This window comes from Sus scrofa, chromosome 4 (assembly GCF_000003025.6).
Source record: "Sus scrofa isolate TJ Tabasco breed Duroc chromosome 4, Sscrofa11.1, whole genome shotgun sequence".
Taxonomy (NCBI): domain Eukaryota; kingdom Metazoa; phylum Chordata; class Mammalia; order Artiodactyla; family Suidae; genus Sus; species Sus scrofa.
This window is the reverse complement of record NC_010446.5, coordinates 116,862,030-116,934,118: the sequence shown is the minus strand read 5'-3', so window position 1 is coordinate 116,934,118 and position 72,089 is coordinate 116,862,030. Positions and strand designations below refer to the sequence as shown.

The window sequence follows — 72,089 nt, the reverse complement described above, 5'->3', positions numbered from 1 at the left end:
ACTCATTTCCCTGCACCACCAGGGGAACTCCAGCATTTAGTTTAAAGAGGACCATGTTATAGAGGCACAGCCATTTGACACATCCTGGGAGATTGGTCCCTGACTTAAAAACCTCTCCAAACTGATTGGACGAATAGCTTCGGGTTTTGCTGATTCCATTCTTTTGTTCTTGGCTCCTCGCATTTTCATTTTTTGTTTTTCGACGTTGTTAGAGATACTATAGAACCTTAAACAGTCATGCTACTGCTTCTCCTGCCACCTAATAAGAATATTGGGTTAAGAATTAATAAATCTAAATTATTTCCTTGCTCTGCTGTTGGGACTCTTCACTGGGTGCAATAGTAGGCATCTATAGGCCTGAGTTTCTTCACCCACACAATGAAAATGAGGAACCATATTACCTCCAAGACACCTTCCAGCTCTGCTATTTACAGAAGTACACAACATGTTTGATCGCTTGCTGTGCAGGAAAAAACATGCAAAGACTATCGGAGTTTCTTTGTCGGAATCTCCCTTGCGGCCTTCTCTCTCTGTCTTAAAATCTTAGCTACAATTTTAAAAAATCTTGTTCAAAACTCCACATGCTTGTGGTATAGAAGAGTTAGGAAATATAGATAAACAAAAATACTAAAAATTGTTGTATCACTACTCTTGGATAACTACTAACCCTGGGATATATATTCCTTCTGACATTTCCCCAGACTTTTCTGAAAATACACACACACACAGACCCTTTAGTCATGTAAGTGACATCTTGAAGGTTATTAAGGTTGAGATGCATTAAGAAACCATCACCACTAGGTGTTTGAGATACATCCAGAGATTGGAGGAGGAACAGAATGGTCCTTGGCTTCTTTTTTGGGGTCATGTGTCAGTTCATCCAGTTTTGCCTCAGATGGGCTTCCTCTGGCCGCCTTCTCCTTTTCTTTTGTTTGTATTTTTTTATATTCTACATATGAGTGGTATCATACAGCATTTGTCTTTCATGGTCTGACTCATTTCATTTAGAACAAAGCCTTCCAAGTCTACCCATGTTGCTGTAAATGGCAACATTTCATTCGTGTTTATGGCTGAGGAGTTTTTTTTTTTTTAAGTCCATTGTGTGTATGTACACACACACATAATCTTTTTTTTTTTTCTTTTAGGGCTGCACCCACAGCACATGGAGATTCCCAGGCTAGGGGTTGAATTGGAGCTGCAGCTGCTGGCCTACACTGCAGCCACAGCAATGCAGAATCTGAGTTGCATCTGTGACCTATACCACCGTTCAGGGCAATGCTGGATCCTTAACCCACTGGGCGAGGCCAGGAATCGAACCTGCGCCCTCATGGATGCTAGTCAGAATCATTTCCACTGAGCCAGGATGGGAATTCCACACAGTCTTTTTTATCCATTTAATTCTTGATGTATAAAAGCTGCTTCTGCATCTTTGGTCTTCTTTTTGTCTTAGACTTTTCACCTTCTTTCCCCATCTCCTGGTTTATTCCTTTAATTTATTTCCTTTCCTGGAGAGGTGGTAGCAGCACCATTCATCCTGTGCTTCTTGGATAGGACTTTTGTTTATTCAGAGTTGAGCATTTACAGGACCAACACACACTTTGGTTATAGTGATGCCTTTTATGGCATAAACTCAGTACCTTACTAAGTAACAGGTGCTCTGCCTCTTTAAAAAGACATAAACAAAACAACACGGAATAAGAGAATAACTTCAACAACAATAATGGCAGAATAACAAAACTCCTCCCAGAAAGGACGCGAAGAGAAAGAAAAACACAAGGTGAAGAAGGAAGAAAACTCTGACTTGCTTTGTATTTACATTTGTAAATACTTTTGCAACATACTTTCTGTCTCAACAATCTTTTTATTTATTTTTTTATTACTCAATGAACTTATTACATTTATAGTTGTACCATGATCATCACAATCCAATTTGATAGGATTTATTTACATTCGTAAATACTTTCGCAACATACTTTGTCTCAGCAATCTTTTTAAAACTGTGACCACACTTTATACAGTTTGAAATCCACTTTTTCATGTAATAAAGCCGCCGTCTACATCTCTCCGCATCATCTAATAAATACCTAAATTATATATTTAGTGGTCGAATATTCTTGCAATGAGGAGAGATAAATTACCTAACTTACCTCCATTTCTGTTTTTGCTGATATAAACAACAATCACATTGGGTGAACAAACGAGGGTAATGGTTTCGTTATTCATGTCAGAATCCTTTATGTTCATGATCAGTGTATGCCACTATGCGCCCACAGTCCTGGCAGACATCACAAGAGACTACGACCCTGCAGCTGGGCTCACAGCGCAGTGCCCCAGCGATCCACAAGTCATTGATGGGAGATGACAAGTGAGATGAAATCTAGGTCACTCGACTTCTCTGAGTCCCCACATTGCCCAAAGCAGGAATGAAGGAGCATTAGAATCTATCTCCTGTTGATGAGCATAGTAAATTCTTTTATAATAGCATGTTCATATGAGTTCTTCTAAGTTGGCCATAGGCAGAAAGAGATAGGTTAGTGTTATGGACTGAATGCCCCTCCAATTTATATGTGGAAGTGCCAACCCCCAGTATGACTCTATTGGGGGATGAAGCCTTTATTATGTAAATAAAGGTTAAATGAGGTCATAAGGGGAAGCGGGGGCTGATCCAATAGGACTAGTATCTTCATAAAAAGAGACAGGAGAGAGCTCTCTTTCAATTTCAGTCTCTCTCTCTGTCTCTCTCTCTTCCAAATGAGGACATAGGGTGAAAGTGGCTGTCTACAAGCCAGGGAGGGAATTCCCTGGGAACTGAATATGTCAGTACCTTGATCAGGGACTTCTAGCCTCCAGAACTGTCAGAAAATAATATATCTGTGGCTCAAGCCACCCAGTCTATGGTATTCTGTTCTGGGCGCCCAAGCAAATTAAGACAGTTGATACACTATTACAAAGCACTGCTAAGTTAAGGAGAAAACATCAGGTTTTCCCCTGAAAGATGTAATTCCTTTGGCTGAACAGGCAAACATGTTTCCATTCGTGAATCAGAAATTTTGAAATGTGATTAACTCGATGCATCACCTGAACAAATCACAGAGTCCGTAGGACTGAACCGGTGAGAGAGAAACGTACCTGCTCGGTTCAGCCTCCCACGAATACAGTAATAGCTTTTCCAAATGTTGTGTAGACCTCACTGGAGAACCCTGGTAATACACTAGGGATTCTGATTTTCGGACTGTGAATTTTCACACTCTGTGTTTTCTTTTAGTGATAATCTTGCAAATGAAGTGTTCGTATGCAGGATCACGTGAATGTTCCTTTCCTATCAGATGGCCATCATGTAACTTCAGTGTTGGAATGTATGATAGGGTGATGATGTCAGAGCCAGTTGAGTGTCTCAAGCGACAGCATTTAGTTTTTAGGGTATTCTTGAAGCTTGAGTACAGACTTCTATGTAGGGTTACCAGAAAAAAATGCAGGAGGCCCAGTCAAATCTGAATTTTAGACAGGCAACAAATAATATTTTAGCAGAACGACCTTCTAAATATTTCATGGAGCACAATGCTTTGTTTTATATCTGACATCCAAATGTAACTGGAGATACGGGTTTTTATTGGCTGAATCTGGCAATCCAGATGTTGAGGGTATATTTCCGGTGGCCCAAGACTTCTCAGGTTTGAAGGTGTTCTTGGCATTTACTTGTGAATGTGACTGTGTGTGTATTTTAGGCAGATAGGCCGTGCTTCTTGGTTGCTCTATTTTTTTTACAGTTACTTCTACTTCACCCTTCTTCATCCTCTGTTTCATCAATCTGGGAGGTTTTTTTGGTTTGTTTTTTTTTTTTTTTTAAACGTTAACCAAACTCTCAATAGACCTCTTTGTAATTCAGAAAGTTGATGTTGATTTACATTATAATCGAGGTTTCTCTGTGGCTAGATTCACTTAGGAAACCACATGGCCTAAGAAAATGGAGCTTGAGCAATTCAGGTTTACAGCAAAGGGAATGGACCTTTAGGAATAAGTGTGATTGATATATATTAGCTTGACAAAATCTCTTTTTCTTTTTCCCTAGACTCTTGGTTTGTCTCATAATTTGGATTAAAAAAAATAGACTATTTCTTTTATTGGACATGACTGAGGCACAGAGCTAAATACTTTCTTCCAACTCTCCTTTCTGTAGTCTCTGCACGGGCCCCAAACTCAACTTCTATTTCAGTTTTCTACCTCACTGAAATACCTTCCAAACATCTTTACAATGTCAACATCCAATTTTACAGTGACTACCTTTTCAATGGACTGTCTCCTAATTGCTTCTGGGATGTTTTCTAGGTGCCAACGGCTCTTACTCATTTTATGTGAATTACTTTTGGTCTCAGAGAGTGTGTCCTTTTTATGTCCTTGCTCTTTCCACCTGTTCTCTAATTTTTAATGTCCGGAGTTAAGAAAATAATAGGAGGATATTTTAGTTTCAGACCATAAGTGGTCACTGTCCATTCTCCAAATGAAGTGTCATATATATTCTTCTTAAAGCTGGCATTATCATTATATGCTCATTTCACATAACCATTGCAATTGTCTTATAACCCATAATGTAGGCTCATAAGTGAATTTTGATTCTATATCCACAGGAAAAGAATTCGTTTCTGTAGCATATGCATTAAAAACCACATGACTTTTTAATTTCATTCTTTTCTTTTATAAGTGCTCCCATTTACTATAAAATCTAATTTAGGTGGTGATTTAGAAGAATGGAAACTATTAAAGTAAAACCAACCAAAAATTAAAATTATTTTATAGAGGAGGAGTAAGAATCCCATTATAGTTTCTTAGTATAAGTACACTCTTAGAATAATTCACAATGCAACATATAAAGGTAAAGAATGACAGTGGTTTTCCCAAATACTTTAATATATAAATATTGTATTTCATTCTAGAAAATGAATTTTCTTCCAGAGTTCAGATTTAAAACTGACATATTTCCTTTAACACTCAATCTGAATTCATGCAACTGATTGGAAACCTTAAAAAAATAAGTGAGCGCCATTAAAGTAATTGCCATCTGAAGTCTTGTTTGGCCCAGCTTATCTCTAATATTGTCATAAATACACACATACACACACACATGGATACGCATACATCTTTAGATGCCCAGATTTTCATTTAGGTTTATTTAATATTTATTAAATAAATAAAATAAATAAATAATATTTAATTTTATTTAATAAAGATACTTAGGACATATAACCCATCCAATCATGACACTATTTCTCATTTTTAATAATTATACTTTATTTAAGCAAGTACTTGGGCATTTAGAAGATGCCTAATAATAGGCGCCGGGCAGATATAACTGGATTTTATTTCCATTTTCTAGGTGAAAAAAGTGAGGTCCACAGAAGTTACGTTCTTTGTGTGCCTGAACAGTGACAGGGTAGGAACTAAAAGGCTAGTTCTTTTAACTCCAAATTCTGTTCTCCTTTCAATACGGTAAAAGTTGTCACGAGCTTTATAAGAGTGAATGAGTGAAAAACACTTTAGGGCATTAGTTGTTATAATATATTCTCCAACTTACTGTTGCCACACCTGCCTTCGTATCAGATTCCCTTGAGAATCTATACTTGAAAAAATATTCCCCAAGTGATTCTGATGATCAGCTAGAGTGGAGAACAACTTAGGTCAAGTCCTCAGTACCCTGTGGGTTGTGTGTTTCATCTGAACATGTTTCCTACTGCCTACCTTCAAGTTGTAAAGTCTCATTCTCCTCGTAGGAAGACGTCATGCCATTAGAAAATGTTATCTTTGCTTTTACACCTTCGCAGGTAGGTGATGTATTAGATGCTGTTGGCATTATTCAAATGTGAGGGAGGTAAGGTTATCACTGTCTTACAGACTAGATGGCTGAGGTGCAGGGAGAATAAGTTCCAAAGGAGCTTCCATTGGACAAGTTGATTATTAGTTCATTAAGGATAATGATCTGGAGTAAGTGAAGCATCTTCAAGTTCTGTCATCAAAAGTTATCTTTCAAAAAGAAAGGCACATAGCCTTTTTCATTTAAACAGTTTCCCTTAAAATATTTCCAAAAATCCCTCTTTCTTATAACACACACACACCACACACACACAGTCATTTAGGAAAAAAATCTGAAACCTGGTGGTTTTAAAAATTTTCTTCAATAGAATAATTTATTTATGTAATTGAATAACACTTTAAAGAACTTTCCCAGATCATATTTTCTTTAAACCATAAATATTTTAGTTCATCTTGAGAAGAAGCATTTGCTTTTGATAAAGTCTGATGGTTTGAGTAACATACTTTGCTTTGATCCCATTTTCTGCCTAGGGAAGAATATGTCTTATTCATCATTCCATATGTAAAGTTTTATTGCTACTCCAGAGTTAGAGGAGGAGCAAAATAACCAAGGACAACAGCAATTTGAGAGCGTACCCAAGGGCAGGGAAGAAGACATGAGATGATTCTAGACTTAAAAATTGTATTTTATGTGCAGAGTATCTTTTAGATATTATGAATTTGTTTACACACTTAGCTGAAAGGAGAACCTTAAATCAAGAAAATCAAGGGAGTTCCTGTTGTAGCTCAGCGATAACAAAACCAACTAGCATACCTGAGGATGTGGGTTTGGTCCCTGGCCTCGCCCAGTGGATTAAGGATCCAGTGTTGTCGTGGGCTGTGGTGCAGGTTGCAGATTGGCTGGGACCTGCGTTGCTGTGGCCATCGTAGGCCAGCAGCTCTAGTTAGGATTCAACCCTTAGCCTGGGAACTTCCATATGCTGCAGGTGTAGCCCTAAAGAGACCAAAAAAAAAAAAAAAAGAAAGAAAATCAAGAAAATAGTTTTAACCGTATTGTGCTGAGTTCAAAGCCATTTCTTGGATTCAACTATAATTTGAACAAAACAGTAATAGCTACAGCAGATGCAGCTGTCCTTCAGCCTGTCCTGAGTCTTACTGTGCACAAGTTACTGAATCAGTCTTGTCCATAAGACCAGTCATCCTTGTCTCACGATAGAAACTACAAAAATCAATGTGTCACACCTCGCTTCCCAGGAGAGCAGTGCTGAGGATCTTATCCGTCAACAGCAACTACAGCAGATACCATTCATGTCCCCTGCCCCTTTCTCCTTTGTCCCCTCCATCTCCTCCATCTCTCACAGGCTAAAGAGGAGAAGCCTGGTGGCTGGCCCCTCAATGGGCCCCACTTATCTGACAACAGTCAATTAGCATTTATTGGACCTTCATAATGAGCCTGGCCATGAGCCAGGTGTTGGCTCCCATCTTACGAGCCTTTGCAGTAGTTATTCTCTCTGCCTGGAATGTTCAGTTCATTAGTCTTCACCCGACGGGGTGCATCTTGTCACTCAAAATCTGAAATTTTCAATTTCACCACTCCAAAAAGGTCTTCTTTCAATTGGAAGTAAACATCAAGTCACATTCTGTCATGCCGTCCTCTTTTAATTCTCTGCATAGCACTTGTTATTATCTGGTATTTTTCTTTTTTTAAAAAGCGTATTTGTCATTGTCAATCTCCTATGTCAACCACAATTGGTGGAAACATCTCTGTCTTTGTTGTTACTGTGTCCTCAGCACCTAGAATATAGTCCCGATACATAAATATTTGTTAAATGAGTGAGAGACTTGGGATACATGGTGGGGCAGAAGTAGACACAGTTCCTGATGTCGTGGGGCTGCTTGCAGTTTAGAGAGGGCAATAGACGTTAATCAAAGAATCCTACAACTTACGCAAATGTACAGCTCTCATTATTGTGGAGAGAGAGCCATTCTAGGAAGACTTAGAAATGAGGCAACTACCGCAATATAGAGGTCACCTTAGCATCCCTGAGAAAGGGCAACAAGGTGAGAAAAAATCTGAAAGAAGAGGTGAAAGGAAGATGAGATGAATAGGGAAATTGAGACTAAAGAATCTGTCTGTTCCAGCTTCCATGGCTGGAGGGACCTGCCCTTTCAAAAAGCCAGTGTGGTTGGCTTACAGAGCGGAAGTGGAAGGACGGTTTTGAGATGAAGCCAGGCAGGCAAGTAGGATCCAGGCCTAGGCAGAATCTTGTGAGGGATGCTAAGAATTTGTATTTTTAGCCTAGGATTGATGCGGAACCTCTGATGAGTTTTAGGTAAAAGTGGAATGATGTGATCAGGTTTTTAATTTGAAAAAAAAAAAATCACTCTGTCTTGTAGAGAATAGTCTGCTTCGTGGTGGTGTAGTTGGGAAAAGTAATGCCATGATTGAAGCAAGAGCTGTGGGCAGTTTGGGTCGGGATTCTGCCGAAGAGATAGAGTGCATAAACAGATCCACGAGATAGTTTGGAAGTCATATCAATAAGGCATAGCTTTGGGGTAGATATGGGGGTGAAAGAGAAGGAGGTGTTAAGATGATTCTTAAATTCCTGACTGACTTATCAGAATCGAAGCTCATGTCATTCACTGATAATGATCCCTGCAAAAACACCTCAAAGTGGGGTATGAAGCCAGAAACAATAAATTGGACTTTGTGTTATGTTCTGTTTTGAAGTGCCTTCGAGATATCCAGGTAGACATGTTTAATTGGTTATGTGAGTCTGGAATGCCAAAGGAAGCTCTGCACCTGAGGAATATTCACACATTTTTGAGAAATGTGTGAATAGGTGAAAGTTGAAGTTGTTGATATGGATATAATAGCCTGAATATAGAAATTGGAAAGATAGAAAAGCTAAGATAGATATATGAGGAAGGGCCATCATTTAATATCATTTAATTATTGGATAGAGAGGGATGGCTGTACAAAGCAGAGAGAAGAGGAAGTGCCAGAGAATAGGCATATACAAGGAGAGAGTTGTGTGATGGAAACCAAGGGTGGATTCATCTGTGTCAAAAGTTTCATAGAGTTCCCTAGTGGCTCAGTGGGTTAAGGATCCACTGTTGTCACTGCGTGGCTCAGGTCACTGCTATGGCTCAGGTTGCTGCTGTGGCATGGGTTAAATCCCTGGCTTGGAAACTTCTGCATACCACAGGAATGGCCAAAAAAGCTGTGTAGAAGCTGAAAAAATGTTTTGTCTATTTCCCATACTGTCTTATACACTTATGTTCATTGCTGTACCCAGAGAAACTAACAGCTTTGGCCTGTGGAAGTCTTTGAACAGATAATTTTTTAAATTGTTACTTTGTTTTATTGAAGTATAGTTGATTTACAATATTGTATAAGTTTTGGGTACAAAGCAAAGTGATTCAGTTCCAAATATATAAACTTCAGATTCTTTTCCATTATAGGTTATTACAAGATATTGAAGGTAGTTAGCTTCCTGTGCTATACAGTACATCCTTATTGTTTATCTATTTTATATATAGTAGTGTGTATCTATTCATCCTCTACTGCTAATTAATCCCCACTTTCCTCTTTGGTAACCATAAATTTGCTTTTTATGTCTGTGCATCTGTATCTGTTTTATACATCAATTTGTATTTTTTTTTAAGATTCCACATGTAAGTTATATTATATAGTATTTGTCTTTCTCTGTCTGACTGACTTCATTTAGTAAGATAATTTCTAGGTCCATCCATGTTGGTGCAAATGGCATTATTCCATTCTTTTTAGTGGCTGAGTAGTATTCCATTGTGTGTGTGTGTGTGTGTGTGTGTGTGTGTGTGTGTGTGTGTGTGTGTGGTGTATGATATCTACTTTATCCATTCATTTGTTGATGGACACTTAGCTTGCTTCCATGTCATGGCTCTTGTAAATAGTGTGCTAGGAATATTGGAATTGGGGGGTGCATGTATCTTTTCAAATTAGAATTTTTGTTTTGAACAAATAATTTTTTAATCCGTGAATGAATACTGACAAGACGTGTGACATCTTCAAGGAAAATAGATATAGATATGACAAAAGGTGTGACTGAGGAGAGATGTAGAGATTTCTGCAAACATCCACCATGATGTTTGTGGTCAAGGATTAGGTTTAGACTTAAACTAAAGACTAAGTAGACTGCCTTTCCATCTGCTAAGCATTGTATGGTTATAATGGCAAATTCCAGAAGGGACAACCTGGTAAAGAGGAGCAGGGAGAGCCTGTGTCATCCGGGAGGGCCCACAGAGAAAACAAACTGGAAGTGTCTTTGGCTGATAATTCCTGGAACACCCTTTGATCTTTAGGGGATTCCATAGCTGCTGCTCTGAAGCCATTTTAGGGGTAGGCTTCAGAACTTGCTATGAAACATTGCTGCTTTGGCTAAATATGCATTTATTTTATGCATTTATTTTAATCACTCTGGTAAAGACTTAGATTATACATGGTGCTGTCTGTGACAACCCCCAAGCCTCACCAGCTTAACCGGTGGAGTTTGTCTCATTCATACCATGTTTTTGTGTAGATGCGTGGTAGAACGGGTGGCCTTCCCTAGGTTGATGTACGAACTTGGGTCCTTCTCGCTTGCGAATCCACTGTCCCTTAAAGCCATGGAGGCCTCTGCTGAACCCTCTGCTTGCAGCTGGCTGGTGTGAGAAGAGTGAGCATTTTGACAGAGGGTTTTTTAATGGGCTGGACTGAAAGAAGCATCCACCTAGCTCACATATCCAGGGTCAGAACTCGGTCCTGGGGCCACACTCTACTACCAGAGAGGCTGGGCTGTGTATTCAAGTGAAAAGGAAAGCAGACTTGGTAAACCTGTCCATCTCCCTCCTAAGGGCTTTTTTTTTTTTTTCACATGTTCTGTTATTTTTTTGTTTGTTTGTTTGTTTGTTTTTTGTTTTTTGTCCTTTTGCTATTTCTTGGGCCGCTCCCGCAGCATATGGAGTTTCCCAGGCTAGGGGTCTAATCGGAGCTGTAGCTGCCAGCCTACGCCAGAGCCACAGCAACGCGGGATCCGAGCCGCGTCTGCAACCTACACCACAGCTCACAGCAATGCCGGATCGTTAACCCACTGAGCAAGGGCAGGGATCGAACCCGCAACCTCATGGTTCCTAGTCGGATTTGTTAACTACTGCGCCATGACGGGAACTCCTTCCTTTTTTTTTTTTTTTTTGTTTTTTGTTTTTTGAACATGTTCTGTTATTTTGAGGACCTAGTTAAATCCTAGTATCATTCTTACCTGAGAGTTATCTTTCTTCCACATATTTTCTTTAAACAATTTCTGGTGCCTGCCTCCACTTTTACTTAAATGTCTTCTCTCCTCAAGAGAGAAAAATATTTAGGAATGATTTGCTTCAGTTGTCCAATGATTATTTTCTGACCCAAAAGAACCCACCTTTGGCAATCTGTCTCCAAAATTACTTCTCTCTGATTTACATTTGAGGGTTTTTTTTTTTTTAATACTTTTATGAGGTTCTATTTCAACAAGATTTTGGGGGAAGGGTTTACAGTTTGGCTTTTTTCTAAAGCAGTGGTTCTTAAACTTTCAGAATTACCTGGAAGGCTGGTCCATGCCCAGAAGTTCTGATTTTCTAGGTCTAGGGTCAGGGCTGAGAATTTGCATTTCAGACTAAAAGATTCTCAAGCTGCTCATTCAGAAACCATACTTTGAGAACCACTTTTCTAAAATAAACTGCTTTTTATGTTTTCAAGAGGACATCCTGCTTTCCACAACACAATAGGAAAATACATTTTAAAATCAGAAAAAAAGCTTAGAGGTAGAAAATCTTAATCCTTACTTTGGACCCGCCACTTTTCGGTGTGTAGTAGGCAGGTCTTTCTACCTCTCAGCTTTTCCATTTCTTTATTTATAAAATGATGATAATAACATCTACTTTGCCTGGAACAAGAGATTTTTGCCCCAAGCTAGTCAAAAGCAGAACAGCCAGGAAGGTGGCTTGTTTCTACAGAAAAAAGATTTACACCTCTTTAGAGACCTTCCAGGGGTTGGGGGGTCACTGATTGCCCATAGGGAAAACTATTATGTAGCATCCACAAATGAGGCTACCTTCATTTTCTGGAAGGCAGTACACACCCAGTCTTTGGACTGAATTTCAAGGCAATATGCCAGCATCAGCAATGGTGCTGAAAGGTCAGTGTAGCCTTCCTGTGATGTCCCACACAGCTCTGTGACTGAATCACTGTGTAACTTTGGAAGAGATACCCAGGCCCTGGTCTGTCTCATTCAGAGGGTGGCGGGGAAGCTGGGTGTCCAAAGGTTGAGAACCTTCCTGAGGGGAAGAGACCGGCTCTGTCCTGGTGAGCGAACTGGGGAGCCCTGCGATGTCCAGTGTCCAGACGATGCACAGCAAAGTGTGATTGCATTGGGCTATTACTTTCCCATGCAGTGAGCACTCTATCACAGGACAAATGAAAACATCAGAGCAGGCTTTTTAAGGCCCTGTGTTATGATGTTGAATGATAAACGGCTTGCAGGTGATTAAACTGCCTCGATAAGTTTAGGCCCTCAGGTCTTTTGCTTTTCAGGTGATGTCATCTATCTTTGCATTTTTTTTTTTTTTTCCCACCAGAGAGAAAGCACACATGTTGAAGTACTGCAGAGTGGTCCAGATAGAGAAGTAGGTTGAATAAGATGCTTCATACTTGATTTTCCTGGTCATTTAGAACTGGATCAAATCTAACGTAACCATGTCATAAGAAATGGGGCAGCTATAGGAGTTCCCTGGTGCCTTAGCGGGTTAAGGATCCAGTGTTGCCTGAGGCTTGCATCACTGCTGGGGTGCAAGTTTGATCCCGGGCCTGAAAATTTGCCCATGCCATGGGCATGGCCCCCCAAAAGAAATTGGGCAGCTATAAATAATCTTGGGTTTTAATACCTGATTTTGAGGTTTTGGTTTGGCTTTTTACCACTAGGATAGAGGCAAGTAGGATGGTAATTGCAAGAAGGAAGTGAAACAGGCTAGGTATGGGATTCAAAATGCTGCTATGGCCTTTGCTGCTTTCTCTGTATATGTCCCTTGGGTTTCTATTGTTTCAGCAGAAAAATGGGCCAAAAACCAGGTTGTTTATTTGACAAAACATTTCCTAACATTGCTCCCTGAGCTCTCCATGTTTACAATTTTGAGAAGCTATTGTTAACATATCTTACATTAAAATAATTCAGCCTAAGTAACATTTATCTCAGAATAATTTTTGTTTGGCTTGTACATAACCACTGGATGACTTCAGTGATTTCAGAAAGAGGCAGTTTAAAAACCCACAAACTGTGGAGCTTCTGAGGAACTGAATTTCATAGCTGAACAAGCACCTTTGGACCAAGACCTGTGATTTTCTTCAAATGCATTGATAAGGAAAGAGCAACTGTGAATTGCTGTTATTTTGATAATTTTTACTATCTGGAAATGATGAAAATTTTTCATCAGATGCTGTGATCAATGTTTTCCAATACTTCTCTTCTCCTAGAAACTTCTTTTCTGATTGCCTCTTGTCTATGCCTTTTGGATGACCTAGGTTTGGTTTAGGTGATTGCTTCTGGAAAAACTGTGTTAGCATCCCTGTGGTGGTATGGAGGCCCCTGAGGAGAGAGGTGGGACAGGATTCTAGTTCAAGTCACTGCAGTTAGTGGGAACCTGGGCTTAGAACCGAAGAGACGAAGTATCCCCGAAGTGTGACAGAATGCCCAGGACAGAACTGGCCTTAGACTCAGGACAAGGCTAAAACAACTTATGTCAAGTGAAGGTACCTTCCCCAGGTTCCAGCCATCCATGGTAAGAGATTGATTGGAGAGCCACACGTGGGGTTCCCAAGCCTGGGGCAGGGTCTTGGGCTCTGGCAACAAAGGTGGGCACCATACTGCATTATATTGGAAATTCACTAGAGGCTTCGATTTTTATTGTTTTACTGCCAGGAGGAGAGGAGACAAAATAGGTTCACCTCAGCTGGATGCAAACTGAAAATGCCAAAGATTGGCTTGTTGAAGATAATAGTCCTTTCTCTCTCTTTTTTAGGTGTTGGTGAAGAGACAAGAGAGGGAGAACCCCCTTCTGTTCTTTAGGAATTCTTTTAAAAGTATCTTGTTCTCTGTCTTTGATCAAGACTGAAGATATGGCTCCACACATTATCATCATCATCTTCTGCCATTGAAATACAGACTCCAGAATTGGGTGTGGCATGGTGTAAGTCTGCTGTCTAATCAGCCCCAGAATTCTGTGTTAACCCCCACCCTGCGTGTCCCCTGGCTTGACATCAGTCCACCATTGCCTCTGATTGTCAGCAGGAGTCTAATTATTTGGGCCAAAGCATTTTGCCTAGAGTTTACATTTGTGTTCAAAGAGAACTTCGGTGGAAGGAAAAGAAAGCCTTCTTGGTACTTTTTCTTGGGGATCAGCTTCTCTCCAAATGAACCCTCTCTAACACCTCACACTTCTCCACTAGGTACACGGTCTTAAACTTAAGTAACTAACAAGAATGGGAGTGATAGAACTTTAATTAGCTTTCTAGAGATAGAAAAAGTCACAGCTCTTAAACCCAAGCTGTGTCTCATGTAGAATTTCAATCTAAAGAACAGCTCTAAGGATGCTGCCTTTCACACAGTGAAACTTAAGGGAAGCCCTGGTTTTACAACGGCTGGTTATTGATGAAACAACTAGACAGTTTTGATGCTGATTATTTCTGTTGTTGCACTCATCATCTTAGGTTTGGAAGAGTTACTAAAGAAATTAATGCTTTTGGAGTGGTTTAAGGTCACTAGTCAGTACCCTCACCCCCCCCAGCCCTGGCACCATCTTTACAACATCTCCCCCAAGTGGTTGTCTTGTCCATGATAGAACCTACTTAATGACAGTGGGGAGAAAACAGACTCTGGCATCCAGCAGACTGTTAGATTTTGGAGTTATTCCTTAATATGGTTAAGTCAAAACTGTACTGCATGCCAGCTTAGGAGAGCACCTAAATATATAAAGCGATAACTTGATATAAAATGTGGTGAATGCTTTGATGCAGGCATAGATAAGTTGTTTAGAAATAACTACGTGTATGGGAGAATATGGGAAAGAATTTGTCTTGAAGGATAAGTACATCTGCTTGTGCACTCGTGCTTATGTGTGTCTGAGTGGTGTGTGTGGGTGTGTGTGTGTAGTGTGGAAAAAGATTTCCAAAGAAAGGATAAAGGTGAAAAGATATGGAATCTAGGAAAGGCTGAGTTAAGACATGTTTAAGATTTTGGGGAGTTCCTGCTGTGGCATAGTAGGTTAAGGATCTGGCATCATCACAGCTGTGCTCAGATTCGATCCCTGGACTGGGACCTTCCATATGCTGCTGGTGTGGCCCAAAAAAAGAAAAAAAAAGACATGGTAAGATGTTCCGAATGGCTGGACAGACGGGTTTATGAGAAGAACAGTGAAAGAGATGTCTTGAGCCAGGCTATTTGGAGCTTTGCTTGCTTGATCCAGAAGTTTAGATTTTATCCTATATGAAAAGGAGAGATTTTAAAAGGCTTAAAGCATGGGAATGGCTTGATCAATCTCAGTTTTATGAAGATAACCCCAGTGGCAATTTTGAGGACTCATTTGATGGAGGAGAGGCTGATACAAGTGGATACAAAGCCGTCTGCCTTGCTGGCAGCCTATGCGTCCTATTTTTGGTTCAGAAACAAGGTCACTGTATATACAGCCAGCCTGAACTGATTGTGGTGAATTAGTGTAAAATGTTATGTCTAATGTTGTCTGAATACCCACAAAGTGAAATAGGAAATTGGCATTGGGCAGGGAAATAAAAATTGACTGGAAATACTCTCTTAAAGAATTTGGAGAGGAGACATGGCGAGGTCACTGAGCAAAGTTTTTTTCCCACGAAATATTCAACTTTAATTTGGCTGGACAGAGTCTGAGGCACATTCTCAGTAATTTGATAATTTCATCAGTATGGTATTCTGTGACATCCTTATGGACCCCAAAGTCATTAATAAGACAAAATGAAATCACATAAATATTGCATTTTGAAAAGGAAAGGTCAAAATAACATTGGGAGAGGCAATAGCAATTTGTTATGTATTTAACGATGTGTGTTCTATCAGCTGGAATGTGGGGATTCCGACTCTCAAACCAGCATAGAGGATGCGTTTTTGATCATCTTTCATTTACTTCTGTCATATGAGGTTTACTGGCTTGCTGGCTAACCAGTGACCATTCTCCACAGGCCATAAACAAATACTCCTGAGATAGGTAGATAGGTAACGTCACACACAGAAATCCATCTGTTTCAGAAAAAGATGAAGGGGAATATGTTTGGATTGAAGCCATGAAACAAATCTGCAAATATCCTCACCAATTGAACATGAAAAACAGGCTTGCAATGTTTATTTTTATTCACTTTACATGTTTATTGAGTAACATCTCTGTACAGGGGGACGTCAATCTGTTACCAACAGACAGCAGAGTTCAGGCTGGACCCGGTTGTCTTCCCTGCAGGGCGGGTTGGCTCCCGTGCTCTGTCATCTCCCAGAGTTTTCCGGATAAAGAAATGGATGCTAATGAGAATTCATCTCTGGCATTATGTCAGTGGCACCCATGATTTGGCCCACATGGGCACGTTTTCCTGCAATTGGTCTGTGGCCACATCCTATCATTTTATATTTGCTGCCTGCTCCATCAGGCTAATAAAGCAGCTGTTCCTTATGCATGCCATGCTCTGTAGTGTGACTGACAGATAATGGCAGCATTTGAAGACGTGCGAGAGATTCTCCATTATGCTGTCACCCTCTCTGCCATATTCTATAAAAACGTTTCCCATGGAGGACGATCCAAAACAAAAGTAAGTTGTTTTAGGGTCAGAGCCAATCTGAACCCTGTAAAGATGAGAAGGCAGGGGGAGACGAGGAGAAGCTGTTTAGAAGAAGATGTGCTTATGGGCATCAAACGTATGCACAAAAGATACCTTTATGGGGGGGCATAGCCCTGCATACATGGATGTAGATTGAGAATCTTGTGGAGCCTGTGATTCAGTCTGAGCTGGAAGAGTCCTTTCCAGGAGGTCTGGAGACTGGTTAGAAGAAAGACAAGGACAGATGGCTGACATACTCTGTGTCCAGGGCTTTGCTATGTCCTACTGCCTGCATTAGGTCACTGGTTCTCAAGTAACCCTGAGAAGCAGGGATTTCTATTTCCGTTTGTGGGGGGTACATGGGAGAAACAAGCTCTGAGAAACTGTGTAACTCTCGTCTGTCTCCCAACGAGGACAGTTCTGTGGCCTTTCCACGACCCTGTTCATGCTCCCAGCTGGATGGCTCCCCAGGGAAAAGTTCTTCCTCTAACCAGCTCTGGAGATTCTCAGAGGGGACTGGACAGGGCTCCAACAATTTGCTTTTTGAGGTTTCAGTGGTTCAATGGCTGGAGACTGTTCATTCCCAAAATACAAAAGCAGACGTCAGTGTAGTTTCTTCCTATTAATAAATTACATACCCCGTTTATATTAGCAAATAATGTGACAATTTAAAAATCATGTTTATCATCATTATTATTTCTTAGGCTTCTGTAGAACACAATCTGATAACTTCAAGCTTAACATATTCCAATAAAAGTATTAACTGCGTTGGCAAGTGTGTCTCCTTATTGCTTCTTACCTTGAACTCTTGATCTCCTTCCACTGACTCAAGGCCATTCATTAGCTCCAGGGAAGGTTTTTAGAGCATGGTTTGCAACAGGAGTGAATTTCTTGGCTTGTGAGTTGCAAGAATCTGGAATTTGAGCATCAGAGGGCCTTAGTCCTGAGATCAGTGGGCAGAATTTATATAATAGATTTGGAAGATTGTACTTTGAGTCAGAGGCACTTTTTCTGATACCCAGACAGATGAAGCTTCTGTGTGATGATGAGACAGAGGAGACAAATCAGAAGGGATACAGGGCATTACTGATGGGTCTCCTGAAAAGGATCCAACTCTCTTTCCAGACTCTTGGGACTTCATAATTTTAAAATGTATTTTTAAACAAAAATTGTTTAAAAATCTTTAAAATATATATCATGATTTGATATCTATATAGTGAAATTATTATAGTCAAGCTAATCAACAAGCTATCTCCTCACATAGTTGTGTGTGTGTGAGAGATAAGAGCCCCTGAAATCTATTGAAAAAGACAATGACAGGCTTTTCTGTAACTTATGAAATATACAGATTCAAAAACTGCAATCCTAACTAAAAGGAAATCCTCACTAGACATATCAGAAAATCAAGGACGTGGAGTTCCCGTCGTGGCTCAGCGGTTAACAAATCCCATTAGGAACCATGAGGTTGCTGGTTCGATCCCTGCCCTTGCTCAGTGTGTTAAGGATCCGGCGTTGCCGTGAGCTGTGGTGTAGGTCGCAGACGTGGCTTGGATCCTGCGTTGCTGTGGCTCTGGCATAGGCTGGCGGCTACAGCTCCGATTCGAACCCTAGCCTGGGAACCTCCATATGCCGTGAGAGTGGCCCTAGAAAAGGCAAAAAGACAAAAAAAAAAAGGAAAAGAAAAGAAAAAAAATCAAGGACAAAAAAAATATTTTTAAATATTAAAAACAGAGAAAAAAAAGACAAATTTCCTTAAAAACATCTAGAAGACTTGACTGAGAGATGACTTCACAGTATTAATGGAAGCTAGAAGACTATAAAATTATATATTTAATGTGCTGAAATGTCAGCCAACTAAAAATTCTATTTTATTGAAAATATCCTTAATAATGATTTGAAATAAAGATACAGATATAGGAATACTTGGAGTAAAAGAAATTAGAGACTGTTAATTATTTCTAAGATAATGTTAATTTTTTATAAGAAAATAAATTATAGATAGAAAGCTGGAGATGAAGGGAAAAGTAAAAACAATAAAAGGACAAGTATTTGGTAAGTCTGAATGAATATTGGCTGAATAAAATGATAAAATATCTTGTGAGATTTAAAATTACATATATAATGTGTATAAAAATATATAATATGCATACAACATATAGCAACATAATTTATATATTTAATATGCAATTAATACATGTGTATATTAACATTCTATTTAATAATAAAAATTATATATAATGGTAATATACTATAAATGGGGAAGGGGTAAATGTTTTCATGTATTCCAATGTTCTTGCATTATGTGTGTGGGGAGAAGGGAAAAGGTCATTTAATATTCAGTTTTGGTGAGTAAATAAAATATGTGGTTTTTTTTGGTCTTTTTTTTTTTTTTTTTTTTTTTTAGGGCCATACCTATGGCCTATAGAGGTTTCCAGGCTAGGGGTTTAATCAGAGCCATAGCCGCCAGCCTACACCAGAGCCACAGCAATGCCAGATCCGAGCCACGTCTGTGACCTATACCACAGCTCCCAGCAACACCGGATCCTTAACCCACTGAGTGAGGCCAGGGATTGAACCTGCATCCTCAGGGATGCTAGTCAGATTTGTTTCTGCTGAGCCATGACAGGAACTCCCAAAATATGTTATAATTTCCACAAAATAATAGAAAAAGGGTATAAAATTTTCAGGGCGGTAGAGAGGAAAATGGACTAATAAAAAATTCTCAACCAATCCAAAGGAAAGTGAGACAGGAGACAACAGGAACTTTGATAGGAGGCACAAATAGTACATAATAAAATGTTAGGTTTAAACTTAAACACGTTTTTGATATAATATAATTTAAGTGGACTAAATCTCTTAGTTTAAAGATGAAGCTTGGCAAGTCATATAAAAAACAAATTAACATAACGTACATAACAAATGAACTTATTTACAAAACAGAAACAGACTCATAGACTTTGGGAAAAACTTATGGTTACCAAAGGGGACAGGTGGGGTTGGGGGGAGGGGTGGACTGGGGGGATGGGATTGGCATATGCACCCTGAGGTATATGGAATGATTGGCCAATGGGGACCTGCTGCTTGGCACAGAGACCTCTACCCAATATTCTGTAATATCTACGTGGTGAAAGAATCTAAATGAGAATGGATATACGTACATGTACAACTGAATCCTTCTGCTGTACAGCAGGAGTTATCACAACCTTGTAAATCAACTATACTTCAATAAAACTTTAGAAAATGGAAAAAAATCCTGAAATAACATAACATGATTTGGGAAACATCTAAGTATTAAAGCTACAGAAAGGCTGAAAACCATTTATCAGAAGCAGAGATCTCACAAAATGATAAAAAGTCAATTCACTAGAAAGAGAAAATAATTCTAGATTATGTTTGTCTAACATCATGGCCCTAAAACATGCAAAACAAAAACTGACATTATTATAAAAAGAAATGTACAAATTTACATTCAGAACAGGACACTTTAATATACCTCGTGGTAACTGATAGACCATGAAGATGAAAAATCTTGCAAGATTGTAGAAAATTTGAATAACAAATTATCAGATTTGACCAGTTATATATAACAAATATAAAAATATACAATATATGGATAGAATGTAAAACATAAAATATAACATATAGTATATATTTATTTAAAACATACTGACTACATATAATATATATCATTTAGTTACTTAACATGTTTTATATACTTTATAATTACATATGATATTTAATCTATTTAATGCACATAATAGAGCAAGTTTCCTAACTTTTTTATTCAAAATTTTTACTGACATATTAGATATAATAATATTGGTTAATTTTACTTGCTAAGTTTGTAAATATATATGCATGACACAGGCCAAGTTTACTAATATACGTACATATACACATACATGAAAATAAATCCCTGTAAGTTTCTTAATTTCGTGAGATCATTTTTTTGCCATGATGTTATGTTACACCAAAATTTGTGTTGGTATTACCACCATAAACCAAATATTTAAAATCATCCTGAATTTTAAACTGAGTTGACAATAGCATTCGCAATTAGATCATTCTTCTGCAACACAGTGATCTACCAAAAACTTAACTCTAATTTCTTCAATTGGATGAGAAAATCAAATCATTATTGGAATTAACTTTTTTCCTCTTTAAAGTATCAGGAAATAGTATTAGGAAACTGGCATCATTTAACAGTCTGCAAAGTTCTGGGGCTGCTAATCGAGCAAATCCGCTCCCAGCATTGCTTCACTTCTTGTGCCCATGAAAGCTTCAACTCAGAACAAGTGATGTTCATTTATTTAGAAGGATAGGCATTTGCTCTAAATGGAAAGATAAGCTTCACAGAGGCTTGTCTTGTGTAAAAGCACCTTCTTCAGCAGCACATGTTGAATTGTTATTTTCTGACTCAGTTTTCTTAGCTGTTTTGGAAACAGAAGCTGAGAATTCCTCACAGATTTCTGCCTTTGTATGTATCCAGTGATATCACTACAACCTTCATGGTGGTTGGTAAATGTTGACAGTTTTTGCAAGTTCCATGGTCATCATGAACTTTCTCAGAGATAAGTATATAGCACTAATTTTTCATTCTTTTGAACTCATGCCTGCTCACAGGATTATTATAAAGTGAAAAGTGATGAAAAATAATAAAACAAACAGCGATGCATTTATAAGTTACATTGAAAAAATGACAAAAATCATGGTAGCTGGTGTGTTGAGACGACTCTCCTTTTGCTTTATGGCAGGAGTGCTCATCATCTATTTTCTGGGCACACTTCATGGAGACCTAACTTGTCACTGTCCATTTTCCACTGACTCTGCTGATGGGCAGCCTGTGACTTCACGCATGTCACCAGCACAGGGTTTGGCCTCATTAGCCGGTGGACCAGACTGTTTTCAAGGGCATCAGTGTTCCTATTTGAGTGCAGTTGTTTTATCAGTAAACACCTGCACGTTTTCTTTGAGAGGATAATGTTCTGTTGTGTATGAGAAAGACTTGGAAAAAGAGAAAGGGCTTAATGCTAACCATGTGTTAGAGTTTATGGCGCATGTCTCATACACAAGGTGAGATCATGGCAGAAATTGGAAATATACAATAGAGGTCTATCGAACCCACTAAACACCATGCCCTGTAGGTGTTTATTAGATATGTTGCATCAAATTAAGGAAATTCCATTCAATTCTTTGTCCCACTTTTTACTCTCTTTTCTTTTCTTTTGGCCACACCTGTGGCATATGGAAGTTCCCAGGCTAGGGGTCGAATCAGAGCTGCAGCTGAGGCCCGTGCCACAGCTACAGCAACACTGGACCTGAGCCATATCTGTGACCTACAGTGCAGCTTGTGGCAGCACCAGATCCTTAACCAGCTGAGCGAGGCCAGGGAATAAACCTGCATCCTCCCGGACACTGTGTCAGGCGCTTAACCTCCTGAGCCACAATGGGAGCTCCGGTCCCACTTTTTATTTTTCCAAGCCTGATCAAGAAAAAGAGTCAAAACATGAATAATAATAATCAGGAATAAGAAATAGGACACTACAGTGTATCCTATAGTAATGGAAAAAATAACATAGGATAGTGTGTACACCTTTATGACAAAATCTGAAAATTTGAATGAAGTAGAGACACGCCTGGAAAATTATCCTTTATGGCAATGGACATAAAAAGAAATAGAAAATATGATTGGTTAAATAACTATTAACAGAATTAAAAATCTAATTTTAAAACTTTCCACAGAGAAAATTTCCATTTCAGAGATGGCTTAATTATTGAGTTCCAGCAAACTTTTGGGACACAAGTAACTTCTCTCTTTCACAAAACTTTTCCAGATAGTTCAAAGACTAGTCTCCCTGCTCATTTTATGAGGCTGTCATATCTTTAATAACAAATAGAAAGGATAGTATAAGAAAATAAAAGGGTAGGCAAATATCTCCTACAAGTATAGATGAACATATCGTAAACAAAATATTAGTAAATGTAATACGCACAAAAATAATAAAATGACAATAAAGAAAAGGGAGGAGTTCTCATCGTGACTCAGCCATAACGAACCCAACTAATATCCATGAGGATGTGGGTTTGATCTCTGGCCTGGCTCAGTGAATTAAGGATCCCACATTGTTGTGGCTGTGGTATGGGCCAGCAGCTATAGCTCCGATTCCACCCCTTGCCTGCGAACTTCCATATGCTGCGGGTGTGGCCCTGAAAAGACAAAAAAAAAAAAAGTATAGTATATTAAGCCAAGTTGAATTTATTCTAGTGTGAAGTTGACATAGAAAATTAACAAAATTTATTGTATTTTCATAGTAAAAATGAGAAAATTGGAGTTCCTGTTGTGGGACAGTGGAAACCAATCTGACTAGGAACCATGAGGTCGCGGGTTCGGTCCCTGGCCTTGCTCAGTGGGTTAAGGGTCCGGCCTTGCCCTGAGCTGTGGTGTAGGTTGCAGACGCAGCTCAGATCTGATGTTACTGTGGCTGTGGCATGGGCCGGCAGCTGTAGCTCCGATTCAACACCTAGCCTAGGAACCTCCACGTGCTACGGGTGCGGCCCTAAAAAGCCAAAAAAAAGAGAGAGAGAGAGAGAAAGAAAATATCCTGTGGTAATTTTAATAGGTGAACAGAGACATTTGTCAAAATTTATTATCTTCATTAAATCTTAAACTCAGCAATGCAGAAATGAATGGGGGTGGGAGACCATACTTGAAATAATTTTAACCAAATTCTTTTTTACCCAAAAAGAATTGGTACAAAACATTTAAAAAAAGAAAAAAAGAAATGCTGCCCACTCAATAGATGAGGAAATCTAAATGATCAACGTATGTTTTAAATGGTTTTTAACCTCAATGGGAATCAGAAAAATCCCATCAAAACTTCAGTGAGAAACCACTGCTTACCTGCTAGACTGCAGAATATTTTAAAGTAGGACAATTCTTGGGCGAGAACATGCAGCAATAGAAACTTTCAAAAACTGGTGGCTCTGAACATTGGTGCCAACTTTTGGGAAAATGCCTTGGCACTATCCAGTAATGTGCAGATGTGCATATCCAGAAATTCTTCTCTCAGAGATATACTCTGTTACTGAAATGCATACTTATGTGCGCTGTGGTACACCTGACAGGAATGTGCAATATTGCTTATAATAGCCTTAAATGGGATCCTGCCCAAACACCTATCTACAATAAAATGCCTAGACAAACTTTATTCATGTAATGGAATAACATTTAGTAGTGAAAATTTAAAAACTACAGCTAGGTACAACATAGCAACAGAAGAAACAAGACACAGACAAAAGTAACTCACGTTGATTAGGGATTCCTGCTTATGTGGCAAAGCTATGAAACAAATCAGGGACAAATTATCATAATAGTCAGGAGAGTGGTTACCCCAGGGGAGCCAGTTTGAGATCAGGGAGGACATGGTGGGGAGTTACTTACCCTCCTGAATTGGGCCCCAACAAGGGTCCTTCTGGCTGGTATTGCTTGAGCTGATAGAACAAGAGTTCAGTTCAGAAGCAAAAGAAATCTTTATTCTTTGATCAGAGAATGGGTGCCTGCTCTATTCTAGAGTGTCCTTTCTCCAGGAAGGCTGTGGGAGGGGACGCTTGGTAGGGTTCTCATCAGCAAGGAGGGGGCGGAGTTCTGGAGGGGCAGGGGGCGGAGTTCTGGAGGGGCAGGGGGCGGGGTTCTGGAGGGGCAGGGGGCGGGGTTCTGGAGGGGCAGGTGCAGCTGCGCTGCTTCCGGCTCCAGGTGGCAGTGCTGGGAGCAGAGTCTCTGCACTCAGCCCACTGCCGATGCAGCCGTCACCGCCATCTTGAACTGAGGTGTCCTGCGCCACTTCTGCAGGTGTTCCGCCAGCCGAGGTGTTGCGGGAGCCTTCTCCGCCCTAGGAACCCTGGTCGGAAGCCCCAGGAGCTAAGCCTCTCTGCACTAGCCCTCTGTGAGCAAGTGAAACGAGATTAAGCACAAAGGAAAAGGAAAAAAAAAAAAAAGGTTAGACTTTATTACCTAAATTTGTTTTTACCTATTTTTGTTTTTATTTCCTGGGAATTATTAATGGGCTTGTGACAGTGGCATTCTCTGATGTTGGTGCTGTTCAGTATTTTGACCTTGATGAGTTTACACAGGGATCCACGTTGCTCTAATTTGTTAAAGCAACAACAAAGTATAGCTTGTTATACTTTGACAAACTGTACAGTAATATTTCATGATTAAAAAATATTTAAGTAGGAATTCCCGTTGTGGCACAGAGGAAATGAAACCTCATGAGGTTGCGGGTTCCATCCCTGGCCTTGCTCAGTGGGTTGAGGATCCAGCGTTGCTGTGGCTGTGGTGTAGGTTGCAGACGTGGCTCAGATCTGATGATGCTGTGGCTGTGATGTAGGCTGGCAGCTGTAACTCCGATTGGACCCCTAACCTAAGAACTTCCATATGCCGAGGGCGCGGCCCTAAAAAGCAAAAAAGCAAAAAAAAAAAAAAAAAAAAAGTTTAAGTATACGCAGGGTATAGAGGGAATACAAAGAAGGAAGGAGTCAGTTCTCTGGGAGAGAGTAAGGCTTCTAAGGGGGTTTCCCTTGAGAGATTTGGAAGTGGCTCAAGGAGCAGGAGGGTCCCCTCAGCATTTAATCCCAGCCACAAACGCCTACTGGTTTGTTAGAGTGTCCATACCAGGAAGACTGTTTGAACTTGGCTAAACCTGGGAGTGTGGCTGGGAATAGAAAGATGCTGGTGATGAATACACTGGCCAAAAAAATCAACCCAATAAGGTCCATAGGCAATGGATAGAGTGTAGTTTAGTGCTGTCCTGGGCAATATGGTTTAGCTGTGCGACATCACTGGTTCATTTATTTAATAATTAATCCAGGGGAATTCCTGTTGTAGCACAGCAGAAATGAATCTGGCTGGTATCCATGAAGACACAGGTTTGATCCCTGGCCTTGCGCAGTGGGTTAAGGATCCAGAGTTGCCATGACCTGTGGTGTAGGTTGCAGGCGTGGCTCAGATATGGTGTGGCTGTGGCTGTGGTGTAGGCTGGGGCTACAGATCCAATTTAACCCCTAGTCTGGGAACCTCCATATGCCCTGGGTGCGGCCCTAAAAGAGACAAAAAAAAAAAAAAAAAAAATCCATTCACTTAAATATTTTCTGAGGATCTGCTGTGTGTTGTGCACTTTTCCGGGTTATGGGGACACAAGGGCATTTAAGACTAAAGCATTTTCACTGCTTATGGTTAGCATGGGGGTATTAAAGGCATCTGCTTACTTCCTAGAGAAGGTTGAGTGATTTGTGATCCTGGATTCATTGGAGTCCCTGTAGAATAGATGTTTGCTTCTGGATCTCCTCTAAAAAGGCCACACCAAATGTGTTCTTCGATGTAAGGTCTATTAGAATATGTGGGTTTTCCTCAGCCGTACCCATGCCATCTGGGGCTTTACCTTGTCCCAGGTTTTCACTCAAAGGGCTCAGGTGAATTTGGCCAATTTTTCAGTTTGGAAAAATAAGACGGTTTTCATTTACGTAAGTACTTATGTGTTTCCACCGTTGCTGATTTCTTCAGACTTTAATTTTACCTTCAGCAGAGCTTGCTGAGACCACAGAGGAGGGGAAAAAATGTGTTTGTAATAGTTTTCTTTATAGGAGACAATTTCAAAAAATAATGAGAGCTAAAATGAAACTAATCTTAAGAGTATCTCTGAACTAAATATGGTTGCAAACTCTAGACTTTGGATTACTTTTTATTCTAGAAGTTGTAAAGTGTTTGAATTGTCTTTTTCTTGGGAAATTTCACCCTCCAATAATATAACATTTGTTGCCTGGTGAATTTCACTGGCTAGATCCAATTCAACCCCTAGCCTGGGAACCTCCACATGCCAAGGGTGCAGCCCTACAAAGCAAAAAATAAACAAATGAAAAGGCGATTTTAAAAAAGATTCAGGAAGAAAAATTTGTGTGTATTTTCTGCTTTAGATAGATTGGTATATTGAAAGAGGAAAATTAGAAAAGAGAATGTGGAACAAGTTCTGACCTTTCTCCACCTTAAGAACCATTAACACACAATGTCATGGTATCGGTTCGGGCAGAGAGACCTAAACCCATGCATGTTCTAAATGGGTGTCCTAAGATGATATTTCCCATCAGAAAACATAGAAAATACCGAGGTTATTTGTGAAGGCCTAGAAGGCACAAAACCATGTACAAGCCTTGCGATATCCAGCTCATCTGGTTAAGTCTGGAAAGAATGAAATGTGTAAGTCTTATTTTGAATAAGCGCTTGACATTGCTATTCGATAAAATTACAAGCTAGAATTCCGTACCAAGTCACATTGTAATTAAGCTGTTCTAATTGAAGACTTTATCTTTTTTAATAGTTACCCGTGCCTTTGGTTTATTAGTAAACATTATCTAATGAAATACTCTATTGTTTAGGGAAGCTTGAGTAAAAGGGAAATTGTTTAGGGAAATGAGTAAGCAGTGAATAGAATCTGAAATAAAATGTTGTCTCCGAGCAGCCAGGCAATTATGTGCCTTCGCAGAATAAGTGCTGAGTCACAATTTTGTGCACGTAGAGGGCATCTCTAGTGATTCCGAGGAGATTGGCCATTGGTGGTGCTTTCTGGTTCCCTGTGAAACACTACATTGAAAAGATTCATGCGCATAACGTTAAAGAATAAAATGGTTTTGTTTCCACTACTGGTCATGAGGTGATGCTGGGTGCACGGGTTGCTACTTTGGCTGCTATGGTTTCTGGCCTTAGGGAAACTATCCTGAGGTCAGTTTTACCATGTTGGGCTTGATGGGCCTTTCTGGAAGGGCCATAGCCCAACCCTGATTACACAATGACTTGCTGGCTGAGTGTACATATCCAAAAAAGTACTTAGCTCCCAAGAGAGTGCTCTCCACTTCCGTCCAAGGGGTCACACAAACAAAACCAGGATGTGTGTCTTGAAAAGTAAGGATGTGCTTAATATTATAAATAGGAATTGCTGTATATTAGTTACGTATTGCCATGTAACATGTTACCCTGAAATTTAGTGGCTTACAATCAGCATTGGGAGTTCCCGTTGTGGCTCAGTGATAATGAATCCGAATAGTATCCATGAGGATGCAGGTTTGATCCCTGGCCTCCATCAGCGGATTAAGGATCTGGCATTGCCCTGAGCTGTGGTATAGGTCACAAACGAGGCTCAGATCTGGCGTTGGCTGGCTGTGGCTGTGGCCCTAAAAAAACAACAAAAAAAAGCAAGCATTAATTGTCTTACGGTCTCTGTGGGTTAGGAATCTGGTGTGGCTTAGCTGAGTGCCCCTGGCTCGGGATCTGTCACACGTCTGGAATCCAGGTGGCCAGGGTTGAAGTTATATCAAGGCTCTAGCAGCGGTGGATCTTCGAAGCTCACTCAAGTGGTTGTTGGCTCAGCTTGGCTCCTAGTGGGCTCTTGGACTGCAGGCCTGAGCTCCTTGGCACAGGAGGCTGTCCCGAGGACAGCTCACGCCATGGCCCCTGGCTTTCTTCAGAGTGAACATGCAAGAGAGGGAGGGAGGACAGCCTCAAAGGGAAGCCACGAGCTCTTTGTAACCTAATCCCAGAAGCCACATCCCATTGCTTGTGCCCTCTCCTACTTGTTACAAACAGTCACTAGGTCCAGCCCACATGCGGGGTGGGGATGGGGGTGGGGAGGGGACTTCACAGGGCCTGGATACCAGGTGGTGAGGGTCCCCGGGGGCTGTTTCAGAGGCTACCACCGAAAACTGGGATTCTTGGCGAGTGTGAGTGATTTAAGACCCTCTTAGCCAAATTCCTGCAGCCGAGAGTCTGGATATTCTTTCTTCATTGGGATGCTTGTCCCAAATCTCCCAATTTCTTCATTCTTCATGGGTTCGCTACCCACCCACCCACCGCCCGGAACACTCTCTTTGAACATTTGTTCTGTAAAGACATTAGCCATGGCCTTGAATTAGAATGGGAATGTGATCTCAGACAAGGGCACACTAGCAGTAGCCTGTGTTCTCTTGACTTCTGATTTTGAGGAGTAGAAAATCTTTAGAACCACCTTAGAATAGGTACGCATTTATTATCAATTTTAAATGCAGGAGACATGGAATCTAGTTAAGACTCCAGGCCAAAAAATTTGAAAGATTTAACCTTTGGCTTCATTTGACTTGTAGGCAAAACTCATTATCCTTCAGCCACACATTCCCATTGTTCTTGGACCCTGCTTTGTGGGCGATGGCACATGAAGGGGAAAATATCTCCATCTCGCTACCACCCAGCTGCTCTATCTTTCTGACAAATGTCAGGCTGCAGTCAGTTGTGGACATTTCCCTCATTACGTTTGGATAATTCATTGCTGAGTCTTGCTGCTTTCTTTTGAGAAAGGTAGTTTATAAAATACATTTTGTAAATAAAGATACATCTGCTTCATCTGCTTTAAGAACACATGCTCAAGTTCAGGGCTGCAATTTGGCAATGTGTTTTACATTTGTCTACTTTCGTAGGAATAGAGCAAGGTCAACAGTTTAATTAGTTCAGCATTTATCAAGCACCAAGTGCTGCCAAGCTTGGGGCCAGGGCCCAGGAGTACGAGGATGAATTATACACATTTCTGCACTTGCAGAGTTCTCAGTCTTTTGGGAGAAACAATCAGGTAAACCAATTACAACAACATAATGTGATAAAATAGAGCTGCCTATGGATTGCAAAGAGGGTACTGGGAAGGGGGTGTCTAACTCTGCCTGGGAATTTGTATTCTGCAGCATCCTGTAGAATACAGACCTTAGGAGTTCCCGTCGTGGCTCAGTGGTTAACGAATCCAACTAGGAACCATGAGGTTGCGGGTTCGGTCCCTGCCCTTGCTCAGTGGGTTAAGGATCCAGCGTTGCCATGAGCTGTGGTGTAGGTCGCAGATGTGGCTTGGATCCTGCGTTGCTGTGACTCTGGCATAGGCTGGCGGCTACAGCTCCGATTCGACCCCTAGCCTGGGAACCTCCATATGCCGTGGGAGCAGCCCAAGAAATGGCAAAAAGAAAAAAAAAATAGAATACAGACCTTAGAATGTGTGATGTGTTCAGGAGGAGAAGCAGGTATGCTTGTAAGCTATGCAATGTTTTTTCAGCTGCTCTGTCCCCAGAGGGAAAAGAGAATTATGTCTTCACTGAATTTTAAAGTTTTTTTTTAAAATAATTACTGAAGTATTATCTTTAGAAAAATGGAAAATAGTTTAATTTTACCGGTGTAATGCCCTTTGAACAAATCACCTTCTGAATGTCAAATTGTTTTTCCTAATAAACTGTTTAGCCAGGACATCCTTTCCCAAGGAAATGATCTGTTTACATCTTTGGAGGTGATTCTAAAAGAGTAGAGTGTATGCATTTGTAACTTAAACCCAGAAGTGACATTTGTGCTTAGCAGCATGTACAGTGATGTAAACATTCAATTTAATACATTCACTTTTGCATATAATGTTGTTTTGACTTTAATGAAAAATACCAGCAATACTAGCATATTAATTTTCTGGGGCTGCCATGAAAGTACCACAAAAAGTGTCAGCGGAGCCATTCTTCCTTAGGAGACTCTAGGGGCGAATCCTTCCTGCCTCTTCCAGGTTCTAGTGGCCCCAGATGTCTCTTGATTTGTAGTAGCATCTCTCTAATCCGGCTCTGTCTTTCCATGGTCTTTTCTGCCTGTGTCTCCTGTATGCTCTGCTCTTGTTACGCAGACACAGGCCATTGGACGTAGGGCCCCCTCGAAATCCAGGATGACTGCATCTTGAGGTCGTGAACTAATCTTACATTTGCAAAGACCTTATTCCTGGCCGGACGAGATCAGGCGCATTCAGGGTGGGATGGCCGTAGATCGCAAAGGCCTTATTTCAAAACGAGTTCACATTCTAGGTTCTGCGTGGACATGAATCCAGGGGAACACTTTTCCACTCACTACAGTTAGATTTACCAAAATAGTAAAAGATATGTTTGCGGCTCAAGGATACAAGCTTTATCTTTTACATTAAAAAAGATATTCTTTTATATTATTTTATACTTAGTGGTAGAAAGAAAAAGTGGGGAAGTTCCCGTCGTGGCGCAGTGGTTAACGAGTCCGACTAGGAACCATGAGGTTGTGGGTTCGATCCCTGGCCTTCCTCAGTGGGTTAAGGATCTGGCGTTGCCGTGAGCTGTGGTGTAGGTCGCAGACGTGGCTCAGATCCCTCGTTGCTGTGGCTGTGGTGTAGGCTGGCGGCTACAGCTCTGATTGGACCCCTAGCCTGGGAACCTCTATAAGCTGCGGGAAGCGGCCCTAGAAAAGGCAAAAAGACACACACACACACACAAAAAAAAAAAAAGAAAAAAGAAAAAGGGAAGTGGGGAACAGGCAGACTTTAAGGACAGTTAGGGAAGATCCAGTAGCGGCAAGGAGATTCAACATGCAGAAAAATGTGAAATGCTTAGGACCAAAATGTAAAGCAGGAAGTGCTGTGATAGCCTAAATTCCCCAACATAGTTCATCCAAAAATGGTTACAAGTATTTATTTTATTTATTTATTTTTTGGCTACACCCATGGCAAGTAGAAGGTCCCAAGCCAAGGGTTGAAAAGGAACCACAGCTACAGCAACGCCTGATCCTTTAGCTCACTGCACCAAGCCAGGGACTGAAGCCATGCCTTCGCAGCGACCTGAGCTGCTGCAGTTGGGTTCCTAACCCACTGCACCACAGAGGGAACTCTGGTTATAGATATTTAGATTGGAAGTCAGTAACTTGATTCAAAATAGGTAAGTTAGTTTACCGAGCGGTGGGAGGGAAGGAACCATTGATAAGTCCTAAACCCTTGAAACGCTAAGCTTTGACTTGGCAGTTTGAAAGTCTGCCCATTTTTTTTCTGAGATACATGTCTGATAAGCCACCAGCTCAGTCTTCTCTATACCTACATTTAATTAAATGAGTCAAATCAATAATTATTGAAAAACTATTTACAGGGGAAGATGCTGTATTGTACATAATGAGATACTAAACTCAGCCCTTTCTTTGAGCAACTTAGTTGTTAAGACAATTTGAATACATATGAAAGGATAACAGGCTAAGCAGTAAAGGGCTGGGTTAAGGCTTTCTCGAAATTCTGAGGGGGTGAAAGCTGCTGTGGGTATTTTGAGTAAGGGGTTTAATGCGAGGACTCAGAGGATTATGCAGATGTTGGAAGGGCAGGGAGTGCTGGCTTTTAGGGGACCTGAAAGTGCAGAGGTCGCCAGGAAGCTGTCACCGATGAGTTCAGACGTTTGCAACACTAGGCTGATTCTCAGATCGTGTTTCTTCCATGAAGTGCTCGGTCCGCTGGGGGAGATAATCAGGTAAACGAATAATCAAAATACAGTGCCATCAATGATGTGGTACAGAGTGCAGAAAGGGCACGGAGCAGGGCGTGTCCCTGGCCAAACCTCCTCACATTGCCATCTGAGAGAGCCCACTCGCCTGCCTGCTGATGCTGCAGGGAAGTGGTGACTTGTCCACTCCTGGCTTCTGGTTCAGTCCCTTATAGGTAGACTCCGATGAGCCCTGCTGAAAAGAGCCACCTTCTGAATGTCCAAGTGTCATTTCTTGCACGCATCCCCTCCTGTGCAGGAGTGGGCTTGGAAGGCAGTGACCTTGCTGAGAAATAGAAGGCCAAGCGAAGCTGCTCAAAAGAGCTGTAACGTGGGTCCTGAAGAAAAGTGAGATTTGGATTAAAAAGCAAGAATGACAGTATTTATTCCAGGTGGAACTAGGGTTTAGGAGATCCTGAAATGTGTTCAGGGTTCAGGGATTGTAGCAAATTGACTGAAGTCAAGTGGAAAGTCAATGACGGATAAAGCTTTAAAGATAGGGTCAGATTGTGGAAAGCTCATTGTTGGGTTTAAGGGATGGGAATTGATTTTAGATTAGTGAATCCTAACTTGTGGGCCTAAGGCTTCTGGGGGCCCCGGTGTTATTATTGTAAGGGACTCTCTGGTCTGTACACATACCAGACATAGCTCATACGTGGAGCAGATAGGCCTGTCACATGTGTATGAGCTACTGTTTGGACTTGACTGTAGGTGATGTGACTTAGCAAAAAACAAACTAATTGCATATGTCAAAATTTTTATAGCATTTTATCATCTATTTTTTCAATTAAAGTGTTCTAATAGTAAGACTCCTATCCTGTGGTGATCGGTACAGAATTGTTGATATTGTAACGGGGTTTTCATACTAGTTTAGGATCTAGTTTAGGATCACTAGATCTAGGCCATCTGAGTCCTCTGAAGGCTTCTGAGCAGCACAAAGACAAAGTGAAATGATGGTTTAGGGAAATCAATCTGATAGGGCTCTATAGGTTTAAACATGGAGACTAAAGGCAGCTAAACCCGTAAGAAACCTCTTGCGGAAATTAAGTTTGAGCAAAACCAGTGCACTGAGAATAAGCAAACCTAAAGCAGGATGTGATGTGTGACAGTGGGTCCAAATAAAGAATTGTGCACCAGCTATGGCCTTATGCCTCTCGGCTCCAAATCCACACTTGGATGCCTGCTTTGTGAGAGTGGAGCTGGGCTCTCTTTGCCAGCTGACAAGCTGTTAAGATTTGTAAGTGCTGTACTGTGGGGACACTGGAGGAAGGATTTTCTTTTACTGAACCCCATGTGCACCTCTCTCTAGATTCCTGTAGCACATGTGGCTTCTCCAAGCTCTGGCTTTTGTCATCTGTGCAAGTTCTCAAGCACCCGATTCCTGTAGCATCAGTGCAGCGTCTCCTGGCACCTGTTCAGGTGGCTTTGCTCACAGCCACGAGTGAAGGACCATCTGTGGATGGCTTCCTCCAGGTCCCCAGAGGGCAATTTGCCAGCAGGTTCTGCTGGCACAGCACCTCAGTAACTTCTCTTCTATGCAATGAGCCAAGCTGCTCCCTCTCCAGTGAGAGAGAGGTTCAGCCCCTGTGGGGAAGACTTTTTTGTGAGGCAGTAGTCCAGCCCTAAGGGCAGTGGCTGCTCCTTTATCTGCAGTTTCTGTATTGGTGTTTTCTTTGCTTCTCACTAGCCAATCCCTTGTTGAATTTAATAAACACTTACATTAAACATTGCCCATAAGTTCCTGTATAATCTTTGTCTCCTGATAGGACCCTGACTGATAGAAATATTATCTAATTTTGTTGGACATTCATAATTACGCAGTCTCTTCCACATTGCTCTTTATATCAAGATATAAAAGGCTCTCTGTTCTAGTCCATAGGGACATGTTATTACCCATATTTTTCTTGCTGCCCCCCCGGGGGGGGCAGTGAAAGCAACATCATAGAAGCATTTTGAAGGCTGCAAACATAATGCGTTCCTTGAAGAAGTTCTTTATAAATAGAAAGTAATAAATTAATATTGTTTTTGAAATCTTTCCTGCAGTTGATAACATGGTGATAGAAATCTTATTTATTAATTCTTCTAGTCATTCATTCAAGTCTTCTCTGTTAGAAAGTGGCACTTTTTACATTATTGATGAAATCCATCTGGGATTATGACACTCAGAATTTCATCATTAAAACATATGTTTATAAACCCTTTAAGAATTTTAGCAACAAAATATCAGTTGCTGTATTTTCATATTATTTAGACCTCCAGGTTTAGGAAGGCCAAAAGTCTTTTGAGTGTAGATCATTTTGTTCACCAATGCGTGCTTAAATATATCCCTTGGCTTGAAAATTATTGTGTAGCTGAGGTTTGGATAGATTGACAAATACTACACATGAGTATGTATTAAGATATCAGTAAGTTGGAGTTCCCGTTATGGTGCAGCAGAAAGGAATCTGACTAGGAACCATGAGGTTGGGGGGTTCGATCCCTGCCCTTGCTCAATGGGTTAAGGATCCGGCATTGCCGTGAGCTGTGGTGTAGTTCATGTCTGCAGACGTGGCTTGGATCTGATGTTTCTGTGGCTCTGGTGTAGGCCGGCAGCTATAGCTCCAATTAGACCCTTAGCCTGGGAACCTCCATATACGGCAGGTGTGACCCTAAAAAAAAAAAATCAGTCAGTCAAAGGCTGTGTGTGTGTGTGTGTGTGTGTGTGTGTGTGCGCGCGCGCGCGCGCGTGTGCCCGTGTTGAGTGGGAAGCTGGGAATGTGGTTTTTTTTTGGTTTACTTTAATGACTGAAAATAGCCCATATTACAAATTAGTAAATTTAGCAACATAATGCTTTTATTACGAAAATGATATTAATGTTCTTGTGAGAGTGAAGGCATTTATATATTATCAAATTTATAGTTAAGTGAAGTCATATATTATCAAATGTATGACACCTTTCTATACTAGGCCTGATGAAATTGACCTGTTTTTTTTTATCTTGCCTTTTAAAGGGCTATATACCAAGTTCAGAACTCTCGAAAGTCTATAGAGAATGCTTATGTGGGGTTTCCAAGGTTGACAGTCAGCGTAGAACTCAAGGACACCTAACCTTGCTTTGTTAGATGTATTAGAGAATGTTCATGCTGTTACCCATCATGTTTGCTAGATGGCGCTAGAGTTCATATCTCTTACCTAGATTTCACACACCTCCTCTGTCTAAATGTTTTTGGAGAGCAGTCCCTTATTTTCAGAGTCATTATTATTGGATTTAAAAATCTTACTACCTTAAAAACGTTACTTATTAAGTGTCCACAGAGTGGAGTTCCCATTGTGGCTCAGCAGTAACAAATCGGACTAGTATCCATGAGGATGTGGGTTTGATCCCTGGCCCAGCTCCGTGGGTTAAGGATCCAGCGTTGCTGTGGCTGTGGTGTAGGCCAGTGACTACAGCTTGCATTGGACCCCTAGACTGGGAACGTGCATATGCAGAGGCTGTGGCCCTAAAGAAAAGTATCCACGGAGTGTTACTTTGTCTACCATCATTTAAGACATCGTTTTCCTCTAGCCAGTACAAGAAGAGATCTGACAACACAATATAAAAATGTTTCCTTTGAATATTCATATTTAGAGAGAAGAAGACTAAACTTGTGCAGAAGGAGAATTTTCAGAAGAAAATTTCTTAGTGAAAATTGAGTTTTCGATATATGTCTATACTTGAAAATTGAGTAGGCGAATGCAATAATTACATGCTTATTTTAAGCTTTAAAAACATCTTTGCCTCAATTATTTCAGTGTTTTAGTTAAAGGGCCTCTGTGACCTGTATGTGCACATAAACACAGTCTCTATGAGCTAGGAGAGGGATTTGAAATGAAGGAAAAAAGTTGCCTAGAAGGATAGTTTTTACTTAACAGTCATAATAAGAAAATGTTACATTTTTGAAGAAGTGATAGCTTGCATTTGTTAGTTTCTTCATTTGTTTCAGTTAAAAATCATATTATAAAGATGCATATATTTACATATAGCAGAAGTCCTCCTGACCATATGTTCTGCTATCCATCGTCTAGTTTGACAGTGTAAAAGTTTCTGCTGTTAACAGGTTGATGTCTATTCTTCAACAGATTTTCCGAAATGTGAAACATAAGCATATGTTTTCATACTTGTAGATTATCTCCCTTTATCTTTACATGTTATCTTCTGATCTGTCAATAATACAGGTCTTTGTATAACCAGCTGTCCCTTGATCTATTTACATGAGAAGAAAAACCATCTAGAGTCCAAGAAAATAACTAACTGTAATATGAATCTTACTTCAGTGTTGCACAAAAATATCCAAAAGGGGAAAACATTCCCAATGCATCACAGAATTTTTGTCAAAAACTTCTTTCCCCAAGTCCTTATTGTCAATATTGTTCACACCAATAGGAATGATTGCTTTCAAGATTCACTCCTTTCTCACTCCAAGCTTTCTAAGTTTTCCACCTAATTCAATGCAGCCCAACCATCTTGTCTTCTCTTTTCATCTCTCTCTGGTGTAGTTTTTTAGTAATCAATCATTTTTTTTCTCTTCAATTTCTCAGATTCTGCAAAACAAAGTAGGATCTTGCAGCTGCCTTGAAAAATAAGTCAGCTTCATCTCTCTTTGTGATGGAGATGGAGAGGGAAGAAGATGGTAAACATCATATGACATCTTTTCTTTTTATCCCTCTGGAAACATACACGTGCACACACACACTCTCACATGTGCAGATTCTCTTTCCCTTTTTTAGCTGCATAAATGGAAAGTCATACTATAACTATATATGTATTGTTCTGTATCTTGCTTTTGCTGCTCAACAATTTATTATGGACAGTTTTTCGTACCCATACACATCCATGCACTTCCTTAAAAAAAACACCCACACTCACACATTGTTGTAATCTGTGCATTGATGAGTATGTATGTACTTTATACATAACTGTTTCCCTACTGATATTTGGTTAATTTCTAATTTTCTGTTATTATTCTAAGAATACTCTGGTAGATGCATTTGTGTATTTCTGAAAACACTTCGAATTGAAATAACTGATGTGTGAATTTAAAATTTAATTGGCAATACCGTATTGCTTTTCTAGGGTCCTGATTTATGAGCCCATCAGTAATTCATGAGTGTGCCCATTTGCCTATTATCTTGCAAGTACTGCTTACTATCAATCTTTAACGTTTTCCAATCTGAATATTCAAATGATTAAATATCTTCACAATTTTTATCAAATCAATGAACGTATATTGTTTATAAAGTAGAAGCATACATTTATATTTAAAAAACCAACACTTTTTTTTAGTGTTCTTGCTCTGAAATTCCTAGTTAGTCAAATGTTGAATGTCCTGAATTGATTCTTGTATAGGACAGGTTTGGCTGTGATAAATTTCTGTTGTGAATTTTCAGTACTAAACCCCAGAATTGTTTGCCTCATAGTCATGTTCAGAATGAGTTGTGTGAGTTTACTTCTGCTCCACATGGTCACACAGGTACACAGCTGATGGAGGCATCACCATTTGTTGCAAAGCTTGTTATCAAACAAGGAAGCGAGTGGAGAATTTTCTCTATCTCAGCCTGGAGGTGACACATATCTTTTCTGCTCACATTTCATTGGCCATAACTAGTCAGATGATGCTGAGAAACATAGTGGAACATTTGGTAAGTATAACTATCTTTACTGCCAACCTATAGGGCCCTCATTTTCCCACATCTGGTATTTTGTTTTATTTCTTATAGTATACTCATAATTTAGTCTTTCAGTCTTTAAAATGTCAATCCTTTTAAATTTTGCTGTCACATTTTTAATTTCTAAGAGTTCTCTTCTTTTCTTTTCTTTTCTTTTCTTTCTTTGCTTTTTAGGGCTGCACTTGTGGCATATGGAAGTTCTCAGGCTAGGGGTTGAATTGGAGCTACAACTGCCAGCCTATGCCACAGCCATAGCAACATGGAATCAGAGCCATGTCTGTGTCCTACACCACAGCTCACAGCAACGCTAGATGCTTAACCCACTGAGTGAGGCCAGGGTCGAACCCACATCCTTATGGATACCAGCCAGATTTGTAACCCACTGAGCGACAGTGGGAACACCCCATGGTCTGTTAAAAAATATTTATTTTCCTGTGGTTTCATGAATTCAACATATATTCTTATTTCTGAGAAGATATTAATTTAAATTTTAACTTGTTTTCATTTTGCCACATACTAATGCATTGCCATTGTTTTTTTTTAGATTTCCTCTTTCTGTTTATTTTTTCTTGGTCTTTTTCTTTCCTATTTGAGGCTCTCCTAAAGTGTCTAGTGATTCTTGGCTCCTTTTTTATATTCAAGACACTAGAAAGGTGATTGAAATCTTTTTTGCAGCTAGGCGGGAGGGGTAGGGAGGAGCTTCTCAAATGAGATGCAGAGTGGTCAGATGTGGGAAGTGTGTGGGAATCCCTGACTATTAAATATCTGTATTTGTGTATTTTTTCTGTTGGATGCTCCGTTCCTCCAGAAGAAGGAACTGAGTATTTGGGAGTGAATAAGCCTGCTGTCGGGGCTCGGGTAGTCAACTGGGGCAGGGGAAGGAGTGTGGGAGCTTACCATCCAGTGTGGACAGAGTCTCTTAGCTGTGAGTATTTGGGAATGAATCAGCCTGCTGTCAGGATTCTGGTAGTCACTGGGGCAGGGGAAGGAGTGTGGGAGCTTACCATCCAGTGTGGACAGAGTCTCTTAGCCACCCTGTTCTGTCTGGGGTTGTGGCACAATGGGTAGCTCTCCACTGGCATCATGCTTCTGCATCCATTGCATATGTGCTTATAGAGGCAATTTCCCAGCCAGAGCCTATATATTCCAGTCCCCCTTATATCGAGGTGTCTGCAGGTGCCTAGTCCATATATCTTTGCATGAGAAAGGCTTTATATGCTTTCTTTTTTTCAGCTGGTTGTAATAGAGATAAACTTTAGGCAAAACTTTGAATTTACATTTTGAAGATCCTAGATTTTCAGTTTGAATGCCTAGCTGACTCTGTACTGATGGGTTTTCTATTGCTGCTATAACAAATTACCACAAACTTAGTGACTTAAGATTTGTTATTGTACTGTTCTGAAGGTTGGAAGTCTAATATGGGTCAGCAGGGCTGTGTGTCTTTTGGAGGTTCTGGGGAGACTCTGTTTCCTTGCTTTTCCCAGCTTCCAGAGGTAACTTGAACTTCCTGGCTCGCGGCTCCTTGCTCTCATCATTCTGACCTCAGTTTCTATAGTCACATCTCCTTCTCTTACCCTGACCTTCTTGCCTCCCTCTAAATACCCTTGCGATTACATCGGGCCCATCTGGATACCCATGGTAATCTCTCCATTTCAAGATCTCTAAATGGATATCATCTGTAAAGTCCCTTTTGCTGTATAAGGTAATATATTCATAGGTTTTGGGGGTCAGGACATGGGCATGTTTGAGAGGCCTTATTCCACCCATCACAGAATAGGACTGTCCCCTCCACCTGTTATGTACTAACTGCTGTTATCTGAGCAAGAAAAGCTCCAAACATCTATCCTGCAAAAGCAATGAAATCTGCTATAACTCAAAGTATTGTTAATGCAGAATTGAAATGGGGTTATGCCATAACAAGAATTTAAAATGGTGACATTGAGCTGGATGTTAAATAGTGAATGGTGAGAAAACATACATGAAAGGCTATAAAAATTGGCCTCAGATTTTATAAAATTCTTGTTTGGGATAACATGGAGGGCAGACAGACCGAGTTCATACTGAATCCCCAAAACTTTAGTGAACGTGTCTGGGAAGAGCAAGCATATTAGTGGGTATTGATTGTTTATTGTTGCATGAGCAAAATATGTAAAAAGAAAAAAAAAAGTTCTGTGAAAGCAGAATTAAAGAGATTAGAGAAAGTTCAGAAATCGGTCACCTTACAGAGTTGGGAGAGCCAGCTACTTCTAGACACCAAACTTTAGGAGACAAAGATACCAGAGACTTTGAATGGCAAACAACCATTAAGAGTTTTCAGTTAAACACATGACTCATCCAACAGCAAATATCACACGAAGGATGTCATTACCTTTTCAAGCTATTGTTTCAGAAGGCCCCAAAGTAAATCCAGTCAGCTGGTAGAGGAAGAGGAAGTCTTGAGAAGCACCAAGTTATGGAAAGCTTGGATTTGTGACTTTGGAGGTGACTGTGGCCACCAGGGAGTGACTGGTAGCAAATAGATCAGAAGCCTATGAAGATTTTGGGAGAATTGTATAACTTAAAAAACTATGTACTTGGCCTAGAAAAAGCATGTGATGGTAAAAATAACCATCAAACCCACAAGATTTTACTCTCAACTGAGAAACTGATGCCCAGACTGCATAATCCTTAGAAGCTCTGTTTGCATTCATTTTCCTTTGCATGCATGGTACCAGTTCCAGTTAGTTTCCTGAGAAAGAAGATTCAACCCACTAAACAACTTTTCATAGGGAAAAAAAAATCACAACAGGCCAGACAGCCAGAACTCTAAAATCCTAAATCTCATTATACTTAAAAAGGAAGGCTAGTCTCCCCAAAGAACTTACACCTGGAGCCTTTTGAAAGGAGCTAGACTTTGCTGCAGAACTTTCTTGGAAAAGAGCTGGAGAACAGATGGCATGTATTCTGAGGCTGTCACAGTTTTTCAGACCTTATAAGAAACACATGCCCGTTAGGACAGCCCTCAGCATATTTGCTTTAGATTTATCTGATGGTCTCTGTATGACAGATTTTATCAGCTGGCATAGGGCCATTCTTGATGAGTTGTACTAAAGCACTGAGATACCGTATGACAATCTCATGAGTCACTGTGGCCCCAGAATAGATCAGTGGTTGGTTCCCAGTGACTGGGATTGGACTGTGTCACAAAAGATGACTGACTGTCCCCACAAATATTGTAGAGACCCCTTATCATGGTGATCCGATGACTACCTTCAGAATAGTCCCTGATATTACACAAGGTCCCTATTGGCCCATCAATTTCTCTTCTCAGAAAGAGGAATTACTTAATTAAATTCAAGAATTAGAAACACTGGGTCCCGATTTACATTCAAACATTTAATCAGTGAAAGAGACTTTTGGACAGCTTTCCTCTGCCCCTAAGTTTCTTCAATTTATGCTTTACAAAAGTCCCCAACATGTAGATAATCCTACATGCAATGGTTCAGTGTATGTAGGAGAGCTGGACAGTGTCACTGAGGTCATGGAACTTACAGGAGAGGTTTCTGGAATTAGGTAGGTGATTGTTCAAAATGTTTCGGATGCTGGCATCTGCAGCTAGAATGTGTATTGTCCCAGGAGAAGAGAAGAATATTGTGCTTACATCCTTGTAGACCTTTCAGGATCTTTTATATGAATAAAAATACCCAGGAAACAAAGACATGATGAAATTAGGTGATTTGACCTATATATCCCCATATCTGGTTTTGCAAGCTCTTTGGTTTGGGATGGGGTCTTTTCTCTTGGTTCCTATATGATGTCTGGATGACAAAGTATGACTACTATTCTTTAGTTAGTATTTATCTGGTTTTCAGTGCCAAAATGTATGGTTTTCAGAGCCTTGAATGCTGTGGAGAGGTCCCTTTTCTTATCAATGATCCAATTAATGAACATTCCACAAAAAATAAAGAGAACCTGATACTTATTAGCGTTGGCGTGACTGCCAGCAGAAGCTTTATACTCAGCCATCATCCAGCAGCGCAGAATGGGATTGATCACTCGTTCACAGGATAATGGTCTAACCCTTCATTGCAGGAGGAAGAATGACCTATTCTCTATTGCTGTGTGACATCGTCCCCCCAAACCCTACCCAGTGTTCTGTGATAATCTATATGGGAAAAGAATCTGAAAAAGAATGGGTGTGTGTACATGAATAGCTGAATCACTTTGCCGTACAGCCAAAATGATCACAGCATTGTAAATCAACTCTACTTCAATAAAACTTCAAAAAAAACCTTAGATGCTGAAAACAACAGATATTTATGATCTCACAGTGTTTGTGGGAAAGGACTCTGAAATGGAGTAGCCGAGTCCTCTGCTTCAGGGTCTCACAACACCATGGTCAAGGGTGGGACTCTGGTCTCATCCGAGGCTTTCCTGTGGCAGGACCTGCTTCTAAGGGCATGTGATTATCAGCAGCTTTCAGCTCCTTGTGGGTGGTTGGCATAAAGACTTCAGTTTCTTATTCTCTATCAGCTGGAGTCCACGCTCAGGTTCTTGTCCAGTGGGCCCTCTCCACCTGCTTCTTTAAAGCCAGAGAGGGAGAAAATAGAGCAAGAGGGATGTTATAATCTTATGTAACATAATCACATACCTCCTGCTACCTTTGCAGTATTCATTTGGTTAAGAGCAAGCCATGCCTTGGCTGGGCCCCGGGGTGCCCAGATATTTGGTTACATGTTATTTGGGTTTGTCTATGAGGGTGCTCATGAAAGGAACATTTGAATCCGTACACTGAGTAGAGCAGATCGCCCCCCCCCCCCAATGTGGGGACCCCATCCAATATGTTGAAGGTCGAATAGGATAAAACCGGACTCTTTGAGTCTGGACTTCTCAGTTTTCACAATCATGTGAGCCAGTTACTTCTAATAAATTATAGATATCTATCTATTCAGACTACCCTGACTAATGTCATTACAACTGATCTCTGGGTTTTGCAGCTCAACTGGTACCAGAAATGCTACAAAGGAAGCTTTGTCCTTTTTGTTCCTTGGATTTCAGACATCCAGGATGCTTGTCTTGAGACCATGTCTATAAAAATGCTTAATAAGCTAAAAGTCTGCTGTAAACACTATTATTTTTCATGTCACCTTAGTAGGAATTTCTTCTTTTAAGGAAGCACTATCTAATGAACAATAAAATAACTTTTATAATGAGGTAAATAGTAGCTAAGAATTAAAAGCTTTTCTAATATCACATGAGATGGTCAGTCAGCTATGTAAAAACCTACTGAAATTCATAACTATCTACACTGGTCAGTTAGCTGAAGAATTATCAAATCTCTATTTCATTTTAGACATATGAAAAAGGTCCGAGTTGCAGGAATTGGAGAAGATGTCAAAAGCTAAAATACTTACTGCTCTCAGGTAACCTTTTCTCTGCATCTTTCCCAGGAAATGGCTCAGTTTTGGGTGCCAAATTTGGTTCATCCATGGCCAAGAAAATTATGAACAAACACCAAGAAATCTCAAGACACCAATGATACATGTGGTGATTTTAAAGACCTGTCTACCCATTTTCTTGGTACTCTTCACTTTAAGAAAAGAAGCCCCCTTTCCCTTGAATGTAGGCTAGACTTAGTGACTTGCCTTGAACAGATGGAATGCAGCAGAAATAATGGTTTGTCCCTTCTGAGTTTCGGTATTAAAAGCCTACAGCTTCCATCCTGGGTCTCTTTCTCTCTTCCTTTCTCTCATTTCACTCTGGGGGATGCTAGATGCCTTGTTGTCTGAGCAGCCCTGGGGGAAGAGGCCCACAAAGTGAAGAACTGAAGTCTCCTGACAACAAGTGTGTGATCTGGAGAGGGTATTCTTCAGCCCCTTCAGATGATTAACCTGCAACTGACAACCTGACTGCAACCTCAAGAGAGATCCTGAGTTGGAAGCTGCTAGCTATGCCGCTCTCTGATCCCTGACTTTCAGAAATGTGTGTGATAATAAATGTTTGTTGCCTTAAGCTGAAAAATTGGAGGGTAATTTATTATGTGGCCATAGATTACTAGCAAGTTTATATAAATCTTCAGCTGCTCCTATATGCAGTAAAATATTTCAGGTTTAATAAGTTTCCTGTCATTTGAAATATCCTTTTTTTCCCCACGAATATAAAAAAGTTTAAAGTCCTAGATTCTTACCTACCTTCAGTTTCTTTTCACGAGCTATCTAATAGAAAAGCCTCGTTTGAATAGAATTAGGACTCTACATAATAAGCAGTGAAACAATGGCTGACTTACTGAGAGCTTATTAGGTGCTCAATTCCTAACTAAGCATTCTACATAATATTTCACTTATTCCTCTCAACAGTATAATGAGGCAGGTAGCATCATTTGCTCAATTCTTACATCTGAGAAAACGCAGAGAAGGGAAATACAATCCCCTTTTTGTGGGTGTGGCTGAAACCTATGACCTGCTCCTAACCAACAGAGTATGGCAAGAGTGATGGAGCTGATATTTTCTATGATTGTATTTCATTACATATGAGTCCCTCTCAGCGGAGTCTGCCGGCCTTGAAGGAACAACTGGCATGTTGTGAATTGCCCATGAAGAGAGTCACGCAGCAGAGAACAGTGAGTGGCCACTAGACCTAAAAGCGGACCTCCAGTCAACAGCCAGGAAGAAATGGATCTTCAGTCCTACTGAAGTCCATCTTCAGTCCTATAAGAAAATGAGTTTTGCCAACAACCTGAAATAACTTGAGATAGATTCTTCCAAGCCTCCAGATGTGAATGCAGCCCCGCCAATACCTTGACTGCAAACTTGGGAGATTCCAATTAAAGGATCCAGCTAATCTATGCTAGACTTCTGACACATGATAACTGTGAGATAATAAATGTGTGTTATTTTAAGCTGCTAAATTTGTGGTAATTTTGTTATACATCATAGAAAACTAATTCCCATTTAATGCTACAGGAATTGCCTGCCTTCTGTTCTTGGGGAAAATTTTTTAAAAACTTTATTAAAATATAAATGCATAGAGAAAAGTGTACAAGCCATAAAGATGCAACTCAATACACTTATGCAAACTGAACACAACAGCACCCAAATCCAGAAACAGAAAATTGCCAGCTTTCCAAGGTCCCTTAAGGAAGATTTGAGTGGCAGGAACTACCTGAATGCAGGGCTTAAGCATTGTCTGTATCACAGCAAATTGGATAAAACTTTCCATCATTGTATCTTAGAGTTTATATTTAAGGAAGATTATTTTTTTTCTAGAACAAAGACTAGACTAGGCTGTATCTGAAAGCTGGTGTTTGTTTTGGGAGATGTCTGTGTTTAAGGATTCCTGAGTAAGAGGTTGTATACTCTTATTTGTGTGATACTTTATGGCTTTCAGTGGACTTCCACGATTATTATTTCATTGTACTCTCCCCAAATCCCTACTGAAAACTACTGCCAGATCTTCACTCTATGAGTGAACTACAGTTACTCATCATTGATTAAGGATGCTGAGTATGAGTATTCAGGGCTGACCTTCACCTGATAGACGGAGGTATAGGTCACTGGATGGTTTTAGCTGCAGTCCATTCTGACTGGTTGGTGCCCATACTCTATATATGTTGAAAGTTTTGGAGCTCCCGCTATAGCACAACGATCAAGGGCATCTTGGGGATGCTAGGATGCAGGTTCGATCCCCAGCAGGGCACAATGGCTTAAGGATCTCACTGTGGCTTGGGTTGCAACTGCAGCTTGAATCTGATCTCTGGCCTGAAACTCCAAAGGCAGGGCTACCAAAAAAAAAAAAGAAAAAAAAAAGTTTTGACGAGCAACTCTTGTTTTAACTATATTTAAGATAAAATAAACTCACTTTGAGTGAGGCCATGGAGCGGACGTGTGTCACAGGTTTTCAACAGTGTTCCTCAGAACTCCCCCGCTTTCACAGAGGAGGTGCCGGAAGAGATGGTGGGAACGGGAAAGGCGAAGCGGGAGGTGAAAGAGAAGGTCATGACTGCCTGCCACGCTCCGTGAAGCTTCAACCTGAGCCGCTATGATTGGGGTTCTTTTGAATACTGGCTCTGGATGGGCTTTCACATGAAGTAAAGGGTTTTATTACTATAAAAAAGGAAAACCACCTATGTATAGCAACTATTCCATCTTACAAATTAAGAAACTGAAGCTTACAAAGGTTAAGTGACTATGAGAAAATTACAGTTATTACATCATTAGGTAGGAGCAAAATCTGGATATGAATTCAGGTGTTTGAATCTCAGGCTTTTTTACTTTCGGGTGCTCCATCCTTGACGCCTACAGAGCATAGGATAAAGAGCTACTTCAGTCCAATGTAAACATGATTTTAATCTTATCTGAATATGGTTCTCCATGAATATGCATGCATAGTTAAAAATTATTTATTTCTAGCCAACTGTTTTCCCTGAAGAATTTGAGGTGGCTTGCAACAACGAATTAGGAACTTGGGGGAGGGAAAGTGAGGTGGCGCTAGAGTTGCAGAATACCTCTTCTTAGGTCTGGATGGTTGTAGGGGTGGACTATAAATGGATTGTGAGCTTGGGAGGGGTCAGGGTAGAGGAAACCCGAAATAGGGTTTCTGGCATCTTGAAAACATATGAAATCAAAAGCTGGGGGAAAAGCACTAAGAAAATCTGGACCAGCAAAAGTAACTGCCCCAGACTGCCTGTCAGCTATTACTGTTTTTGTTGTGCATAAGGCTTGCTTATTTCCCTTTGCTCTCATGTACTCTGACTCCAAGTGCCTGAACATAATGTCGAGAGTTAAAAAAGAGGATGGCCTCCATTCCCAACGTGCCTTGCATCTGTCAGTTTAAGAAGAAACCACAGCCTTGCTTTAATGGTGTGGGTGTGTGTGTGTGTGTGTGTGTGTGTGTGTGTATGTGTGCGCGCGCATGCCCACAAACACTTTTATTAAACATATGCTCCCAGCCACCTCCCACTTGGCAAGATCGCAAGTATGTAATAGCTACAAACTATAAGGGAAAAAATATAAGAGAACTTAACCAGTTTTTTTACACGATAAATAAGACCTCCTAAGCCACTTTAAGTATTCGTGTACACATCCTTTGATGTGCACGCTAGCTCTTCTTCCGTCTCTGTGTACTCTGTGTACATCCCACACAGGGATGAATGCTGCAGTTGTACGTGATGCAGACATTGGAAATCTGTGTTTACATTTGTGTTTCCAACTGAATATGCTAATAGTGTTTAATCAGCAATGATGTCGCTTTATGTCAATGTTTGGTGCCTGTATAGACTCAGTGAGAAAAGTGTTGTGATAACCAAATTTTTCCCACATCAAAACTTGGAGACCATCCCAGTTTTTTGAACAGCCATTTGATTCCAAAATATGACGAAATCCTTTATTTTTCTCAGGATTGTTTCTGTTTTTCAGCAAACACTGAATATCCCCTTTGTTTCATTAAGGGCTTGGAGGGCTTGGAAGAGATTTATTCCTGCAGAGTCCTGAGGTTCTGGTCATCCAGGCAAGCTCACCAGCTGAACCTGCAGGAGACAACTCCAAGGTTGCGCATGCCTTAGGGAGAAATGGCTTCAGGTTTCTCAGAGTGTTGAGGGTTCTTTAGTGGAGAAATTCAGCAGCACACTGGCCAGGAAAACAAGAATCCATCAGCAGTTGAGTGCCATGGAGACGGGAAATGACAGACATTTAGTCACAGATTTACAAAACAATTTTCTCTAACCTCCTAATAATCTAGCTAAAGGAGGTATAGGGCTGGCACAACATTTGGTGAGCTTCTGACCTAAGCAAAACGGATATCCCATAGACAAAGTATTGTACTCTTAGAGCACAAATATCCCTCTCTTCTGAAACAAAACAAAACAAAAAAGAAAAAAGAAAAGGCAAGAACAGCAATCTCAAACTTCAAACTTAGTTTTTAAAAATAGAAGTATTTCTTATTCTTTGTGTAGGTTCAAAGTTGGTTGGGAATCCTTTTTTTCCTAGTGCATCTGTGAGAACCCTGTTGGGTTTTTTTGTTTTTGTTTTTTTCTTTTTACAGAAACATGACATACTTTTTAAGGAGTACTGTCATCTGGAAAACAATTCACACTTTGCGTTTTAACCTTGTTAAATGGTATCCAGATTCTCTTTCATGCGGCTTCTCTCACAGGACATGAAACATTTTGGTTCTTAAACACTTATGAGCGGTCCACTGCTCGAGATGTAGAGAGAGCTCTCATTAGTGCTAATGGGAGTTAAACTTCTGCACCAGGAGAGAAGAGCGCCTGAAGATTTTAAATTATCCTTGATGCAAATCTTCCAGCTGGAATAAATTACCAGGGATGCTTAGGGGGAAGAGGTCTAAATATCCCCTAAAGCCATAGTTTAATAGCAAAGCAGTACTTCTGAGCATTGGAAGTGGAGTCAACAGTAATGGCTTTGCGGCTATCACCACACTAAATAACTGATATTGACTCTTGAAAATTGTTATTGGATTAGTACTGCACTTGAATTCCATTATTTTCCAAAGGGCCTGAGAGATGGTTCTCTATCTTGAATAGTCCACTAAAATGGATTCAATTTGGTTCCGCTTTCAAGGCCATTTATCTTATATTCTGTAAATTTCTCATTGGCAAGCACTATAACAGAGATCTTCATTTTTGTCTCATAATAACCCTTTCTCAAAACAGAATTCTCTGTATATTTCTTTTTTGCGGGGGCACATATTTTACTTTCTTGTTTTTAAAATATTTATGTTTTATTTTGCTTTGGGAAGTATTATCCCCATCTCTGAGAACCGCTTTCTCTGTCGTTCATTTTGTGACCTATCTCTTATCTTCTTGTTTTAAAATCTGTTACATTTTGAGAATTTTTGCTTTGAGAATTATTGTCCCATCCCTATGAAAATAACTGAAAAATTGGAAGAATTTCTTCCCTATTCTATTGACCTAAAGGGTCATTTCCTTCCTTTTGTTTCCTGTGAGAACCTTGTCTTCATTTGAAAAATTCCTTCTGTTTTCAAGTGGAAATTAAACATGCTAAATAGAAGACAAGTTACCATTAGAAGTAGTGAGAGGAAGGTAAGATGCCACCCAGAGAAGACGGACTGACCAAGAAAGACCAGTCAGGTGGTGAATTACTGTGGTTCAGACTATCTCTGACTCCTTCACGTTCCCAGTACGCCTTGGACTTGAAGTAGTGTGTCCATCCAACTGAAAAGAGGTTGACGTAGATAACCCAGATCAACAACAAAAATGTCCAACAGGACATGTTATTTTCTGGAGCAGGAAGGTCGTACTCATTATTCGGGACACTGTTTCCCCTCTGGAATCAATATACCCAAAAGCTAAAGGAATAATCAGAAAATTGTTTGGCAAGCATGTGATCAGTGCAGAGGGAGCTGGAATAATTTGAAGGTTTATTTCCTCCAAGCCAGGGAGGAGGCCCATTGAAGCATACCTGCTCTACAATACGGTAATCTATGTGGGGAGCGCACAGGCTCCATACTCCCTGTCACCCTTTCCAAGTGGGCTGGACACGACTGCTAATCTCTGAATATTGGAGTCTTTTTTTCCCCCCCATCTGACCATCGTCCTTCAGTTCATTTAGTCCTTCTTTAGACATGGTACAATTCAACTGAAACAGCTTTTGCTTGCCATATCATCATCACTCTGATTTCAGTTTTGAGCTTTCCCGAAGTCCATAGGTCTATTACGTACAATCGGTAGGTTAATGCAACCATCATATATCATTTTTCTAGTTCAGAGGACACGTTCGTTTTCTTCAGTTTTAAGTTCATGGGGAGAGAATGCCTAATTGTTAATCGTTATATATGGCCACAAATCTGCTTTAAGATATTTACGAATTTTTTCTTTACTATTACTTTTTTGCTTTTTAGGGCTGCACCCATGGCGTATGGAAGTTCCCAGACTAGGGGTCAGTTTGGAGCTACAGCTGCTGGCCTACACCACAGCCACAGCAACATGGGATCCGAGCTGCATCTGCGACCTACACCACAGCTCATGGCAATGCCAGATCCCCAACCACTGAGCGAGGCCAGGGATCGAACCAGCAACCTCATGGATACTAGTCAGATTCGTTTCCAGTGTGCCACAGTGGGAACTCCCTACTTTATTAATTTTTGTGAGTGCTTGTGGTGTGCAGGGCACTGGGCTGGGATTGCGTGAAAGTCTCTTTTTATAGGTAAGAAAACTGAGGATCAGAAAGCCTGAGGAACTTGCCCCAAATCTCACAGGTACATGGGAGTGGGAATCCAGCCAGGTCTCTCTGGCTCTTTTTACTGGGCTCCACTGCCTCCCATACTTTGTTTTTGATGTTTTGTTTAAAATTACTAAAATAGAGAGTGGTGTTAAAGGCAAAGGAAGATACTGCTTTACTGCTTTCTTTCTAGTTCTTTCTTGGGAAACTGATGTCATCTAGTCCCTGGACCTTATGTTCGCTTTAACCGCACCTTTGGATTTGGTTAGTGTCCACATCTATAATCAATGAAAATATAGTGTGAAGGCCATGAAAAGACACGGAAGAAACATACATGCATGATTCTAAGTGAAAGAGGTCAGTCTGGAACGTCTACAAACCATATGATTCTAAACATATAACATTCTGGAAAAAGTAAAATGTGCAGAAAATAAAACACGTGGTTGCCAGGGGTTGTGTAGGAGAGGGGGTGAACAGGCAGAGCCTGGAAGAGTTTTAGGGCTGAAAGTTGAGAGTTAAGTTTTCTTTGGGGCAAAATTAGAACTTAAGCCTGGGAGACAGCATCTCAGGCAGCCCTGAGAATCCCCTCCAGGGCGGTGCGGGAGGAGCTAGGATATACAGGAGTTTTTGCAACCAAGGGCAGGTAGCGGGGACCAAAGAGGTCTGGGCTCACTGAAATCATCCTTTGCTCTGCCCCTCCACTATCTGGGCCAGTGGTCTGAGTTTCCACAGCCTTTGGGACTCAACGGCTCTCACCCTTGGAGGTGACCGCATTCACAGATGACTGCGACAGTCTTTGTTTGATCCTTAACTACAGCCTGATTTCAGATACTTGAAATATTCCCCAAAGAGGAAAGGGGGACTATCAAGATATGATAAAGGTGAGGGGAGGTGCATGCATCAGGCACTCATTTTACCAAAGTTGGTTGCTGATCTCCAGAAGGTCACTACCAGCTGTAAGGAGCAGACATGACCACGAAGGATTTTAGTCTTTTTCTAAATATGAGGAGATGCAAGAATTGGGCACATAAACTCTTCTCCTAAAAATATCTGACTCTCTGAAGACCTGTTCTTCCAGTTTTCCCAGAGCACAGAGAGCCTCACTCCTGGTCGGCAGCTGCAGTGGCTCATGACTTAATCCATGGAGATGGCAAGAGCCAAACTTCAGTCCACAGGCAGTAAAACTACTCCATACAATAGTATGATTGTAGACACGTATCATTATACGTCTGTCAAAAGCCATAGAAAGGCCAACACCCAGAGGGAACTCTATCTAGAGTGAACAGTGGACTTGGGATAATAATGATGTGACTGCAGATTCACCATTTGTAACCAGTGCTCCTCTACCGAGGGGTGTTGATAATGGGGGCTCTTCTACATATCAGGGAACAGGAGGTAGACTTCTGTACCTTCTGTTCCGTTTGCTGTAAACCTAAAACTCCTCTAAATATAAAATCTATTTTTAAAAAATTCAGTGGAATGTAGCAAAAGGAAGTGGGTGTTCTCTGGAAGTGCTGTCTGTTCTCTCTTTGGAGTAGACGGGGTGCATCAGGTTACACAATTCTACCCTCTTAAGCCTCCTTCCTCTTCTTCCACTCACCCACCCGCCTTGATTTCCCTCACAAAGTCTTGAGAAAGCAAAGCATCTTTGTGTGTGTGTGTGTGTGGGGGATCTGCTGTCGTGGAAAAGAAGGAAAATATGATTATCATTTAAGCCGAAATGCGGAAGAATCCTTCTGGTTTCTCCCCTTTCTACACTGCAAGGTTTCCTTGGTGGAGTAGGGGGTAGTGAGGAGGAATTTTGGGGGTAGCAGGTAGGATAAAAATGAAATTCCTGCAATACGTGTGAAGAGCTACATCCTTGTCATCTGATAGTTTCCTATATCTTAGCCTATGTTGTTTTTATAAGCATTAATCATCAAGAAATATAACTCCTGGGAAGGTGCTTTTTATTTTTACCCCCAAATAACCCAGGATTTAAAGGTTCGGTACCACATTTTATATGTCAAAGATCACAGCTCCAAAAATCCATCAAGCCGGGCAGCTCACACTGCTACTGGAAAGGAACATTCAAATATGGGAGCAAGCCCAGTGGACTCTCTTACCTTTTAAGAACATAAATGGACAATTCTTCAATGCACATTGCTAAAATTAAACGAGCAGCATGAGATGACCAATAGAAAAATAATGACATGGAATACCCAGGGTGCCTGTTCTTTGCATGGTGGTGAGGTGGCAACTCCATAGGACATAGGAAGAGAAAATAGGCCAGGCCACCTAGGTGTTGTTCTGTGGTTGGCAGGCGAGGGGTGGGCAGCACTGACAGCTGGGCTGCAAGTTGAAGAGGATGGGAGAGTGGGAGGGCAGGCGGGCTTGACTGCAAGCTGATTCACTTGCACATGGTCTATGAGCTGGCTCATGTCAGTCTACTGCCCACTCTCCCCTCCTCACACTGGGTAAGTGTTCGTTTTGGATGTGATCTGTCAGCCAAAGCCACTGGACACTGAAGAGTTGATCTGCTCAGACAGATTTGTTCTAGGAACGTATAGGTAGCAACCAAAAAAAAAAAAAAAAAAAAAGTGCAAAGAATGCAGCACTCTGGAAATTTTCCTTTAATGTGATACTATATTTTATTTTATTTTATTTTGGTCTTTTTGCCTTTTCTAGGGCCGCACCTGTGCCATATGGAGGTTCCCAGGCTAGGGGTCTAGTCAGAGCTGTAGCTGCCAGCCTACACCACAGCCACAGCAATGCGGGATCTGAGCCACATCTGCGACCTACACCACAGCTCATGGCAACGCCAGATCCTTAACCCACTCAGTGAGGCCAGAGATCGAACCTGCAATTTCATGGTTCCTAGTCGGATTTGTTAACCACCGAGCCATGATGGGAACTCTGAGATACTATGTTTTAGTCTTGTTGGAATGAAACTTACTTCTCAGGTCAAGGCAGGTGAAAGGCATTCCAAGGTAGACAAGGAAGGATTTAAGGAGAGGCCTGGAATATAACATGTGTGTCGTAGAATTTACATACCAATCCCCTTTAACCAACCATTTGCTGGTGTTTTGTTCATGGCGGTTTCTGAGAGCTCTTCCTGAACACTGGGAATCCCTAGGAGTGTTTTCTCCCCTCCATCACACGGCTTTAACTGTGTACAGTATGGCTTCTTAAAGGTTTGATAAGAAAAGCTGAAGATGTAAAAAAAAGAAAAATCAAATAGGATTTAATTAAACAGCTACCAGTATCCATGTTCCACAAAAACTGTGCGTGAGATTTATTTTCGGTGAGATGATTGAAGAGGACGCATGCTAAGTAAATACGGTGCTTATGTCGGTGGACTCTTTGTTGAAAGGATCCTGGCTGGGCACGTGTTTATAGAGGGCTGTCAACATTGTCACTTGCAGAAACAAGACCCCAGATTCAGACATTTTTGAAACCTGGCTTTTACTATTTACTCAGGATATGCATTCAGGCTGAGAAGAGGAAACGTCCACCAGTCAGAAGCCAGTTTTGACCATATCAGTTTTTAAAAATTCTCTTCCCATAGAAAATGACCCAAGAGCAACATTCCCCTTTCCAGGAGTTGTTTTGGGGTCCACTGAAGAGGGGTACCCTGTACTCACACAAATTTACAGTGCACATTGAGGAGTGATTCAAGCATATGTTTTGAAAACATGTGGAAGAAGTTTAGGTAAATTATAAATCTAATCAGAGATGCACATACGCATTTGAAAACGAAAGGAGTCACACTAAACAGATAAGATATTCTGATTTAGGGAGTTTTCGTGGTGGCTCAGCAGAAACAAATCTGACTAGCATCCATGAGGACACAGGTTTGATCCCTGGCCTCACTCAGTGAGTTAAGGATGCGGTGTTGTGTTGCCGTGAGCTGTGGTGTAGGTCACCCACAAGGCTCAGATCCTGTGTTTCTGTGGCTGTAGTGTAGGACAGCAGCTATAGCTCTGATTCGACCCTTAGCCTGGGAACCTCCATATGCTTCAGGAGTGGTCTTAAAAAGCCAAAAAAAAAAAAAAAAAAAAAAACTCATTTAGATATGTATTGGATAAGAAAGGGAGTCGTAGTTTTCCTTTAGAAGTACAAAGGGAGTATGACATTAAGGTGATAAATCATTAAGGATAACTTTTATTAGTTGAGTTTTAACTTTCAAAATATGTAGCATAAAGGAAGGGGTGGGCTTGGGTGAATTTATCATAAACCACCACCGTGACATTTTTGTGCTGGCATAATTTAACTTTATAACTTAAAATAATTTGGTTTATTTTTTCCCCATTTTAGATCAGTAGATTGGCACTACTGAATTTATTTTAAATGCTGGCAGGAGGAGCTCACATGGTCTGTTCTAAGTCACAAAGCTAGCTGTTTCCGGAAAGAGTATTAGACTTTGAGAGAAGCTATGAATAGAAATTCCATTCTGTTGTCCCAGTTATTGGTAAGCCCTATTGTAATATCATAGTTTGTTGTATGTTGGGCTAAGTGGTTGTTGTTTAAATAAACTAAAGTGACTGCAGTGTGAACATAACTACGTTGCTCTGGAAGCGTTTATTCCACGTCTTATGAAGAGTACAGATAAAGCAAACCCTGATTTGATATTTACAAAGGGCCAGATGTCCAGAAGGTGGCACTAGTGAGCAATGATTAAGGGCATGGGCACCCTTCTGGCTGAGAAGATGGATTACCTTTTCTGAAAGAAGAGGGAACTCAACGGCCCAGATATGGCAGATACATAAAGACATCTAAACAAATGAGAAACATTTTTCACAGACTGATAACTTGAAAGTCAGCTGGAGGAGGCTACATCTCCCGAACCCGCTGTTGTCTCCTTGTTTCATTGGACCAACATGCCTGTTTAAAAATGTGACATAACTGGAGATTTCTTCTGAGAACTTTGAGAGAGGGGGAAGGCATGACAGTTGGATTAGTCAGGCTAGCCTTTTTGGAGTGATCAGTGCAGCTGAACTCAATATTGTCAAACATTCAGTTGTTATGTGTGTGTATACTCACTTTTTTTTTTTTTTTTTTTTTTGTGGTCTTTTTAGGGCTTCATCCGCAGCATATGGAGGTTCCTGGCCGAGGGGTCAAATCGGAGCTGCAGCTGCCGGCCTATGCCACAGCCACAGCAACATGGGATCCGGGATCCAAGCTGCGTTGGCGACCTATACCACAGCCCATGACAATGCCATATCCTTAACCCACTGAGCGAGGCCAGGGAGTGAACCTGCATCTTCATGAACAATTGTCAGATTCATTTCTGCTGAGCCCCCATGGGAACTCCTGCACCCATTTTGTTATGCATTTATAAACTCATATATACATAACCTATATACATGTACAGGTATACATATACTATATGCATGTATTTTGAAGGAGGATTTGAAGGAAAATACTGATCAATAGATTTCCCAATGGAAATTAACTCATGGGTAAAATCTGTAAAGGAGGGGGTTGTATGATTGTGTTGGTTATCTATTGCTATGTAACACATTGCCCCTAAATTAAGAGGCTTAAAAACAACCTAAACGTTTATTGTCTTTCACCATTTCTGTGAGTTAGGGATTTGGTAACAGCTTGACTGTATTGTCACATGAAAAAAGTAAAACTAAATACAAATAAATAAAAAAAAATCAGAATGTTCCTGGAATGGTTAAAAAACTTTGCCAACTTTTGAGACCAATGTGAAAAATCGTCTTCTTTTAAAAAATATCCATCTTCTACCTTAAAAGAGAAGGAAGGAATTTATAATCTGTGAACATTCAAAAACATGACACAAGTCACTGCCCAGAGCTTTTCTTCTTCTTCCTGCCAAGAACCTCGTGATTGAACTCGACTCCTCATTTGAGCTTATTATTATTATTGACAGTATTATTGTAACTGTCAGGTTTTGCTACATGGAGACATTTGTTTTTACACACAGGTTCATTCATGTTTTAGGTTGGCTTCATACTTAGCTGCCTTACATTCTAGTGTATGATGACTGACTGGCCTGAGCTAGGATGACGGAGAGTTGGAGGGAGTAGTCAGTGTATAGTAAGGTGTCGATCCACTATTACGAGCCCCCATCTCAAAATCTTTTGTTCTAGGTCTTCCTTTACCACTCACTTCAGCTTTTCTATTCCCTTAGCACCTGCTTGACATCTGAATCTTAATTTGGTGATCAAAGGCATTCTAATATATATGTATATTTCTAATATATAGTTCTATATTCTATTCTATATTCTAGATATATTCTATATTCTTATATATATTTCTTTGACCAAGTAGAAGAATATCTGACCAAAATAAATTTCACAAGGGACCCTGGCCGCTTGTGACTGATTGGCGGCTAAGTCTAGGACTGTGAAACTTATGGCATGGAAAATAATTTCTAATGTGTAACAACCACAGAAATGTTTCAAGAGAACTCTGCAAATTCAAGTTGTATTGATTTATGAGTCATAGCAAAGTCAGGCACCATAGCATTTCCTTCCCTCTAGGTCTGTGCTCTCCTAAGACCCATATTTGAAAACATTCTTTGTCTTGTAATGTTGACATTTGATGTGCTGTGGCAAAAATGAGTGTCGCCCATTTTAATATCCACTCCTCTTCTTGGAGCGCCCAGTTTTTCCTAGGCATGTGACTGGCTGGAATAAGGGCTGCATGTGCGGCTAGTTATGCTCCTATGTCTAAGGAAGGTCTAGCCAAAGAGATATAAGTGGAAGTGTTGTGGTAGCTTCTGAGAAACTTTCTTTTTTTTTTTTTTTTTTTTTTTGTCTTTTTAGCTATTTCTTGGGCCACTCCCACAGCATATGGAGGTTCCCAGGCTAGGGGTCGAATCAGAGCTGTAGCCCCCGGCCTACGCCAGAGCCACAGCAACGAGGGATCCGAGCTGCATCTGCAACCTACACCACAGCTCACAGCAATGCCGGATCCTTAACCCACTGAGCAAGGGCAGGGACTGAACCCGCAACCTCATGGTTCCTAGTCGGATTCATTAACCACTGCGCCACGATGGGAACTCCTGAGAAACTTTCTTAAGACAGGTAGCAGGTGTACTTTGATCCTGCTTCCCCCTACTTTCTTGTTGTTTAAAACTCAGGTATGATGGTTGGAACTCCATGTTGGGACCAAGTAGAAGTAATCATGACATATAATTGAAAGCGGTCCAAGTCCCAGGTGATAAGAAGCCACCGCATCAGCTTTTGTTTGCCATCCTGGACTTCCTGTGGGAAGGAAACGTCTGTCTGTCAAAGTTAATTTATTTCAGTGGAAAGCCACCCTGTTAGAGCTTTATGAGGTTCTGTATAAGAAAGGGGTCTTAATGTGCTGGTAACATATGTCATTTCCAGTCCTTCTCTAAACTATGAGGAATAACTTTGGCAGTTTTCATGTGATAGTCAGGGATGTGTTGCTTTAGCAGTGTTGCAGGGAAGAATCACACACCTCAATGCAGTCTGCTCCACAGATGCTCCAGATGCTGTCACTTCTGCTGCCAAGGAAGCAGCTGCTTCCCCCGATTCCCCGTTGGTGGTGGTGCACATTCCTGGAGGATTCATCGCGGGACATGCTCTCGTTTTTTAGGCACCAAAATGAGGAACACTGATTTTGATCTTTGCAATTCATTAGTGCTTTCATGTTTGTAAAAGGGCATCGAAAGTTTTTACAGCAGCTATTCTGTGGCGTTAGGACTTCAGTGGTAACGCAGTAATTTTTTCATATTGGAAGACAACAGATATGGGAAATTTAGGAATCTTTATGTGGTCAAGTGAGTCCAAAATTTTGCAGGCAAAAGATGGAAAATAGACTTGGAAATAAATATGCAAAACATGAAACATAATTATTTGACTGAAGCTGCAATCCTCTTCAAATCAAAGCTCATGTTTAATATGGACGTTTGAATAGTATTATACCTTTTAAAGTGAAATAGTCTAGGAGTTCCCGTCGTGGCGCACTGGTTAACGAATCTGACTAGGAACCATGAGGTTGCAGGTTCGATCCCTGGCCTTGCTCAGTGGGTTAAGGATCTGGTGTTGCCATGAACTGTGGTGTAGGTTGCAGACATGGCTCGGATCCTGCATTGCTGTGGCTGTGGTGTAGGCCGGCGGCTACAGCTCTGATTCGACCCCTAGCTTGGGAACCTCCATGTGCCGTGGGAGCCGCCCTAGAAAAGGCAAAAAGACAAAAAAAAAAAAAAAAGTGACATAATCTATTGCTTGATTAAATGATTGCATGTGTTCACTGTGACTATTTTCTGTAAAGTTCTTATGAAATATTTATTATGTATAAGACATGCACTAGGTTGGAGTAAATACAAATATCTAAAGCAGAAAAAAGAGCATGACTATGGGTTAGTTATCATGGTATTATTGGTGTAACTGTTCACTAAAGGCTTGAAGGAAGTGTGCTGGGATTTTCATAATAATTTTTAAGTGATACGTAGGATTTTTGGTGAATATTTAGGATCATTTGGTAACTTCAGTAGATGCTTGGAAAAAGGCTATATTTTGCAAAGTCATGGATATTATTTGATTATTTACATTTTTAATTGCTAGACACTGCAGATATAATGTATTTTATCATGTCTTCTAACTAAAAAATCATACTGCTATAAACATGGCTGACAACTACATTTATACTCACGTTATGCAAGTCTGAAATATGGCTTTTCTTTTGCACCTGTAATCAGTGCACTGAAAACATTTTTTTTTCAATAGATGATGGTTCTGAAGGCTTTGCTAAAATGGAATCAACTATTCCTCAATGGAGATGTGTGAGATTTTTTTTTACTGTTTCTTAAATATATTTTCTACTTGATTTTCAAGAGAGCAGTTGCTTGAGAATCCTAATAGTGAAAGTGATAATAATGCCTACTATGGCCAAAAAAATTTAAAAAATAAAATGTAGATATTTAAGTTAATGAAGGGGTTCAGAACAGGCCTCCGCATAAGGTACCACTTTGGCAAGAAGATTATTTTGATTTATAGGTGATGGAGACCGTATGGGCTCAAGAGAAATTACTACCTTTCCCTTAACTATATATAAGAATTTAAATTGGGGATTTTTTTTCCAGAAAAAGGGTTATTACCAGAGATAATTTTTATCTAATTGGTCCCATTTTATGGCAAGGCAAACATAAAATAACCAAACATCTCTTCTTCTTATCATCCTGTGAATGGCCCTTCTGTCCTTGGAAGCCGCAGGTCCTTATCCCATTTCTTCGCTCAGGATGATATGCCTACCTCTTCTTACCTTTCTATCTCTGAATCTAACATATGCAGGATTCCCATACATATAAAATTAAACTTGATTTTCTCCTGTTAATATGTCTTATGTCATTTAAATTATTTGACTAGCCAATGAACCAGATAGAAGGGAAGATGAAAGGGGAAATTTTCCCTTCCTGACCATTTCTTAAGATCACAATACTGATTAATGGAAACATCTGGTTTGAACTCCAGTCTGTAAGCAATAAAATTGTGCTGTTCCACTACATGGTACTATTTTCCATCTGATTCTAGACTTCCACTAATTGCAGAACCCTTTGAAGCAGCTGGGATATTATAAGGCTGTGGCTTCATTTTTAGTGGGTTGAAATATTTCAAGACTTTGTTGTGGAGGCCAGATTTTTTTTTTTTTTACCATTTGATGTAAGGCAGTGTGCACTGATAATGCAAGTGAAGTTACTTAAGAAAGCAAAAACTGAGACCAGCCATCTGACCACACTCTAAAACCACATTCATGATCTCTTTTTCCCAAAGAAGCCTTTTGTTGTTTAAAAGAATATGTTAAAATATGATGTTCTAAAATCGTGCTCACTAGGAACATATGCAATTTTTGGTAATTTATTTCCAAGAATTTCAGGTGAGAATATTTTAGGAAGGCTCAATTATGAAAAGAGGATGACTATGCTAGTCAATTGGAGCAGATACTACAAGGATGGGTAAAAGTACCCCATGATAATAGGAAGTCATTGGGATTGTTTGTAATGTATGAACTGTCTGTGGAGTAGGATGTTCAACTGGTAATGAGACAGCAGGCATTGCCTTTGGCTTGCATGTTTAAGGCTTTCTGCCTAATTTGCAGACTATTAAAAGGAAAACTTGGTAGAACATTAGAAAGCATTCCTTTTGGGCATAGAGGGAATATATCTCAACATAATAAAGGCCATATATGAAAACCCACAGCTAACCTCATAGTCAACAGCGAAAGCTGAAAGCATTTCCTCTAAGATAAAGAATAAGACAAGTGTGCAGGCTCACCATTTTTTGGCAACATAATTTTGGAAGTCTTAGCCATAACAATCAAGAGAAGAAAAAGAAATAAAAGGAATTCAAATGGATAAGGAGAAATAAAACTGTCACTGTTTATAGATGACATGATGCTATACATAGAAAGTCCTAAAGATGCTGCCAGAAAACTACTAGAGCCCATCAATGAGTTTGGTAAAGTTGCTGGACACAAACTTAACATACAGAAATCTGTTTCATTTCTATACACTAAACAAAATATCAGCAAGAGAAATTAAGGAAACAATCTCATTTACCATCATGTTAAAAAGAATAAAATACCTAGGAATAAACCTACCTAAGGAAGCAAAAGATCTGGACTCTGAAAACTATAAAACACTGATGAAAGAAACTGAAGATGACACAAATGGATGGAAAGATATACTGTTGTTGGTTTGAAAGAATCAATATGGTTAAAATGACTATCCTACTCAAGGCAATCTACAGATTCAATGCAATCCCTATCAAATTACCAATGGAATTTTTCGTAGAACTAGAACAAAACAAAGTTTAAATTTGTATGGAAATACAAAAGACCCTGAATAGTCAAAGCAATCTTGAGAAAGAAAAATGGAGCTGGAGGAATCAAGTTCTGAATTCAGACTATACTACAACCTGGAGTCATCAAAACAGTATGGTACTGATACAAAAACAAATATAGATCAATGGAACAGGATAGAAAGCCTGGAAAAAAACCCATGCACCTATAGTCAGCTAATCTCTGACAAAGGAGGCAAGACTATAAAATGGAGAAAAGAGCCTATTCAATAAATGGTGTTGGAAAACTGGACAGCTACATGCAAAAATGAAATTAGAACATTCTCTAACACCACACACAAAATTCAAAATGGTTTAAAGACCTCAATGTAAAACTGTATACAGCGAAAATCCTAGAGGAAAGCCTAGAACATAAATCACAACAATTTTTTTTTGGAATCTCTCCTAGAATAATGGAAATAAAAACAAAAATAAAAAATTGGACCTAATTAAACTTACATGATTTTGCACAGCAAAGGATACCATAAACAAAATGAAAAGACAACCCACAGAGTGAGAAAAAACATTTGCAATAGATGCTACCAACAAGGGATTCATTTCCAAAATATACAAACAGCTCACACAGCTTAATACCACACAAAACAAAACAATACCCTCAAAAAATTGGCAGAAGACCCAAATAGACATTTCTCCAGTGAAGACATAATGGCCAACAAGCCTATGAAAAGATGCTCAATATTGCTAATTAATAGAGAAATGCAAATCAGAACTACAATGAAGTATCATGTCATAATTGTCAGAATGACTATCATTAAAAAGTTTATAAATAACAAAAGCTGGAGAAGGTGTGGAGAAAAAGGAACCCTTTTACACTCTTGGTAGAAATGTAAACTGGTGCACCTGCTGTGGAGAACAGAAAGGAGATTCCTTTAAAAACTAAAAATAGAGCTACCATATCTCTAATTCAAAAAGATACATGCACCCCAATGTTCATAGCTGCACTATTTATGGTAGCCAATATATGGAAGCAACCTAAATGTTCACTGGCAGATGAATGGATAAAGAGGATGTGGTTATATATATATATATATATATATATATATATATATATATATATTAGAATACTATTCAGCCATAAAAAAGAATGAAATAGAATGAAATAATGCCTTTTGCACCACATGGATGGACATAGAGATTATCGTGTTAAGTGAAGTAAGTCAGAAAAAGCAAATATCATATGATATCACTTCTGTGTGGAATCATAAAAAGAGTATAAGTGAACTTATTTGCAAAACAGCAATAGACTTACAGACAGAAAACATTTATGGTTATTAAGGGGGATAACGGAAGGTGGAAAAGGGAGAGGTAAGTTGGGAGTTAGGAATTAAATTATACACGCAACTATATATAAAATAGATAAACAACAAGGACCTACTGTCTAGGAAACTATATTCAATATCTTGTAATAACCTGAAAAACTATATATGTATGTATGTGAATAAATATGTATATATATTTGAATCGCTTTGCTGTACACCTGAAATTAACACATTATAAATTAACTGCACTTCAATTTTAAAAAAATGGTTTTTTAAAAAAGAAAGAATTGCATTCCCTTAAAGCCATACCCAGGAGGAGTCACGTCAGTCCTGTGATCCTTGGTATGATTCAGGGCCTGTTTAGAGACATTCCCTTTTCTCCTGCCCCAGTCTGCAGTATTGCTATTTTACCATGGTTTATTTTGTATTATGATTCCTATTTATCTTGGGTGAAACTTAAAGGATTTAAACTCTGTGAGGTAGTTCAAAATGGAGTCACAGTGGCCAATATGAACTTCTATGTTTAAATCATCTTCTGTAAGACTTAGAATGATAAACTGAGAATGCGACTTTATTTTTATTTTTGCTTTTCATGGCCGCACCTGTGGCATATGGAAGTTCCCAGGCTAGGAGTCTAACCAGAGCTACAGCTGCTGGCCTACACCACAGGCATAGCAAGGCGGGATACACGCCTCATCGGCAACCTACACCACAGCTCATGGCAATACTGGATCCTTGCTCAAGGTTGGATCCTGAGTGAGGCCAGGGATCAAACCCGCATCCTCATGAATAGTCGTCAGGTTTGTAACCTGCGGAGCCACTGCGGGAGCTCCCTGAGAGTGTAACTTTAGATAAGAAATGTGATGAGCCGTACGTGGCACTGGAACAGAAGGAGCAACTGAGAGAACCAAGACCCTCTCCCCTGGGGTAACTGTTACTCTTTAAAAAGGGTCCACTGAGCCTAGTGTCCTGAAGCGTCTTCACTGGAGGACCCGTCTCCAGGCTGCTGGGAGCTGTTCCAGAAGGATGCTGCCCATGGCCCTGTTGGAGCAGACGGCTGCTTCCCACTCAGGCTTGTCAAGGGACCCGTTTGCAGACGGCTGCTTGTCCTGGATGCCTCCTTCCTGGACTTCTCCTTGGAGACTAACTTGTGCTCTGTACTAACTGCAATAAACTGAGTGATTTATAAACTGAATATTGGCTACATTTCATGTCTCTCCAATCCTGCCATTCTTTGCCTGTCCTTGCTGCTGGGCCCGGTGACAAACAATCCCGGTGCAAACGTAAGGCAGACAATGTTTCCTTACCCCCACAGAAGAGAAAGCATGATTCAGAGGCGCCATCTCTCTCTCAGGTGTAAACATTAAGCCTCCTGGTACCCCTCTGGTGCTTTTATGTGCAACTGAGCAAGGCAAGGCTGAAGATGGGTTGGCCGATGAGTGTACTTCAAAAAGCCTGGAGCTCTGTAATGCCTTGAGCTCAGAGGAAGCATCTGGAGACCTGAGAGTTTTACCCATGCAGATTTTAAAGTCTCACATTTTGTAAGAGACAAGCCATTTAGCTCTTGTTTTATCGTTAGCAATCTGAAGCTATCATTGAGAGAGAAAATATGACCTGTGAGGTTTCATGGTGTACGAAAAACCTTACCCATTTTTCAGGTTACTCTATTTAATCAGTGAAATGAGATTTCTTGAGAGATAAAACACCACAACCACTACATGCACAAACAAATAAATCAATAATTTCCTTCAAATAGCTTATCATGAGATAGCCATTTGTTTCTTTTCAAATCAATGATTTGCATATTTGGAACTTGATTTCTTTGCAAGTTGATAATTGGGTGTTTAAATCAGTATGAACTGCTGTTGAATACAATCTTTCCTGTATTGGGCTCATTCTCCTAAAGAAGTAAGGAGTTGATTATTCTTTCTATTTTGATATTGTTACATTAATTATACAAGGAGTCCCTTAGCCTGAGATGGCTTTAACGCCCCAGCAGCCTGTGTAAGCAAACCAAAATCTCAGGCTGTAAGGGCCTCGAGGTTATGAAATTAAAACCTAAGGACCATCAGTCACGAACAGCCAACTAAGGCTTAAAGCTATAACCAGTCATTTCTTTACTTTGCTTCTACCTTCTGTCTAGAAAAGTCTCTCCCCAAGCCATTGCCAACTGGCATGCTACCAGCTACTTCTGGTTTGGTGCCGCCTGATTCAAACAGATTTTTTTCCTCAAATAAATTCTTAAAATTTTTAATATGCCTCAATTTATCTTTAAACAGTATTAACTGATTTCACGCTTCTCATTTCCGCAATTGGGCTGATGAGGCATTCGATAAAATCATATATTCTTAGAATTTTCCTATGACTTTGAACTCTGAGACTGAGTGGATGATTAATTTTTTAGCTGTGTAAGGTATTATTAGTACCTGCCTTATAACATTGATATAAGGATAAAATTAGTGCAGGCAAGTGCTCAAAAGAGCTCCTGACACATAATAGGTGCTCAGTATATTGGTTGTAATTACTATTTCATTGCTGTAGTCCTGATTGTCATTGTATTTCACCTGAATAACAGCAATAACCTATTAACTTTTTTTTTTTTTTTTTTTTTTGCCAATAATCTAGTCTCCCTCTAGTCTTTTCTCCACAGAACAAATAAGAATGATCCTTTTTAAGGTGCAGATATCCTTATCATTGTGATCTGGTTTCTCCTTAGCTCTCCTGCCTCATTTTATAATCCTTCTGCTTCAAAATCCACAACTCTTAATTTTATTTGTAAATATAATTATTATTTTTAAATTGTTTTTATTAATAATCAATTAATTCATAAATTAGTGGATTAAACTGTCCCCTGTAATAACCTCATTTATGTTTTTATTTATTTATTTATTTATTTATTTTCTTTTTAGGGCCATGCCAGCCCATGGCATATGGAAGTTTCCAGGCTAGTGGTTGAATTGGAGCTGCAGCCACTGGCCTATACCATAGCCACGGAAACTTGGGATCTGAGCCACATCTGCAACCTACACCATGGCTCATGGCAATACCAGATCTTTAACCCACTAAGTGAGGCCAGGGATCAAACTCGTGTCCTCATGGTTACTAGTCAGGTTTATTACCACTGAGCCACAATGGGCACTCAACAAATTTAGTTATTTAAATTCCCTTAAGTGGAGTTCCCATTGTGGCTCAGTGGGTTAAAGACCCGACACAGTGTCTCTGAGAATGTGGGTTCTATCCCTGTCCTCATTCAGTGGGTTAAGGATCCAACATTGCTGCAAGCTGCGGTGTAAGTCATAGATATGGCTTGGATCTGGAGTTGCTGTGGCTGTGGTGTAGGCTGGCAGCTGTAGTGTAGCTCCAATTCAACCTCTAACCTGGGAAACTCCATATGCTACAGGCATGACCCTTAAAAAAAAAATTTTTTTTAAATTCCCTTCATGGAGTTCCCGTCGTGGCACAGAGGAAACGAATCCAACTAGGAACAATGAGGTTGCAGGTTTGATCCCTGGCCTCGCTCAGTGGGTTAAGGATCCGGCGTTGCCTTGAGCTGTGGTGTAGGTTGCAGAATCAGCTTGGATCTGGTGTTGCTGTGGCTGTGGTATAGGCTGGGGGCTACAGCTCAGATTAGACCCCTAGCCTGGGAACCTCCACATGCTGCAGGTGCGGCCCTCAAAATATGACAAAAGATAAAAAAAAAAAAAAATTCCCTTCAGTGTTTCAGACTACATTAAAAATTTTTAAATGTTTTGATCTCAGACACTTTTTAAAAAAGTAAATGTGCTGTTTATTATAGTAAAATATGTATGACAAAGCTTGACATTTTTACCATTTAAACTGTATAATTAATTCAATGTCCTTGAGTACATTCATATTATTGTGCAAATATAATTTTGGCTAAAACTTTAAAAATAGTGTAAGTACTTAAATTTTATAAATGTGATAAATCAGACTTACAAATGTAAATAGGTTATTTTAAAAATTCATATTCTGTCCACAATTTATTTCTTTTATGTTCCTTACATTAAAATAAAAATATTAGATATTTCAATGTTAAATCACAAGGCTATTATGTCAGACTCTTTTAAACTTTTGGAACTTTTAAAAATACTGTGAAACAAAACATTTCAGGCAATTTAGTTATGAGAATATGTCAAAGTTTTATTATCATCTTGATGCAAAAGAAAAGGGTCCAAGAAGACCGATTAAAATACTCATTTTCTATAGGGGCGTTAAACAGGAAAGAAAAAAATAGTTGCATTGTCAGTGTTAGATTTGTCAAGAAAAAAATTCAAAGATTTAGAAATGTAGAAAGAGACGATTGTCTTTTCAGAGGAATGTTGAGGATTCCCTTTAGAGATTATATGACTTTATACAGCTGTGCACCTTATATTGTCTTTCTATGACAATCTGACAAATCTGTAAGAATTGAAATTAAGTTATAGGAAACTAATATTTCTCAACTTATGTTCAAACATAGCAATACAAGTGAGTTATGTCTTGGAGAGAAACAATTCAATTCTCCTCCGTAGAAAAGATCATCTCAAACATTGTATTTTAAATTAATCAATTTTTATCTGTTAGCATATTCATTTTAGCCGTCCTGGTTGCATGTATATATATCTGTGCTTCAGATTCTCCTTTGAACCAATTTTAACACCTTATTGATGTATTGATTTCCTCATTAATTAATGAATTAAATAAAATTTTTGGCAGTATTCATTTTATATTTTAGAGTCTTGTTCTTAATGTTTTCAGAATTCATACTTTGGTAGTTAGACTTGTAAAAAAGAACATCTGATTAAGTCTTTTGACTGAAAATTGACAGTATTCTGAAAGTGAAGTAGTTACTGGTAGAACCAAGCCTCAATCCCTACAAGGTTCATCAGAAAATTGTTTATGCATTTTATAAAAAGTGGGGATTTTATCCACAGAGGAAGTTGTGAATTGTAGAATGGAAAATATTTCTTTTCCAGACTAGTTTTGGAAAAAATTACAAACTTTTATAATCCTTCCCAAAATCATTCCTAACATTTCTTGGGTTGCAAAACCCTTACCCATTTGAAACCCAGTCCCCCTAAAACCAAGTTGCCTTACAGAGTTTATGATTATTCTCCCTATCCAAAGTTTTATTCTCTCTCCTGTCTCTTTCGACTTCAATCCTGTGCTAACTGAACACTAATCCACCAGAGTCAAATGAGTAAAACTGCTGTTGTGCATAACATCATTAAAGTACTAAAATTGCTCATCATTGTCATACAAACTCAGGTTGTTTCTCCAGGGCAAGATGAGTTCATAGACCCTGGAGGTTTGGACCACCTGGTCAGAGAACCATAAACCAGAGACATCTTGAATCCAAAAACTACAATTAAGAAATATTACATATAAAGCGGGTCAATCTACGCATAATAGGAATTCCAGAAGGAGTAGAAAAAGATAAGGGAATGGAAAATATATTTGAAGAAATTATCGCTGGAACTTCCCAAATCTAAAGGATACTGGGTTCAAGATACAAGAAGCACAGAGGGCCCCAAACAAACTGAACCCAAACAGACCCACACCAAGACACATCATAATAAAAATGGCAAAAGTTAGTGATAAAGAGAGGATCCTAAAGGCAGCAAGAGAAAAACAGAATGTTACCTACAAGGGAACCCCCATAAGAATATCAGCTGATTTCTCTACAGAAACACTACAGGCCAGGAGGGAATGGCAAGAGATATTTAAAGTGCTAAAAGGAAAAAATATGCAACCTAGAATACTTTATCCAGCAAGAATATCATTTAAAATAGAAGGGGAAATTAAAATTTTTCCCAACAAACAAAAACTTAAAGAATACAGCAACACAAAACCCAGGTTAAAGGAAATATTGAAAGGGCTTCTCTAAACCAAAAAGAAAGGAAGGAAAGGGAAGAAAAAAGAAAAGAAAAAAAAAAAAAAGAAGAAGAAGAAGAGGAAGAACTAGGACTGAGGAAACCGTAATCAGAGAGCAGTCACTCAAATAAGCCAGCATACAGATTTAATCATGAACATGCTTCAAACAAAATAAAATTAAAAAGAAAAAAAAGAAGAGTCATCAAAACCATAAAATGTGGGCAAGGGATGTTAGGAGGTAAATAATCCTTTTTGTTTGTATGTATGTCTCTCTTCTTAATTTTAATATAATAATGAAGTGTTTGAACTTACAGGACCATCAGGCTAAAACACACAATTATGGGAAGGGGTTAGCATACTTAAAAAACAGGGCAACCACAAGCCAAAACCAAATAATGCATTTGCAAAAAATGAAAAAAAAAATACACTCAAGCAGATAATAACAGGAGACCATCCAACCAAAAAAAAAAAAAAAAAAAAAAAAAAGAAGAAGAATGGAGAACCATAGAATCAACTGGAACACGAGGATCAAATGGCAATAAATAATCATCTATCAATTATCACCTTAAATGTCAATGGACTGAATGCCCCAATCAAAAGACACAGAGTGGCTGAGTGGATAAAAAGGCAAAAACCTTCAATATGCTGCCTACAAGAAACTCACCTTAGGACAAAAGATACATATAGATTGAAAGTGAAAGGCTGGGGAAAAGTATTTCATGCCAATAGACATGACAGAAAAGCAGGAGTTGCAACGCTCATATCAGACAAAATAGACTTTAAAACAAAAGACATAAAGAAAGACAAAGAAGGACACTATTTAATGATTAAGGGATCCATCCAAGGAGAGGATGTTACTATCATCAACATATATGCCCCAAACATAGGAGCACCCAGATACATACAACAAATATTAACAGACATAAAGGGAGATATTGATGAGAATACAATCATAGTAGGAGACCTAAATACCCCCCTCACATCAATGGACAGATCCTCTAGACAGAAAACCAATAAAGCAACAGAGATCCTAAAGGAAACAATAGAAAAGTTAGACTTAATTGATATCTTCAGGACACTACATCCAAAAAAAGCAGAATACACATTCTTCTCAAATGCTCATGGAACATTCTCAAGAATCGACCACATATTGGGACACAAAGCGAATCTCAATAAATTTAGGAGCATAGAAATTATCTCAAGTATCTTCTCTGACCACAATGCCATGAAATTAGAAATCAACCATGGGAAAAGCAAAGAGAAAAAACCTACTACATGGAGACTAAACAACATGCTACTAAAAAACCAATGGGTCAATGAGGAAATCAAGAAGGAAATTAAAAACTACCTTGAAACAAATGATAATGAAGACACAACCTCTCAAAATCTATGGGATGCTGCGAAAACAGTGCTCAGAGGGAAATTTATAGCAATCCAGGCCTTTCTCAAAAAAGAAGAAAGATCCCAAATTGACAACTTAACCCTCCACCTAAATGAATTAGAAAAAGAAGAACAAAAAAGTCCTAAAGTCAGCAGAAGGAAGGAAATTATAAAGATCAAAGAAGAAATCAATAAAATAGAGACTCAAAAAACAATAGAGAAAATTAATAAAACCAAGAGCTGGTTCTTTGAAAAGGTGAACAAAATTGATAAACCCCTGGCCAGACTCACTAAAAAGAGGAGAGAAAGAACCCAAATCACCAAAATTATAAATGAAAAAGGAGAAATCACAACGGATACAGCAGAAATACAAAAAACCATAAGAGAATACTATGAACAACTATATGGCAATAAGTTTGACAATCTGGAAGAAATGGACAATTTTCTAGAATCTTACAGCCTGCCAAAACTGAATCAAGCAGAAACAGACCAACTGAACAGACCGATCACTAGAAATGAAATTGAAGAGGTCATAAAATCACTCCCTACAAATAAAAGTCCAGGACCAGATGGCTTCACAGGTGAATTCTATCAAACATATAAAGAGGAATTGGTGCCCATCCTCCTTAAACTCTTTCAAAAGGTTGAAGAAGAAGGAATACTCCCAAAGACATTCTATGAGGCCACCATCACCCTCATTCCAAAACCAGGCAGAGATACCACCAAAAAAGAAAACTATCGCCCAATATCATTGATGAATATAGATGCAAAAATTCTCAACAAAATCTTAGCCAACCGAATCCAACAACATATCAAAAAAATTATACACCATGACCAGGTTGGGTTCATCCCAGGTTCACAAGGATGGTTCAACATACGCAAATCAATCAACATCATACACCACATTAACAAAAAAAAAGTCAAAAATCATATGATCATCTCAATAGATGCAGAAAAAGCATTTGACAAAGTTCAACATCCATTCATGATCAAGACCCTCGCCAAAGTGGGTATAGAGGGAACATTCCTGAATATAATCAAAGCCATTTATGATAAACCCACAGCAAATATAATCCTCAATGGGGAAAAACTGAAAGCCTTCTCACTCAAATCTGGAACAAGACAGGGATGCCCACTCTCACCACTGCTCTTCAACATAGTTTTGGAAGTCTTAGCCACAGCAATTAGACAAACAAAAGAAATCAAAGGCATCCATATAGGAAGAGAAGAGATCAAACTGTCACTGTATGCAGATGACATGATTCTATACCTAGAAAACCCTAAGGACTCAACCCCAAAACTCCTTGAACTGATTAATAAATTCAGCAAAGTGGCAGGATATAAGATTAACATTCAGAAGTCAGTTGCATTTCTGTATACCAGCAATGAAACATTAGAAAAGGAATACAAAAATACGATACCTTTTAAAATTGTACCACACAAAATCAAATACCTCGGAATACACCTGACCAAAGAGGTAAAGGACCTATATGCCGAGAACTATAAAACCTTAATCAAAGAAACCAAAGAAGATGTAAAGAAATGGAAAGATATTCCATGTTCCTGGATTGGAAAAATCAATATTGTGAAAATGGCCATCCTACCCAAAGCAATCTACAGATTCAATGCAATCCCTATCAAATTACCCATGACATTGTTCACAGAACTAGAACAAACAATCCAAACATTTATATGGAACAACAAAAGACCCAGAATCGCCAAAGCAATCCTGAGAAACAAAAACCAAGCAGGAGGCATAACTCTCCCAGACTTCAAGAAATACTACAAAGCCACAGTCATCAAAACAGTGTGGTACTGGTATCAAAACAGACAGACAGACCAATGGAACAGAATAGAGAATCCGGAAATTAACCCTGACACCTATGGTCAATTAATCTTTGACAAGGGAGGCAAGAACATAAAATGGGAAAAAGAAAGTCTATTCAGCAAGCATTGCTGGGAAACCTGGACAGCTGCATGCAAAGCAATGAAACTAGAACACACCCTCACACCATGCACAAAAATAAACTCCAAATGGCTGAAAGACTTAAATATACGACAGGACACCATCAAACTCCTAGAAGAAAACATAGGCAAAACACTCTCTGACATCAACATCATGAATATTTTCTCAGGTCAGTCTCCCAAAGCAATAGAAATTAGAGCAAAAATAAACCCATGGGACCTCATCAAACTGAAAAGCTTTTGCACAGCAAAGGAAATCCAAAAGAAAACAAAAAGACAACTTACAGAATGGGAGAAAATAGTTTCAAATGATGCAACTGACAAGGGCTTAATCTCTAGAATATATAAGCAACTTATACAACTCAACAGCAAAAAAACCAATCAATCAATGGAAAAATGGGCAAAAGACCTGAATAGACATTTCTCCAAGGAAGATATACAGATGGCCAACAAACACATGAAAAAATGCTCCACATCGCTGATTATAAGAGAAATGCAAATCAAAACTACCATGAGATACCACCTCACACCAGTCAGAATGGCTATCATTAATAAATCCACAAAGAACAAGTGCTGGAGGGGCTGTGGAGAAAAGGGAACCCTCCTGCACTGTTGGTGGGAATGTAAACTGGTACAGCCACTATGGAGAACAGTTTGGAGATACCTTAGAAATCTATACATAGACCTTCCATATGACCCTGCAATCCCACTCCTGGGCATCTATCCGGACAAAGCTCTACTTAAAAGAGACACATGCACCCGCATGTTCATTGCAGCACTATTCACAATAGCCAGCACATGGAAACAACCCAAATGTCCATCGACAGAGGATTGGATTCGGAAGATGTGGTATATATACACGATGGAATACTACTCAGC

At 39.8% G+C, this 72,089-nt stretch overlaps 1 long non-coding RNA gene across 1 annotated transcript; it reads left to right on the top strand.

The window, feature by feature from the left end:
* Positions 37,288-44,631, top strand: LOC110260371. The gene is made up of 3 exons (XR_002343564.1): positions 37,288-37,691; positions 43,051-43,120; positions 44,054-44,631. It is a non-coding gene; the product is annotated as an uncharacterized LOC110260371 (long non-coding RNA).